Raw genomic sequence first — 69,279 nt, forward strand, 5'->3', positions numbered from 1 at the left:
TCGGATCCAGAGGTTCAGGGTTTGGTTCCCACCTGGTGACCCACCCAGGGAGAGATTTGTCACACAAGCAGTCGAGCTGTGTCTGCAAGCCGGATCATACTCCTTTCCTCCTCCACAAAGAGGATCTACCGCACGAGTTCCTCTGCCGCAACAAGTCCCCTCATCTCCTCACTACAGGAAGAAGGTCCTCACGGAGTACCCCTACAACGACCCACTGTTTTGCTCTTCACAGACAGTCCCCTTGCTTGTCACTCTGGAGAAAGGCAAAAACCCTTCGATTAAACAATTCCTGCCCCCAAAGAACACCATACAAGAGACACTGGGGAAAAGAATTCTGCCAAGCAAACACACATCTTGGCCAAAACACATCAAGAGTTTCCTATTAAAGTTCCCTTTTATCTCCCACTTAAACTCTTCAATTTTTTTTTTTTTTCCAGAACCTCAATACCACGAAACAAAACACATCACCACATACACACCAAACAGTAACTTAACAACCTAAAGTGACTGGCCAGTTTGCATCCACCCCACAAATAAGCTCCTCTTATCTCGCAGCCGCGGAATAATCCTTGTTGAGAAGGGGGGAAAAAAAGAGAAGAATCTCCTCGCTATTTCCCTAAGAGCAAGCTTTTCCCTATGCCTACAAACTGCTCATCTTTGAAGCTGCAGTCGAATGGATAGGCTATGCTAAAATAAGGGGTCCCTGGGTGTGCCAGGCACAGGAAAGATGCAAAAAAAATAAAGACACGAAAAATACAGGCAGGTATTAATACAGACACGCACACAAGTCCAACAAGTTATAGGAAGCCTTAGCTTGGTGAATGGATCGGGGAAGTCTCTTTCTCCCTGTCCCTAGCTTCAGCTGTGAATGCAACCGCATCCCCAGAGTCCACTAAGCTCTTTAACCAAGGAAAGAAAAAGAAAGAGGTGTGCAAAGGGTGGTGCTAACAGCACCTGGAATCCCCCTCAGACTGTCTGCATGGACACCGAGCTGCAACTGGCGTGAATTCACCGTGGCCCACGGCTTTGAATTCCACCAGCCGCAAGGCAAGGCTTGTGGGGAGGGCAGCAAAGATTTTATTACACCAACCTAGGCGCTGGAGGCAGGGAAAAGACAAGCTCTGGGCACAGAAACCCTAATTAAGGTCAGAAGCTGGTCTATCCCTCTACCGCCCTGACGACGCCCCTTGGGCAGACAAATATTGCCTCTCTCCCAGAAACCGCCTTCCTTCTACAGAAGTTGCAGACCACTGCAACCACAAAGTCACTACTCCACACAAGAGCACTCCTCGGAGCCAGCGGCTCTGGAGCATCCTCGTGTGGAAGCACCAGAGGGGCCAATTCCACCCATGTTCACCCACCCAAGGCAGGTTTGTAAGTAGGTGAGCCTTGGCATGGGGAATTTTTTCCACCCATTTCACCTCTGCAGCACATTATGTAGAAGTGACACCTCTCTGCCCCATCCCAAATACGAGGGACAGGGCTGAGAGGGTGAGGCTCTCCCACTGATGGATCAGCACCTCTTTTCCTTGCCTCTACAGGCTGAGCCCTATGTGAGTAGCGGGAGAAGGGAGAGCAAAGGAACAGGATCTCACCATGAAGCTTAGGACCCACACAGAAATGGAGCAAGCCAGAAATGGCAGGTGAAAGAGAGAGCTTATTTTGGATGTGAACAAGGGTGGTCAGGGAAAGAGGGAGCTGTGGGTTAAGAACGGCAAGCTGTGGTCTTGCTCGCTCCTACTTGCAAGGGGCAAAGAGAAGGAATTTCTAGATCAGCGCACAGGAGCTCTTGGGGAAGAGATCCAGCGCACACGCATACGATGTGAGAGAGTTATTTCTTATTAGCACCTTTGGTTGACAGTTGTAAGGGCTGTTTCAGATGCTGGAAAGACAGAGGGGAACCCTCTTCCAGGCCATGCACCACAGGGAAGGGAGAGCAGGAGAGATGAAAGGAAGCAGGAAGAGCAAACAACTCACCTTAGCATCCCTCCCTCCCTCCCTCTGAGGGAACAGGGGAAGCAAAAAGGGTCAGGGGAAGCCTACACGCAAGGTGGGAGAGACCAGCCTCACCCGGCTGGGGCAGCATCACGCTGTTGGCGTATCTTCCCCCAAACTGAAGGAAGGATGCACAGCCCGCTCCCACTTCCACCACAGAAAGGCTGGGGAAGGGCATTTCATGCCCTCGCCCCCAAGCAAGTGCAAGTGATGAACACCAGGAGGAAGATCTGGGCCAGAAGCAGGCTCCCCTTTTCTTCCCTTCCCCCTGCAAAGCTGAGCAAGTTGGAAGATGCAGGAGAAGAGGGACCAGGCCACCCGAAAGCACCCATACAACTGCCAAGGTAGCACCAATAGTCAAAGGAAAGGGGAAGCCAATACAGGGTGTACGCTGCATGGGGCACTCCCCACCACCCCAGCTTTGTCTCAAGCACCTTCCAGGCATGACGCTTCACCTGCCCCTCTCCCCCTCGCTCTGGGGGCATCTGGATCAGCAACTGCCATGAGGACAGCAGAGGAGAGGGCAGATCCAGGCCACAGGCCAAGAAGGGGAAGTACGGCAAGATCGGAGTCATGGTAAGGGGGAAACATAGGAATGGAAGAGACGGCATGCACATTGTGGGAAAAGGCTTGGGGGGAGTGGGCGAGGGCTCCAATCCTCTTACATCCTCCCCTCAAGGGTCTGGAGCTCCTCTTCAGTTTTTGTCAAAGATGGAAGGGGAAGGAGGAGGAAGAGCACCTTCCCCACCACCCCCACAGGCACACAGACACACGCTCACCCATCCCTCATCCCCAAAGGCTCCACCGCCCGTTGGACAACACCACATTCAAGGACAAACAACCACTCCCCAGCCCCACCACGACCCTCCCTGCCTCCTCCCAGCGGCAGCAACACCCAGGAACGGTGGGTGCCCCCACTCTGCCGCACTGACACGCTCCAGCCTCCAGGCAAGAGGGAGTGGGCAGGGGGAAAGGAGGAGGAAGGGTGGCAGTGAGGGCAGAGGGACAGCCAAGGGGAGAAGGAGAGAACTAAGGACAGCCATTCGCACCACGACTTCTCGCAGGTAGAGCTCCCCCCACGCCCCTGGAGCAGGGGGACCTGGCTGCTCACTTGCTGCCTCCTCCGCCACCACCGCCCGCTGCCACCTTCTCAAAATCCTCTGCGTTGCAGAACTCCTTGATGGTGACGGTGAGGAGGTTGCTGGTGACATCCGTGACCACCACGTTAGAGCAAGGGGACATCTCAGGACGCCAGTCGCCGGCCTCCTGCTCCGGGTCAGAAGAGGAAAGGGACAAGGAGGGTGTCTGCCCCCCGCCACACCCTCCTGGGGGAGAACGCTTGCTGGTGGCGGCCGACTCTGGTGGGATCGAGAGGTCGAGGACCTCTGACTCGCGCCAGTCGGGGATGGCAGGGCTGAGGGTCTCAGGGAGCAGCTTTGGAGGGGAATCATCTGGGTCAGAGGAGGAGTGGGGAGCAGGCGACGGGCAGCCGGAGGAGCTGGAGCTGGGGGCATCATAGGGGGTGGAGCCCATAATGAGCCCACAGGAGGCTGCCTGGGAGCCTTCGGCCTCTCCTTTGCCCTCCAGAGAGGGGGCAGGTGCAGTGGACGGCTTATTGTAGAGCGAAAAGGCGCCGAACTTCATGTGACGGATCTGGGTGCGAAGGACGCTCTCGCTGAACTTTTTGCTCTTGCCGATGACACGGTTTCGGGACGGGATCTTGGGCCGAGCCAGGCCACCAGCCCCATTGGCTGGCTTCCCACCTTTGTCAATGACTTTGAGGTTGAGGATGATACGGCTGCGCTTGGGCTCGCGGGGTTTCACCTTACGGTTGATGATGCGGACGGTCTCCGAGAAGGGCGAGACGGGAGGACGGATGCCAGCCCCGCCACCCACGCTCCCGCCGTTCTGGGGGTCTGGACGGGGCAGGGGGCGCCGGGACATGCGGTGGCATCGCCGGATGTCTTTCTTGAGCCGGTGCACTGCAGCGCTGGAGTGGAGCTTGGGAGAGGAGGTGCTGGAACCAGGCTTGACAGAAAAGTGTACATCCCCAATGTGGAGGGCCTCCGCTTGGGCCCGAGCCTGCGGTGGTGGGGAGAGAGAAAAAAAACAGGGTCAGAGAGGCAGCCTAGATGCAGCCAAATCTCAAATCACGCATTGCTAACCTCAGGACAAGAATGCCGCGTCACATTTATACCCATGTTAATGACAAGCACACTTACACACTATGGACTATTAAGAGCCACGGCACAGCCCCCATGCAAGCATGGGGCACTTCTACATCCTTTTTGGGCAGCTAAATACTCCCTAGGCAGTGCTCCTGCTTCCCCCAGGAGGGAACTTGCACCCTCCAGCCATCTTTCAGAGTTACAATTAATGGTTTCCAAGGCCCCCTTCAGTCATCATCAGCCAATGTGCACAACTCTCCGCTGTCAGCCAAACAACCAAGCGTCCTCCTAGGCACTGAGGCTGTTAGTGTTGAGTTAGCATCCCAAATTATGTACTAGTCCCAAGACAGGGGACTGAGCCAGGTCCTCTACAAAATGAGCACAAGACAAGGGGGGAGAGGAAGAGTATTGCATCCAGTTTGCTCTTCCTCTCCTGCAACCAGACTCAACTGCTCTGGAAAGAATGGTAGAAGGGGTCTTGAGAAACACAGCTGGAGGCGGGTGAGGGTGGTCTGACAGAGCTGTCTCAGCTAAACACAAGAAATGCAGAGATCTGAAGCTTAATTTTAACTAGAGACCACAAAAGCAAGTTGTACATCCTTACTCTGCTGTAGGAACAAGGTCCAGTGTTTAAAGCGAGACCGGACCAGCTGGAACTCAAGCCAAGTTTAACTGCATCTCCAAAGAAGAGATCGCCTTGTCCTTTTGAACACCACACTTGTTTGAAACCTACTAATGAAACAGAGCAGGAACAGCACTGGTTCAACTGCTTGGTGCCAGCCCTCCCTGAGAGCCAGGGCAGGGGAACAAGACTTTAAAGCTCTCCTGGTGCTTGGAGACAGTGCCAAAACCTGCCCTGGTTCATGCATGAGAGACAGGAACATTTTCTGGCAGCAGGAACAACAGTTTTGTTGGGAAGTTGAGGCAGTATGACAAGAAGACCCTGTGGGCATGGAAACCCAGAGCATATTCTTACATCACCCCTTGTCAGAGCACAGTCGCTTGTAGAGCTCAGCCTCCCACCTGCACCCTGCTCCTTGCCCAAGCAAACCCCCTTCCTTATTCCCTCTCAGCAGTGGTCACAGGCAGAAGCCACCCGGGCCTGGAGGGGACAGGCGAGCCCCCTCGCCTCTGACTGCCCATCTAGCGAGCAGCTTCCCCCATCTCGTGGGCACAACGAGAACTGCAGTGCTAGAAGACGACAGCCGCTTTTCCTCCCCAACTTTTCCATCCCGTTGCCCCCTAGCACACACCAACATCGGGATGGCTTCTTGCCAGCTAAGAGCTTAAGCACTCCAACACCATCTCCTTTGTCACCCTGCAGGCTGTGCCTCCCACCAGAGAAACGCCCAGGGAAAAAAAAATGTGCATGTAAAGGCAGGGATCTAACAGATCTAAGCGAGGGGCCCAGGCCAGCTCTTGCACAATAAGCTCAAAGCCCTGGCCCTACATCCCCAGAGCTTTGCTGTCACCCAGTGCCCCTCTTCCCCCACTGAGATCCCCATGGGAACCACAGGAGATCCTGAACGAGCAGAGAACAGAGATGTGTAGACATTTTGTTCCTCCCTGGCTAATGCTGGATCACGCCCTGCAGTACTACTTGTCTCCTGGCTTTACAAGGACTGCAAAGATGAGGCCTCCTTCCCTGGCTGCATGTGAAAATGCAGACTGAAGGCTCATCTGCACCAGGGGCTCTAGACTTTGTATTAGCCGACTGGCAAAGAAAGAGGGATGAGTAACAGGACCGCCAGGGCAGGCACAGACACTCTCCATGTTAACCCTGAGCTGTACAGGGCTTTTTCCACCTAGCTAGAGGGAAGCATCCCCAGCCCAGACAAACCCAAACATGTCCTGCCGTAGCAGGGAGCATCCCAGTGTCCAGCTAGTTTCTCTTTGCTCAGCCTCACGCATTACTCCATGGCCCAAACTGTTCAAAAAATGAATAGTTAGACGCAGTTCCTGTCCCAGGCATCCTACAGGCACAGCAGCAGCACCAGACGAACTCCCTGCACCACACATCAACTCTCCCTCTCCCATCCCAATGATCCACAACTTAGAGACACCGCAGATCCCGTCAGGAGGTCACAGGCACAGACAGATGCACATCTAGGGCTCTGCTTGCTCCCTGTCTTCACAGGTCCCTCTGAAGCAGATGGCAGACAGCAGGATAAGCCACAGTTTGCTTTCTGACATTACATACCAGCACAGCCTATATTAACAATTTCTTCCTTTTCCCCCCCTTCCCCATACCCCTTCCAGCATTGCTGCTCCCGTGCTTTGGGCTTCTCGCCAATTTACCGCTGCTCAGCAGAGAACAAAGTGCAACACAACGTCCAGTTCCAAAACGCAGGACAGGGAAGCCACGCAGAGGGTATAGACAGATGCACAGGCAAAAATCCTTGATCCACAGCTTCAGCCGATAGACACAGGCATCTTTCAGGGGGGCCTCTCCTGCTGCCAACACCACGTGTCTTCTGGATTAATTCCCTACCCTGTAATCACGCCTTGGAGTGAGGAGTCCTGCCCCCTCCGTGCCCCTCTGCTCAGAGTCGAGCCTAATTGCCGCCTGCCCACAGTGCTGCCTTCCATCACCCACATGAGAAAGAAGCAGGTCTCCCCCCACATCCCCCCTGAGCTACAGTTGCCTTATACGTGCCAAAATTCCTCAGCAAAGCTGCCCATCAATCACGTTAAATGAAAAAACGATAATGCTGGGATGGCCACTGCCTGGCCACTTCCATAGTCCTGCTGATTTTACTTTCTCAGCCTCTGTACATTAATCAGTTCCTGTCCTGTTTTGACAGAGACCTGTCTTGGCTTTGTGCTTACACAGCAACTAGCACAGAGCCCTGGCCCATGGCTAGGACTCTTCCAGTGTGCCAGAACCACTAGGTCTCCTTTACTAGCTATGTGTCTGTGTTTCCAGTTACTTCTGGGGTGCTTCCTCATGGCTTAAATTGTTTCTAACTCATGTTTCAGCTCTCTGCATTTATTAAATTCCAGTTTCAGTAGTCTCCAGGTAGACTACATGCACCATCAACCTCTTTGACCAGATTATTAAGAGAGAGGGTAAGCTGGGACCCAACAGTGTGTCCTCCCCCCCCCCCCCCGGTGCGACACTGCTGTCCCTAGTGACCAGCTGCAACACGAGTTCTCAAGAGCAATATGCAAATATTCAGCTTACCTTGAGCTTGTTTTTCCAGGTAAGGTTTCAAGAAAAATAGTATCAGAGGCTTTATCTGAGACCAGCCCTTAGAGCCCTGTCACTTGCAAAGCTCAGTATTCCTACCACAGGATTGGGTTTATTCAGGCATCAATTATACAAACTCAAGTCTCTTCCCTGCAGAGGACAGCACATTTTCTGGGCTCTCCTTCTCCTGCTTCCAACTTTACATTAAGTAACTTGCTACCTCTGGTTTGGAGAAGACTCAGCATTCAGTTTTATCTGCTGGAAACGCACTTCTCCCTGCTACAGATAAATTACTCAATCACACTCACGAGCCATATGAGCATGAGGTCTTTGAAAAACAAACCCATTTAATCCTTTCGGCTGTGTCACCACAGTTTGCTACTTAACTCGGAACTTTTCCAAATGGAAACTACCTCTCTGGGTTTTGCTGTTTTCACCCGCAGGATTTGCTCACTGCTGAAGAGGTACTCAGCATGTATACAAAGTAATTCACTCTGTGCTTACAGCTCAGCCTACATCAAGATGCAGCTTCTGGAGGCTTGCTGCAGTGCTCTGTCACGAGAGCAAGGCAATTGCGAGGATTGCTTCCCTTCCCCCCCTTCCCTTTTGGGATATGTATCACCTTTATTTAGCTTGTACAGCTTTCCCTCATTGCCCCTGGGAACTAGTATATCTCCCCTGTTCCCTACTATTTCTGAATAAATGTCCCCTGAGGCCCAGCAAACATATTTGTTCATTCATTCCCTTAACGCGCTGAGGCACACAAGCACGTACATGGACACGTGCTTAGAAAAGCCTCTCTTACCTGATTTGTATCAAAACCTCCGCAATTTAGAAGGAAAAAAAAAAAAAGACAAAAAAAAAAGGACCTTGTAAGACAACAGATTTCTAGTTAATGATTTCAAAATCAAGTCATTTCCAGTAGTGCTGCTGCACCATAGTAGCGCTACTCTCTCATGCATTACTGGTTCTGCTTTGTCTTTTATTCTCCACCTGCATTCCCACAGTCCTTGCTCTAAACAGCATTCGCAAGAGCTCTTCTTTCCCCTTTTTGGCTGCCATTCTGTCTTTTTATCGCCCTCTTTCTTCTGCAGTCTTCCAAGTGACAAGGCAACAGCAAGCCAGTTCATAGCACAGTTCTCCCAAGCAACACTGCCATAAACTAAAGTTTCCCTACTGGATGGCGAACAAAATGCTACAAAGGGGAACGGTCGGTTTTCAAACCGCTCGGGGATAATTTACGAACAGGGAGGAGATCAAAAGAAACTCAACTCCAACTTCAGAGTTCAAGGAAGGGCGAAGCGACAGAACACCATGCTGCTCAGCCCCTTCTCTCCCCCCCAAGGCTCTCCCTTACTTCTTCCTCCCCATTAACCTTTTCTCCAGTCTTTTCACCTTAGTATTTACAGCCACCCCGACTAGGGGTCTTTGCTAGTCACCCACTGAGCTTGCAGATCGGGCTCCGTCTCTTAATAGCACTTGCTAGACTTTATTAGGTTAGTTGGCGAGTTTTGCATTCCTCTCAGCAGAGTGCCGAGGGAAAAGCAAAATAAAAAGAGCAAACCGAGCAGGGGAAAAAGAGGAAGATCACTACAGCACGCGCTATGTCTCTGCCTAACCTCGCACCAGCTTCCGTTCTGACCTGCAGCTGAAGGGCCTGTCCTCGAGGACAACTTCTGCCAGACACCTAAGTAGCAAGGCAAAGAGCCTTATGTACAGCGCTGCCCATTTCAGACCAAGGACTCTGCTTCCCATACGCTCAGCACAAAGCCTGCAGCATACCAGCAGCCTCCCAAGAATTACAACCTCCCGCCAAGCTTGATCTCAGCTGTGGGAAAGTTTGCCCCTAGTATGCAGAGGATAAAGATCCATTTCCTGCCCAAAACTTTGCAGTTGAAGTTTGCAGGGGTCACTTTCAACACCAGCCATCTTGATAGCGATATTACAAAGCCTGGACTGTAATTTCCCTTTGCAGTCTGATCGAAAGGGCAAGTGTTAGACAGCTCTCAGCAACAGGAGCCTGGCTTACAAAGGCAGCAGGTGGCCGAAGATGCAGCTTTTCAAAGCTTTTCCAAAGGCGTGGGCCACTAACCTGCTGGAATGCTTTCTGCAAATCCCCCTGGGTGCCTATCTGCAGCTTTTGAGAACTAGTCCCAGGATAAACCTAGCCCCAACTGCAAACTAAAACACCCACACAAGCCAGGGGACCGAGTGGTGTATCGAGGCACTTATTTCAGTGTCTTACTGGAGACTCAGAAGCCTAAGTTTAAGCACTGATACACATGAAAAATCCTAGCAAGCCACTGAGTCGAGGGCAGCTACCAAAGCAGCCCTAGGCCAGACTCCTGCTTAAACCTCATTGCATCCAGGCCTAATCTGTTCAGTTAACAGATCAAAAAGAATATTGTTCTAACTGCCAACTCCAAAGACTCCCTCTGGGATGCAAGAATCAAATTTCTCCCCCTGCTTCCAAAATTCTCACTGGCAAGAGATTCTGCAGCTGAAAGAACCGAAAGCATCGCTAGCGACGCACGAGGCAGAACTCCTCCCGCAGCAGCGCCAGTGCTGCAGGGCAAGCAGGGGTCAAACCCGCATCTTCAGCGGGTCAGAAGAATTGACCGAGACGCACACGACGCAAACCAGCATGCCGGTCTCGGTCGCGTTTCTAGCCACGGCTGCGTTGCTAGTGGTTCGCTGGAGCAAAGCTCAAACGAGTTCAGATAGGGCTAGCTGAGATAGGGTTACTTCTTGCTGCCTAGCCTGCGGTGGCGTTTTTAGGGTAGGATCCGAAGTCATAGAAAAACGGCAAGTCAGAGCGCTAACACCTTCACCAGCTCCGTTTCCCAGAGCTGCAAACCAAGTGGCAGCGCTCTGCCCTGCCAGCCTCTCCCACAACGTGGCACCAGCCTTCAGGAGAGCTCATCTCACTCCCTATCGCGATCCATCTTCTACAAAGTACCAAGCCAGCTCTGCAAACCTACGAGTTTTCAGTAACGTTTGAGAAGCTGGCAGAAGGAAGATGTGCCACAGAAACGTGTCAGGGACGTGATTCAAAGGATGCTGTTGAATAATTCAGGTTCCAAGTTTAGGGGGGTTTTAAAGGGCAAGGGAAGAAGAGGAGGAATGAGTGGGTTTTATTTTTTAGTTTGAGGGTTGGTTTTGTTTTTTAAATGAGTGAAAAATTGGCAGTGGATTCTGCCGTATCACATTCAGAATAATAAAAAAAACTGATTACACACAGTAACATTAAAAGCACAGCATAAACACTTCTCTACCATTCTGAACAATGTCAGGTGTTACAAATACCGGTATTTTTTAATTCAAGCAGAGAACTATTTTAAGCTGGTGGTTTCCCTTTAAGCGTTCCTCTGCATTGTTGGAAACCTAAACACAAGGGTTTCATTTAATGCATGACTGCCAGAAAGAGAAAAACCAACTAGTCTAGTTTCCCCGAATAAAGAGTAAGAGGTGGTACATATCAGTTATGTTTGTAGTTCTCAGTCTGCAGATACAGAAAACTGTTAGCAGAAAAACAGGCAACAAGGGAGGACAGTTCCATCAGCAGGACTTTGCAGGATTACCACAGTCCCATGGGTTTTACTCGGAGCATCAGAATACGCCTGTTCCCGCATTTCTTCCGTGTGCTTCATTATGTCCTCTTAAAGCAAAGGAGAGGTGACACCCTACCCCTCGCCGCTCTTTCCGGTGCTCATACAGTTAAAGTGCTGCACTGACTTGAGTAAAGCTCCTACCGCTGTCAGGCAAAGGAAAGTATTAACCTGTTTCACAGATGGGGAAACATGCACAAAGGCTAAATGACTTGCCCAAAGCCATAGGATGACTTAGTGATAGCGATGCCTTACCACAGGGTCCACCCTGGCTGTTCCAGGGATTTATACCAGATCAAAACCAGGGAAGCTGTGAACTCACTCATCTGTCTTAATTGTACAGAAGTGTGTTGTGTTTCTACATTCATTTGAAGTCCGAGATTTATATAGTTGGAGAGGAAGGGGGTAAGAGGGGAGCAAAGCAAGGAGTCTTGCCTGTAAATCTAAGAAGCCTAATAAATAAATAAATCTAAATGACCTAATAAATCCACAGAGCTCACATAGCAGCCATACAGCTACCAGATTTCTTATTAAAAAAAAATAAAGTAAAAAAATTGGGGGGAGGGGGGCTGCACTAGAGACTACCTTCCTCATTCATCACTGCAAGCAAGCAGAGATGTTACGACAATACCTTCTTGCAGAGATACTGGGTCTGTCAGAGGGGAACTGGAAACTTCATCTGCTATCCCCCGCAGAGGTGAAACACTACTCCTCTTCCCCCCCACCCCCCTCAAAAAAAAGGCGAAACACGCCTGCAGTTTACAGATCAAATTATGAACCCTTCATGAAACTCTTGTGGAGCACCTACGTCCTGAAACACAATCAAAGGAGCACAAGTGGCAGCGGGACTCCCACCACAGCTGCCCAATTGCTCAGTGTGCTGCTAAGTTGCAGGGCATGGGCTGGATGGAATAGGCTGCTGAAGGAAGAGGGAGCGGGGCACGCTAGCTCTCCGCTGCGGCAGCAGAAGGCCGTAAAGTGGGAGAGGATATTGGAAAAGAGATTGCAGCCTCACCGTGCACATCTGCGTGTACCGACCGTCCTGCTGGGGCACCCGTTGCACGCACACGCGCTCTCCCCTCGCATGCTGCTGCGTCCCTGCCCCCCACCCACTTTCCCGTTGGGTTGTCCCCGCATTCCCAGAGCCAGGTGGCAGGCACAAGTCACTCGAAAGTCCACTCCTTCCAAGGGCACGAACCGGTGAGGTTTGAGAGGCATTTGGCTAGACTTAAGTTATTTAAATAAGAGTTACCTTCAGGAGAAAAGTTTTAGGCTTAGGTCCTCTCTTCTTGGGCCCGTACAGTTCACGCTCTCGTTCCCTTTAGGGAGTCAAATTTGTCAAGAAGTTAAAACTTTTCCCAAAGGGAGTAACAGATGCATACCAGTTTTAAAAAAAGATCAAAAAAAAAAAAAAAAAAGGAAAGAAAATAAGAAAAAAGATAAAAAAAAAGGAGGAGGGAGCCTGGACGCCCTTTCCCGCTCACCCACCCGGAGCCAAACCTGCTGCAGCCCCCCCAGCCCGGGGTGGGGGATGAGCACTCACTTCTGCTCGAAGGCGGCGATGAGGCGGGAGTCCAGGATGTTCTCCTCGGGTTCCCAGGTGCTGTACCTGCGGGGGCGCGGGCGGCGGGGGACAAGCGAAGGGGTTAGCACCCGAGTCCCCCGCAGCCGTACGCGGAGACCCCCCCCGTCCCCCGTCCCCCGTCCCCCGTCCCCCATCCCGTCCCGTCCCGTCCCCCCCACCCCCGGGGGCCGCCCCCGCAGGGCGGCGGGGGCGGGCGGCGGCCCCCCCGGCGGGATGCACTCACTTGATGGCCCAGCCTTTCCATTTCACCAGGTACTCGATGCGCCCCTGCAACACACGGGGGAGAGGAGGGGATTGGGGGGGGGGGGGGGGGTGTGAGGCGGGGGCCCGGCGGGCCGGCCAGCGGCGCGGCCGGGGCCTTGCGGCGGGGAGCGGGGGAGCCCCGCGGCCGCCCCCCCAGCCCCGCTGCGGGCCGCCCCTCACCTTTCGGATGCGCCGCTTGATGATGGACTCGGCGGCGAAGACGCGCTCCCCCACTGCAGACAGCTCCATCTTGCTCCTCGGCGGCGGCGGCGGCGGCGCCCACAGCCCATAATAATCCCGCCCGCCCGCGCCGCCCCGCCCCCTGCCCCCCGCCCCGCCCTCCTCGTGCCGCCGCCGGCTCGCGCACGCCCGCGCGCCCCCTCCCGCCGCGGCCGCGCCTGACCCTCCTCCTCCTCCTCCTCCCCCGGGAGGGGGGGGGGGGGGGGCGGTTGCTAAGGGAAGGGGGGCGCGCGCAGGCGCCGGCCGTTAAAAGGGCCGCGCGGCGGGCGGTGCGAGGGCGGGGGCCCCGCCGTCGCCCCCTGCGAGGGGGGAGCCGCCGGCCGAGGCCGCGGGCCAGGGCAGCGGCAGGGGGAGCCCGCCCGGGGCAGACCCTCGGCGCGGCCTCCGCCGCCTCAGCCCCCTTCCCGCCCGAACGGGGCCTGTTTTCTTGACTTGAAACAATGGCGGCAGCGGGGGCCGCGCAGCCTCCTCTCCTCCTCCTGCCCAGGCAGATGCGCCGTCGCCACGCACCCTCAGCCGCCTCTAGCCAGCGGGGTGGCACCGGGGGGCGAGTGGGGCAGCCTTGAGGTACCTGCCAAGGCAAAAACTAACAATAAAGGTGCTTAAGTCCTTTTCTTCTTTCGGCTGGCGCTTGTACGCACCCTCGTTTTTGAGCCAGTATAAGGTACTGCAAGGTAAATGGGCCAAGCATGCTACATAAACCTTTAAAAAAATAATAGAAAAATGTTAAGTCACTTAGAGGAATTCCCTGCCCTGAGCGTTACTGCAAAATCCTATTTAATTTGCAGTGTGCTTTACACTCTTGCAGGTGCTAAGACGACAGCAAGAAAAAACAAACCTCGTCACAAATCATTCTCTGCGATTCAAAATGGAAGCTCGCGGCCCCGCAGCTGTCCTCGCGTGGAGCTCGCAGGCCCCCGTTGCCTGGAGGTACCCCCCGGTGCGCGGCAGAACAGCACAGCCGTCTGCGGGAGCCCTGTTTTTAGGGTGAGGAGGGGGTGCGTTTCAGAACGATACCCTCTGGAAGAAGGGGGAGCTGTCAGGCGGGCCATAAGCAACGGCCAACTTGCTTTTGCTGCTTTCTCAACCCACCAGGACCTCACCAGCTACCCGTTTTTCAGCCAGCCTGGCAGGGAGCACTCACAGCCCCTGTGGCCCTTTCTCCATTTGCGCTCGCCTCCCCTTTCCACCTCTGGCTCAGAACTTCCACCCAGGAAGAGGATATTCTGGAAATGGCGATATTTATCAGTACCAGCAGGGATGGATTTCCCAAAATCAGGGTGGGCAGGTACGAGAACGAGCGTTTTCCTCGCTGCCTGCAATTCAGGCAAGATCTGCTCTAGCGTTTTGTACTTTTTCACCTTCGCAGCTGAAAAGTTGCAGCCACCGCAAGCTCTCTGACCAGAGGAAAAGCGGTTCAAGAGAGGATGCGTTCCCCACCGCCTCGTCCTCATTCGAAGGGGACCGGAGGGAGAGGTCGCTGAATGCTGACAGGGAAGAGACAGCGAACGGACAGTCACATGGACCCTGGCTCAGGAGACGTGAACAATTCGGAGAACAAGGTGTTTCTGTGGTCAGGGACTGAACCGCAGTGTACCTCACCACTGATAATTCTGCATTTAGGTCATATCACTCGCTTCGAGAACAGGCTGTTAAGAGGCCCCTTCTCAGGTATTTACCATCCCAGGCCAACCGAGAACAAAACGCCAGGCAGATCACTCAAGACTCTCACCTAGAATGGGACAAGTCCTTCTGGACTGCCCCATTTCTCTACACATCACTTTTTTTAATCTCAATTCTTTATAGGCTTGTAGGCGACTTCAAAAGAACGAGTCGATTACACCCGTTGCGTTTTGCTTTTCACTTTTTTTAACTGCTTTTAACTTTGCACATTAAGTGTTCATTAACACCATCCGTATTTAAATTGGCTTATTTGTTACTGTTCACTTTCTTTAAACAACTGCTTTTACACTTGTGGCTGAGCGTCAAATAATTGAACTTCCAACCATCCATATCATCCACCCTAAAAAGCAGGCACTCCCAAAGAAAACTGGGGAAAAGTCCTTGCGCAGCTACGCAACCAGGCACGCAGCGGCTGCGACCGGCGGCCTTGTCCCCAAACAGACGTACGGGTCACGAGCATCACGCCTCGCCTCCGGGCAGGAGTGCAAGGCACCCCCGATCCATGGACCAGAAGGGGCAGCGGCATTTCCGAGAGCTCCGTGTGCGCTTTCCAGTTATTTTCTCCTTCCGCCTGTCAGCAGGGCCGCCTTCCCAGCCACAGCGACTGCTTAAATCACCGCGAGCAGCCGTTGCACAGGTATTCCCCGACCCCAGGCTCTTTCATCTGACTTTTACTCTCACCAAGCAAAATAGCAGCAGAATATCCAGCTGTTCAGAGCATTGTTGGGTATTTCCTTTGTTTCATTCACATTTCCAGTAAAACACTTCAAAAAAAACAACCAACCCAGGAAGATGGCTCTCCCGGAACAGCTATTGTTCACTACAGACACTGAAATAAAGTATTTTTTTGGCGTCTCGCTGCCCTCAAGGCCCTGGTACCGTCGGCCACACCGTAGCGCTTCTTGCTAGCTCCGAGAAGCCAGCGCAGGGAAGCGATAAGCTTTGGGGGAGCGACAAGACCTTTCTCGCCAGAATCACTGGTGAGCGGTGTATGAGCGTAGGGGGAGAGCAGCAGGTGCAAGAACATTTTTATTTATTTTTTACATGGCACTAGAGAATGGGAAAACTTACCTGCTCAAAGCCGGTAGCTGCCTCCGGGCTCATTTTTTGCGGACCCGTGACCTGGCAGGAGTAGCAGCGCTTATCTGCATTAGAACAACTCAAGGGTTGATCAGCCGACGCCGTTGCTGTTTGCTCTCGGGAGGTCGCTGTCAGAAGCGGCGGATTTCTGTAAAGGAATGGCCGTTCCCTCGCCCGCAGCGGGAGCTGGCGCAGCTGCGCGCACCCCAGCCCCTCAAGCAAACGTTGGTTTTTAAGCAAACCCTTGGCGCTACGGTCGTCCGTGTCAAAACATGGTGAGATTTCCCAGCTGCAGCTCTGAAACGCACGAGAGCAAAGACGGGCCCCTCGGAGCCGACCACGCGCCTCCTCGTGCAGTGGCTACGGGTGGCCCAAGCAGGGGCCGGAACAGCCACCCCTCCAGCCCGCTAACTTTCTGATGGAGCGGAGAGAGGAGAAGGCGGCCCGTGGGGTTTTGTGCGGTGCCTGCCACCACTGGGGTACCACGATATCCCTACGAGTTCCCGAAGCAGGCCCAGCCACCCCAGTTTCTACCATCCTTGCTTCAAAAGCCGTTGCTTGGTGAGCAAAAGGCTGGGAAGAGAAGGACCAAGGAAGGACCGACCGCTCGCAGGGAAGGCGAGTGGCACTGAGGAGAGAGGAGGCGACTGCCAGTCTCCTGGCAGCACTGGCCACACACGCTTCCCAACGGAGAGCGCCGAGCTGCTCGCACAGTGCGGCTTCCCCTTTCGGGGGCTGCCGCCCCAGCAGGGGCCTGGGGGCGCGTCCCGAGGCGCAGCTGAGCGCCCTTGCTCCCCGGCGTCTGTCAGGAGAGCTGCGCAAGGCAAGGCGGCTGCGCTGCGTGGGACAGAGGGGCAGCATAGCAACAGATTATTGAAAAAAAAGTACTATCCAGATTAACCTTTAATCCAACGAACACATGCATGTGAAAGGACAAGCCGTTACGAGTTTCTAGTGCCAGCCAGCCTCTGCAGCGTTGGCAGGGGTAGGAAGAAACAACCTCCGGAGCAGGCTTTCCCGTAACTCTGCACTGCAGCTTCTTACAACTTCACCTGACTCACTAGCTGCTGCCAGAACCTAAGTGCCTGGCTGGAGTCCTGCTCCGATGCCGTCGCTCAAATCCAGCCTCCCTGGCTCAGGGCAAGCACGCCGACCGCGCTATGAAAGGCAGGCAAGACCTAACCACGCTGACTCGAGCCACGACCGACGCAGGAAACGCACCCCACCCCCCTCCGCTTTTGCTCCGCGTGCTTTTGCGATTGACGTCATAGCTGCGTTCAGATGCAGGGCTCACCCCCACGTTACATCTAGAGACATCCAGGCATCTCAGACAGCCCCGTTCGCTCGCTGAGGTGCCTCGGGTAACAGCTAGCCTCCCCCTCCACGGAGGATGGAGGGGCACACACCGTGAGGGAGCGAGTCGGAAACCAAAGCGGAATAAATGACGCCGCGGGGCTCTCTCCACAGAGGATGGGCAGTCCCGGGACTCGGGCTCCTCGGCTAAGCCCCGCGTTACCTGCAGCAAATCAGGGGCCAAGCTCCACCCCGGAGCTGCTGTGCCCCCGGGTTGCTCCTTGAAAGCCCTCCGGGCCAACCCACCGGAGGCTCTGGCTTGGAGGAGAGCGGGCCTCCCCGCCGCCAGCCACGCGGAGCCTGTGTGGCAGCCCAGGCCTCGCTTCAGATTTTCTCCGTCCCCACACGAGACGCGGGATACGGGGCACAGCAGCACTCTCCTCCGGCTGGTGCCGGCAGAGCTGTCCCGGCGCCGCGGCGTTGTGCGAGGACGTCAAGAACTCCCTGAGCCCAGAGCAGCAGTCACGTCACCCTGCCATCGGCATTCTCCTCTTCAAATGCTAATCCGTCAAAGACCAACAGTCCCGGGTCACCTCTGTACAGCTCTAACTTACCCAGTGGGTTAAAAATTAATAAAAACCTAACCTCCTCGAATCAAAGTAATGAGTAATGTCAGAAACAGCCTTTCGCAGGCTCCATTCTTCATCAATCCTTCTTTACTGATCTTTCTCACGCACGCACATGCACATTTTCCATTCTTTTTCCAGCCACGCTGCGTGTTTATACCAACAGAAGTGACTGGCGGAAAATAATTCAGCTGTAGAATTAAAGCAAGGGGAGATGAATGACCACACAGACAGACCAATAGGTAAATGTCAGTTCTCATATTTAATATTTTAATAATTTTGTTTGCAACATTTACCACATAAATCATCTAAATAAATAGATGCTGTACAGTCTCTTATCCATATCAGTACAAAAATAAAACCACACTTTGTGTCAAATTATACTTGAGCCTGCCCTCCCTTTGCTATTACAATCTCCTTTTACCGCACATACTCGCTCAGAAAAGGCAATATACTCCGATTGGTTTGTTTGGAATTGGTTTACTCCCTATTTCCCCCCCTCCCCAAATACATTCAATTAGTCTGTACAAAAGCTAGAAGCTCATCCTGTGCAAAAGGAAGCTTTCGGTGTGCAAAGACTCAGATACTCTAGCGTGCTGACAGGAACAACAGCAACAACTGAAGAGACAAGAACAAAAATAATCGGGGACCCTCCCCTCTGACTGACCCCATCCCCCATCTTCCCCCCCCAACAGAAAGGAAGCGTACCAAATTGCATGAGTCAGTGTGCAAAAGAGTCCGAACGACGTGCGTACGTACGCTGAGGGAAACGGTTGGTGCTGAAAACCCAGCGAGAGAACTGGGGTTCCCCCAGCTGTAGAGCTTGCTAGGTGAGGGAAAAAAAAAGATTCTCTCATCTTAGCCTGCTCAAAAGGTTCTTGAGATACGCAGAACAAAAGCTTTATCTAAATGATTTTAGTTCTTTTGTTGCCGTTCTGTGGGAGGTGAGGAAACGGCCTCTGGAAAAATCCAGCAGCTACTGAAGACAGCTCCTGGTTCACCCTCCCTTCCTCTCCCCACTCCCTGTGGACAGACAGATATCTCCCCGTTCCTCAGCTAAGCTAATAAGGTGCAATTTTTCAGACGGGAAACTCTATAAAGATGTCTCCAGAGCTGGAAGGAGCGGTCGTAGTTCCAGACTAGGACCACTCAAACTGAAACTCAACTTCGTTTTTCCCTTTCCTGGGACAAGGGAGGTGGGGAGGGAGGAAGCCAACCTGCGCCCTGAAGGCGAGCGAGGGACTGTGCAGGTCTCCTCTCCTCCCTGAGGGAGCCCCCCCGCTACTTGGCACGGTGGGGCACGCTCCCCCTTCAGCCCTGGGAGGGAGGCGAAGGGCTGGGTGGCAGCTCTGGAGAAATGATCAGGAGCAGCCAGCGGCCCGAAACACATACATCTTTTGCTTTTCAAACGCCACTTTTAGACAGACGATAAGGAGTACTTAGCACTCCTAGTGCTTTGCATTACCAAAGTGCTTCAAAACATACTTCAGATTTAAAAGCAAAAAAAAGCTGCTTAACATTTTGACAGATTTGCAACAAGCTTCTTTGTGCTGACACTACATTTTCTGGTTAAAAAATAATAATAATATAAAAGGCTTTCCACCTCCTCCTCTTCCAAAATCCCCCTCCCAGTCAAAACTCTGCTACCCCAGTAATGAGATAAGCTGCGGTAGAGGTTCCAAACGGTCTCACGAGCTCTCCCTTTCAACATCCGACTGGCACTCTCAGACAAGAACCCCTAGCGTCTTTGCGGAGAGCCCACAGCAGACGGAAACAATCTCAGCAGCAAAGCTTCTACCCCATCCCAACTTGGCAGCAATCCGTCTCCCCCCTGTCAGCCATTACGTGCTCCCACTGAGCTCTGCTCCTCTCTCCGGCTCCCAGTTACCTAGGGATCATCTCCCACCTGCTCCCTGCTAAGCCACTGTACTTTAAGAAATTAAGGATGCAAGGGAAAGAGAGGTGGAAGAGAAAAAAAGGCGTCATCACTCCAGGAAGTGCTGGTTACAGCAAAGGATTTGAAGGGTCTGAATTCAATTTTAAGTGATCGCTTCTCTCTCCTTCCAGCTGCCCTGGGGCTGTTTTGTGGGCCCTCCCATCGTGACCAGCTGCTTGGGCGGAATCCAGGTGGTTCAGCACCCAGAAGGTTCACACTTTCTCTGCGAGGACACTAAGTTCAGCAGGCAGAGGACAACATGATCTTTACCATGCTCTTGGAGGAAACTGTTTTACGACAAGCATGGCAAAAGCGACAGGTTCCCTTTACCTGTATGTGCCAATGCTATACATTCCCATGTAGAAGGTACCCTACGCAAGCTGTTAACGTACGCATCTCCCTTGCTTTCCCAAATGGTAAAAGACGGATACATAAACGCAGCACTGACCATCTTCTCTCCACAGGGCCCACTCAGAACCCCGAGGGGCATCCACCCACTGATGCAAGGGATCAGCTTCACTGCAAGTTCGTTGCGCTTCTAACGTGCCTTCTCTCTCAACGGCCGGCTCACCCGAGGGCCTGTCCTCAGCCGCCTAGCAAGAGCAACTCTGAGGCAGCTCCTTCCCCCCCTTCCCTGACAAGCAGCTGCCCCTACTATTTTCCTAGAAAGGCCCGCGGCCCTCTTCTTCCTAGGCTGCAGGTAAGCAAGGGATGAACAGAAGATGGGCAGATACCAAGTAGCTTTAGAAAGGGAGGTTTTTGCACTTTTCCTGCTTCAGAAAGCACAAAGTTAAAGCTGGAGAGGAAGGGGTGGAGAGGTGGCGGTAGATTTAGCTTTGCTCAAATACATGGATGTGGCTGACAGCCCTCGCTGCTGCCTTCCGCACCCCGGCCTCTGTTGTGGCTACCACCGAGGGTCTTGCTACCCTGCCTATTTTTTTGACCTGTGTGAGGCCTCCCTTCTCTATTCCAGTGAAACCATCAAACAGCACTAGCTGGCGTACAGCAGGAAACAGTACTGGGGCCAAGGGCCCCCTGAGAGGTGAACAAACAATTTTATACGTTCAGTCACAAAACACCAGAAGAACAATTCTGGACAGTTTCACAACACTAACAACAAAAAAAAGCCATTCATTCCTCAATAAGCTGCTTTCTGTCTGAGGCTCCGACATAAGCAAGGGTCAAGTCACTAACAAATTTGGGCTTATTTTGGCAAATGGAACTGCTTTTGGGTGTTCTCACAGTAATATCCTGGCCTTGCTTGAAAAAGAAAAAAAAAAAAACAACAACAAAACACAAAACAAAAAAACAACCAAAACAACAAAACAAAACACCTTGGTCTGACTTCACAAGCAGAAGGGCCCCCAAGCAAATGCAAGACAATAAGGAGCATGCAGGAGCTACAAGGCTACTTAATGCCACTATTGATGTGTTAAAACTTGCTGTTCCAAGGCATCACTTACATATCAGAGCAATAACATCTAGTTTATGACCATCCAGGAACAGAGGCAGTCCTTCCTTTTTTTTTTTTTTTTTTTTTTTTTTTAAAAACACAGCATTAACAATAAAGGTTTTCCAATCTCATGAAGCCCCTCAGTTCTGTCATATATACAGTGAGTTCACTGTAGAGAAGATCTATGAAATAAAAACTTCTGTTCCCCAGACGTGGCTGGTAAATTCTCACATGGAAACAGTTCTAAGAATGACTGTTAGAACAGTTGTTCTTCAAGAAGTTGTTTCTTGTGTACAGTTCAGTAATTTCCACTGGCTGAAGTTTGTTTTTCTTGTTTACAGCCATGGAGCCAGACGAGGTATGGGAGAGTTAGCCCATTTCTATTCTCGGCTTGTGCTTCAAATAGAATTATTAAACTCAGCTTGAGCTGGATGCTATTCTGGCTCTTCTAATCAAACGGAATGCTTAACGAAGCTCCGAGCACAGCATCTGATTTTCATGATATGTTAGCCCAAGAGGTCCCAATTCAATTTTCAGCTTTTGGGTTGAACTGGCAGATGGGTGGTACTGGGGAGAAGAGACAAGTAAACCCAGACAGCCTCTCTTGCCATCACAAGAAAAACCCCCATACATCTCTACACCTGCAGAAGTGGAATAAAGCTAATTTTAGAGTCCCTGAAGGCCAGCTCTACCAAGGAAGTTTACAACAATATGTCACCAGACAATATGGAACAGAGCCACATTTTAAAAAGATCAAGAGAAAAATCTTCTCAAAAAGATCTTTAAGATAAGCAAGAATTCATGAATGTCAAAAAAAAAAGTCCACCCCAACACAGTAACTGCTTAGTTTCCTACCACAAACTCCTCCCACGCACATGCAACTTGTTGCACCTTAACCCGATAAGGGTTAACTCCTCATTGACCTGTACACAAAGCAGCATAGTAGTCAGGTACTTTGTTCAACGCTTCGTGTAGCGAGATCATTAGTCACTAGCAGAACACAAGCCAGCCTGATCCAAAAAATGATTAAGATACGAAGCTGTGGGTGGATCCTCTTTGAAAGACCACCACGGGTCTTTGAAAACTCCGCTGCAAGAGGAAGAAAAGATGTTTAAAGAGAAATGCCAAAACAAAACATTGAGAAGTCTCAGCTGGTGAGTGGAAAGAAAAGCAGAGGACGGAAATCCAGTTTATTGGGACAAGCTCTTTCCTGCCGCAGGATTGGTATTGCTTCTGATGTCGGCCAAAGCCAGGAACCTTAGTAAATAGGAAGGGTTTTGGTGCATTTGTGCACTGAGATGAAGACAGGACAAAGGCAGCAGTAGCTGCATTAAAATAAAGAAACCAGATCCTATAAATGCCATGAAGATTTAGCAAGATGAGCTGGAGTTCAAGATTTTTAAAAAATAAGCTAAAACATTATGCTTCTGCAGCCGTAACTACCTGACCTGCTACAACCCTCAAGAGTGGACTCAGCCGCGTGGTCTGTCCACTGGTCACAACAAAAGAGAGATGCAGGTATTCAGCACATTTGGCAGGTGCCGGGAAGAGGGGAGGTGTGGGTGTGTAGGGGGGTGATGATGACAACACTGTCTGACCCCACATCCTGCAAAAGAAGGTGCCACTCCAGATACAGAAGCCTCGCTCTGGACACCCACGTTCAACAAACATCCTGAGCCTGCGTGCTTACCTCATCAATTTGCCCTTGCTAGCTATTGCAAGCTTCTTTCCCACTCACTCTTCCTCCCACCACATAATTCCCCCCCCCCCCCCCCCGGCTTCCACTTCTCACCCTCTCGGATTTCTCCATAATAGAACTCCCATGTCACTTCTTTGAGAGACAAAAGGTTAGTCCAGAAATTCAAGATCTTCCTGGTGGTCCTGAAACTGCTGTGACACAGTGGAAGACAGGCCTGCTCAAACAGCTCTGAGACGGAAGGGGAAATCCTAAGTCTATACTGAGCTGCCATATCCTATCCGAGGTAAAACCTGCTTTTAATAAAAAACATAGGGGCAGTCCAAGCACTTTGCGAAAAGTAGATGTTTGGAGGACCAGAAGCCCCAGAGCTCCCAAATTCTGCAGGCCAGCAGCCAAGCCCTTCAAAGGAACACGTTGAGGATTTCCACAGGTGTCTCTACCTCAGAGCTCAGAAGGCTCGTAGCTTCATTTAGAATAAATGCAGCAGATAAGAGATGTTTCAGGTGGGGTAGGGAAAGGAAACAAAGGATTTAAAGACAGTAATCATGCCAGTAGCCAATGTTACCCTGCAGCACTCTGTCCTGCAGTTCCCACCTCAGACTCTAGCTTACTTTTCTTGCCTTCCATAGGAAAAGGTCTGTATTTAAAAATGTAAGTTATTTAAATAAAATTTGCTTTAAAAAAATGGAAGAGAACATGCATGTGCAAGAACAGATGCTACGCTAAACTACCAACTCAAAATACAGCAATTCTTCAAAAACCTCAAAGTGTCACAGGCAGTCCAGCACAAGGCATTTTTAAGTGCAAGATCAGGCAGGGTCTATTGAAATGCAGACCGCTTTCCTTGGCAAAGATTTTTAAGCCTTCCAAGGGGAAGTTCCCATCAGTAAAGTAGTACAGGATCACAGATACTGTGAGGAGACTGGAGTCACGGAAGAATATTACTCAGGCAGTACAATCCAAGAATTCTCATTGCTAAGAACTAAGAATTTTTTTCCCCTCCTCAAATCTAATACATGCCTCCCCCACGTGTTGTTTACCTTGGATCTCTCAATGGGATCCAAGAACAGAATTTGCTGCTCATCAAGGTCCATTTCTAGCTCAGTTCTGTCCGATTCCCATGCCCTGGGCCTGTGCCAGTATCTTGGATATCTTTGCAGTGCCAGGCAATGCTTCGGTCGTCCTATCAGCCCCTCCTCCCAGGGGAGAGGAGTCAGTTTTCAACCAACTTACTACCACAGATTCGGGGCAGCATTTGTTATTAATACTGAATTTGGCAAAGGGTAAGAACACCCCACTTTCCATAACGCATTCCTCACGCAGCAGAGCCGAGCCTGGAAATCCTGTTTAGCGTATACAGAATGGTATGTTTCGACTGCGCTGGGTTTCTTAGCTTTTAATGAGGGCAAATTGAATTTGCGTCGCCAATCTAGATTTCAGAGATGCATTGCAGTCTTTCCACATGATCAGCCACCAAAGGGAGAAACCTCTGCTGTCTATACGGACCTGTGCTGCAAAGACTGACTTACCACAGACAGGCAAATACGGTTCTGACGTCCTGACAGCAGGCCCCAGGAAAAACAGCACTGGAGAGAAAGTCTTAACGGGCCGGAGTTATCTACACAGGTAGGATCCATCGCCTCTCACTGCTGCAGGAAGAGAGGGAGGAGGAAGGTGGGAAGAGCAATGTACAGAGAAGTATCTTTATCCAAGGGATATCAATTGCAGAACAAGGTGGCAGGCTAGAGATCCAGCTCTCTTTCCACCTCCACATGCCCTCTCCCCACAAATGCAGCTGCTGCCACTTAACAGGATAAAAGGCGAATTATTCAGCTTGCTGCTTTCACATCTAGGAGGGGAGTCTTTGCCAGGGAAAGGGCTGTCAGTTTTTCAGATGGACAAAGCAATGACAAACACACACCCCCTACACTGCCCTTTTTTGCGTATCTGAAAGGGGAAAAAGGAGAAGAGAAGAAAAAAAAAAAAAGAAGGTCTCTGTAAACATTTTAAGAGGAGACATTTTGGATTTTTTTTTCTTAAGGGATAAAATAACCCTTCCCTAGCCCCACCCTAAAAGCACTGGTTGTGGGGAGCACTGAAAACAGAGATTCAGAACTGCATGCTCCGGTCTCGGAAGAAGCCCTCAGCCACTTGTGCTTCTCTGAAAGTGACGGTAATGGAGTTTGCTGTGATGTCCGTCACTGTCACTTCGCTGGGGGGCACAGTGGGAATCCAAGGGAGACTGCCATCCACATCTGCTGCAGAAGGAGAGGCAGATAAGAGCACGTTAGCAAGAGAGAAAGAGGGTGAGGGAGAAGGAAGGAGGGAGAGGGAAGGGAAGGATGGAGAAGGGGCCTCCTTTCTGACAAATGGTGGGTGAAATCAGCCTGTACTGAGTCTGCACATACAAGGCAAGAAAGAGCACGGGCAGGCGCTCCCCTCAGAGGCTAAGGGAAAATGGAGGATCACTGCAGGATGTAATAGGAAAAGGAAAGAGCAGCAAAGGTGTCCAGACACACACCAGCATCGGAGCAGCCTACACAGAGCTCAAAAGACCCTGTAACACCACCCAGCTCATGTAACCATCCACAATTCCCTGATACCTCTCACCCCATCTCAGCCCCTAATTTGGCTCTGTGTCAGCAAAGCACACTCGTCCAGGTGTGAGTTCACCTGCTTGTAAATGCCCTACCCTGCTGAAAAGTCAAAAATCACACACACTTACGCGCACTCTTCAGATACTCCTATGGGAGTCAAAGGGATGCAAAATGGAGGTTCTTCCTTGTACTGCAGCTGCAACACAGCGTGGGTGTGAATTCTCTCAAAAATCTATCAATACTGCTTCATGGAGAGGCTGCTCTCCCTTTCTCACGTCCTTCCTTTGCTCCCCGATAGCTCCATATGAGAAACCCAAGCATCCCTGCACTTTCTCACTGTAAGAATAATTATCACTCCCTCTGCCACCCAAAGCCTCACTTCCCCCCAACCCCTAGAGACAGCCACAAAAATAGAGAGAGAGGAAGGAAAACATACCCTCTCCCTGTCACTATATCTGTACTATGCACCTTGTTGTCCCAACCTGGGCAAGGAACAAGGGCCCCTTAAGAGTGTATTTCCTGGCCCCTGTCTCAAATACCTGGGATGCCTACAGAAAGAGTCCAATCCCTCCTAACAATAACTGGAATTCCATGCAGGCCGTCTGTCAAGGGGAGAACAAAACCAGTTTCACATTTCTGTACTGCCATTCACTCTTCCGATCCCCAAGTGCTTTAGAGCCCAGCGCTAATAGGGGGGGACAGCCCCACACATTTGCCCATTGCCAGGATGCAACACTGGGTTCCTCTGCGCTAGCCCCATTGCCACCTCCCTGGATTTTGGGCGCTGTTCGAGTCCCTCTCAGAAAGGAGGGGATAGCGTTGATTCTCAGAACACAGCCCTCTCCCCAAAATCCTACCTAATCCAGCCTGGCTAACAGCTACTCCTAGCAGGGAGTAACAGGATTCCCTTAGCTACTACAAGCAGCACAAGCCCCGGTTTTCCACTCCTCAGGAAAGCTACGCCTTCAGAAGCTCTAATAATGCAGGGATAGAGTTTCCCTGGTAACTCAAAGCAACACGCACATCCCACAGCCTTCCTGCACAAGATGCTGGTATCCCTCCCCAAAATGCCAAATGTGCTTGGACATCTCCCGTGCCTACACCCATGGTGTGTACTCAGTGGGATCAGGCAGGAATTACCATCCTCACTTCATCTCTCTCATCCCCCTCTCATATAGCTCTATAGCAAGAGACTTCAGAGAGAACACGGGGTGTGGGGAGCAGAGGGAAGGAGGGGGCAGAGGAACGCGCTGTGGGTTCCTAGTGGCATTCCTGTGTGCTCCTCAGAGCAGCACTACAAGAGGACTGCTGCAGTCCAAGCCTGTCCACTGCCAGCCAGGCTCCTTTTAGCAGAGCAGCAGGCTGAACACATGCGGGTACGTGGACAGAGGCAGAGTTCATCACTGTCACACCTGCATGTCACCTCTGCTGCGAAGAAACGAGAAGAGGGGAGTAACTTGCAGTGTCTTCCCCAGTTTTCTAACACTGGGAGGGGCGTCAGTGATAGGAGACTACAGAGCGGCGACAGCACCAAAAAAGCAGACTATGATGTGCTATTCATCCAAACAAGAAAGGAACTTGCAGACAAACGGGCCACAACGTGAGCCAGCAAGAGCTGCTCTGAGGACCTGACCTAAACCACAATCCCAGGACGAGGCAAGCAAGGAGGAAGCATGCAGAGCATCCTTCACATGCCCCAGAACTTCACAGCCAAGGAGTGTCTGGCCTTACCTTCTTTGCTGGCGTGCTGCATGGCCTCCCAGTCCTCAGGGCCCTGCCTGGCCTCAAGGCCCACTGCATCATTCAGGAAGAACTCACGCCTGCAGTTTCGACTCTCCAGGCTCGCCATGCGGGGGAACTTCTTCCTTGACAGTCGCAGGTACTTCTGGTTTTTGCGTTGCTTCCGGAGAGAGAATGGCAGGACCGCTCCCCCAGTCTTCTCTGAGAACTCTGCCTGCCCTGGCTTGGCCCCTGGCAGGCTACTGTCTCCTCCTCCAAACCTCCGTGCAAGAGAGAAACAGAGCTTCTCCTTTCCCTTGTGGGCACTCCTCAAGTCCATGCCATACAGCCGCTGCCAAGACATCAATGCAGCAAGGGTCAGAGCAGAAATCTGATAATACAGTCAGGGTTCCCACCTGGGAGCCAGGAAACTATTCCTTGTTCAGTCCCTGAACATCTAGATGAGCTAGGATAAGTTGTGCTGCTTCTACAACACTGTTTCTCTCACCTCTTCAACTGCCATCTAAGCTCTTCCTAATATGTGCTTCCTAGGATTGGCTGCTTTGCTTGGCAACAGTCAAAGCATGCTGGAACTCCACTTCCAACCAGCGGCTACCTTTAACATGATGGAAAGTCCAAGCCCAACATGAAATTAAAAGAGCATGCAAACCAGGTAACCTGCAACCACCCGAGCCCAGAGTTTATAAAATCCTAGTTCAGAGAGCAAGGGCTGTTGTTGGTTTGTTTGTTTTGTTTTGTTTTGCTTTTTAAAATACAAGTTAGCTGGCTCTTCAGCTAACAGGTTAAAACTATCTGCCTACCCTCTGATTTCATGTTGCTGTGTTAGCTTGTTACCTCCAATTTTGCCCATGCAACAGCAAACGGACAGTTTCCACCTCCCTGTGAGCAGAGGAGCAGCACAGCAGCTAACAAGTTAGAAATACAGAGAAGAGCAAGAGGCTACCTGCAGTAGGAGGCGCTTTGGTTTGGGGCCTCTTTTCCTGTACCCTGATGCACGGTCTCTCTCTTCCCTGTGAAACAGGAAGAAAATCAAACTGAGTACTAAATACCACAGCACAAAGCCTAGTCAGGACTTCTACCTTTCGCAGCACAGCTCCCTCGTTTCCTTCATTAAAACCCAATGGTGACCAGTGTGGACTTGGAAAACATCCCAGAGTTGCTTCTTGTAGGAGTGAAAGCCTTGCAATAAGGGAATTTCTCTGACTCAGCTGATCAAGGATGGGTTAGAGGAATTTATCACCTTGCATCCCTCCTGTCCAGCCCTGGACCTGATTAAAACCTGAGACTGATTGCTCTTGGGCTCAATGCTGCTTGTTCTGGGCCTCATTTCCTAAACAGTGCCAATCAGAGCTGCTTTAACCCCATCTTGTCCGCCTCAGCCAACACCAGGGTACAGAGATCAAGCAGGATTCATCGCTATACATCTCATCTTTGACTGAAGTAGGGACAACAGGGGCACTTTATGCACACTATGAAATAAAGACACTATTTCCTTTTCTTGTGTCCAGGGGGAGAAAGAACACACGCCCTTACTTTTCTTCATAAGCCACTACCAGGCGAGGGTCCAAGATATGATCCTCTGGCTCCCATGTGCTGTATCTGAAGAAAAACATAAGAAATATAAAGTAAACAATACTTTAATGAAACATTCTCTCTGCAGGCCTGCTACCAGTGTGCTGCAGCCCTGGATACTGTCTTCACAAGGGTCAGCGGGGCCTGCCACAACATTGCAAGAGCTCTGAGGAATCCCAGCCATTCCCTCCCCAACTTCCTGCAGACACCACCTCCCCTTCCCAAAACAGGCAGCGCCAAGTATAAAGCACTTCTTTGTAGGAGAACAGGGAAGGCTTTCCTCCCCAGGGCCCCCTCCACGCTGTTTGCAAAGCCTGTGCAGACACTTGCAAACTGATTTTAAGTCAGTGCCTGAACAGGCCTCATCTGCAGCACTCCCTCAGATCCAACAAACCCCATGGAACAATGAGACGTGAGCTGATAACGGCTTTCTGAAAAATAGGTCTCTCTTAATTTAGAGTGCTCAAAGAGTAAGTATGCTTTCTCACCTGCATTATTAATTACTCTAATCACTGGAGCTGAAAGTATTCATTTAAGAAGAGTTTAATTTTTCTCCACTGATGCCATTCAACTAAACATGTTTAGACCTAGGCCCTGAGGCAAGTTGATGGCGACTTTCCAACTATTCCTCCTCTTGCTCAACTCCCCCTGCAGGTTATTTCTATTTAGCAGAGGTCATCAGTATTTCTGTACCAGCACAGGAGGAACCCATCTGCATTGTGGTCAGGGCTACCAAAACTACTCAAAATAAGCTTGATGCTCTGAAAGTAGCCTGTGAACAGTGTCACTCACTGCCCCATCTCCCTCCTCGATTGCCAGACAGCTGTGACAGGAGTCAGATGCTCAGGAAAGGACTGAACCCACCCAACAGACAACAGCAAAAATGGTTCCCAAGGGGCACAGCTGCACTTAATACCAGGGAGAAGCAGCCAAAAACTCCCGTTGTGGAAGGTGCAAGGATCACAAGGTGGTCCTTGTGGCATGTTTGCTTCTAAGGGGTCATGTTTGCCCAGAAAAGGTGGGTAGCATGTCTCTACCTTACAAACTCAGAAGCAAAAAAGCAAGTCTGAAGCCCCAAATGACTCAGAACATTAATTTTCCTGGAATGTGAGGTCTGGGGCCTGGAGGCAGAGCCCCTCCCAGCCCCTGGGGAGGAGGGCCAGAGAGCAGCCACCTGCAGGTGGGCAAGGGTGCATTTGTATCAGTGCCTTTAAACAGGGGGAAAGCATTTTAGGATGTTTACGTTTCTGGATGAAGCACAGACTGCACAGGAGGGCACGTGATACATGCATGTATGTACACAGGGGAGGTGGTTTGGCAATGCTTTTCCCTTTCATGTCTCTATTAGACAGAAGAAAGGTACTGAAATTTATGAGCATTTCTAGAGAATGGTTCTAGAAATGAAAGTACAATTCTTTTACAAAAGGGAGAAACAAAAATGTGAAATTCAGATACCCCAAGGTGCACTGTATATCAGAGAGTTAAGAACAGACATGTCTTCACAACCAGCTGATCCCTCCCTCCTTTGCTCAAGCCTCCTGCAGCAACCTGACTGTGAGCTGTCAAAGCCAAGATGCTGTTTGAACAGAGGAAGGTTTCCTCCCAGCTGCAGGGATTCTGGCACTCATTCTACAAATTTAAGAAAAATAATAACACAAGGAGGGAAAAAAGACATGGGATTGCTTTTCATGGGCAGGAGAAGAAAGGGGATTTGCTTTTAAAAAAAAAACTGGTGGGTGTTGCCTTTTTCTCTGCAGCTCAGTTTCTGGCTTCGCTGCAGTGGCAAAACACTGCATATAAAAAAAACATGGTTCAGTTTGCCGCGCGCGCGCACACACACACAGAGCTATATATACGGGTGCACACATCCCAGGCTGCAGCAGAACTGCAGAGAGCAGGCACTCTGGAAAACATAGATCATATGATCTTCCTTCCCCCTCCTTCTACTCCTCCTCTTCCCCCTCCCCTCTTAACTCCAACACAAGTTGTAAACAAGCTTGTAGCTAGAATCAGATTGTAACTCCTCCATTCCCTGACTCCAGCAGTACAATCGACAAATCTGAGGTGCAGGGCATTAACAAGAATTTTTTATTAAAAAGAAAAAAATGTAAAATATCAATTACATGGGAAAGCAGCAAACTAGTGACCTATCCTTATTCCCTTCCATGAAGCCTCCAATGGGAATGACAGGATAACTGGTACAGAGATTACAAAGAGCAATGCGACAAGGTTGGGGAGGGGAACAAAGAGAAATACGACATGGGATGAGGAAATGGAATATGTTGGAAGCAAATAGCTTGTGGTGCTGCATGCCATTACAGGCATATGTATGTTTAGAAACAAGGAACAGAGACTGCTAGCAGGATGAAAGCGACTTCAATGCTCAAAGCATCTTGGTTTTAAGCAACTCAAACCACCGAGTCAACAGTTAAAATGGCGAGGGGGAAGGAAAAAAAAAAAAAATCAGTGCTCTTCAGATTTGGAGTCTGGGGGAAGAGGGGAGGTGTTTGGACATGCCAAGCATCAAAAGAAGGGAACCCTGACATCCCCTTGCTCCCTGGGCAGAAGGCTGTGCTTTTAATTCCCAAAAGAGAGTTTCTGGCTCCCCCAGAGCTCCAAGGCACAGGGCAAGGAAAGGCAGCAGTAAGAATAAGGGCTGCTCTGTCCAAGGAAACATTACGCCATGCCTCAGCCCACCTTCTTGGCAAGTGACTTTACAAGAGAAGGACCTCAATGCGTTTGTTGAAAGGAGGATGGGATAAACATCAGTATTCTGGCCAAAAGGGGATGGTGCCTCACAGACTACAAACACATTTCCCAACCTCTACCAGCGATTAAATTAGGCTTGGCTACTTAGAAGGCCGAAGCGGTCCAAGAGCTGACCCACACTGTATGGCAACCGGTGCTCAACAAGTGCACAAGGTTACACTTTGACAGCAGAACTTAACAGTCAAGAACAAAGTCACCCTCTCCCACCACCACCAGAGAGGGGAAGCTGCTTATATTCACACATTCCCTATAAACACGAGGATTAGGCACACAGGAACACATTTCAACTTCTCGGACACCAGGTACAATCTGTCAGGACCATCCTAGTGGGCCCCGCTTTGCAACTGCAAGGATGAACCTGTAAAAGCAGCCTCCTGTGCTTAGCAACACACAGCGCAGCTGCATGTGTAATGTAGTTGTACCTACGCACATTGTGTATGTACACACACAGAGTTACAAACAGAAAAGCAAAGACAGGGCCCCATATGGGTTGGCCAGGAGGCCGTTCTAATAGACGGCTACCTAACATAGTAATATTTTCCAGTTACCCAATCCTTTTACTCTCAAAGCATTTTACAGACTGTTTAGCCACAGAGCAATCACTCTTCTTGAGAGGCAGCTGCATTTTAATAAGAGAAGTATCTGTAAGCAGTGCACAGCAATACTGCAAAAAAAAAAAAAAAAATTTTTTTTTTTGTCCTTTTTGCAACATAGCAACCAAAGCAAAAACAGAAAAGGCCCTCAAAATAACAGAAGGTTTCGGACAAGGAAATGAAGGCATGGCGGTAATTTTCAAGGGACAAAGATCACCTGCATTTGGCTACAATCAATAAATCTGAAACATGGCACCTTTCTGTTTGTGAACTGCAGAGGGGAAGCAGTAGGAGAACAAGACAAGACCATCAACTTGTTTTCTATTTTAAAAGACTGCATGTAGCCCTAAAAATAAAGTGGGGCCCTTTTGGTGCTGACTCAGAAAAGCAGGAGCCATTCCAAGTTCAGAAGAATCAGGGTTCCCTGTTGAACTCATAATGAACTTAAAAACATTTGTATCTAGAAAGCATCTCAATGGAATACTTCATTGATGGCAAAAAACAGTCAGAATAGATTGGCACACGGTTTGTATCCCTCAGCTGCCAGTCCAGAAATAGATTTGGTTTTGGTTTGTAGCTCTTTGTTTTTGTTTATCATTGCTGGAATGAGGCACAAAAGGTTATCCATTAAGAATGAGACACTCAGTTGCAGAGATACAGTGTAAGCTATTACCGAATATTAAAGAAATAGAATAAAAGACAAGTAAAACACAACTTACTTTGGGGGCCATCCTTTCCATTTCACCAGGTATTCTACTTTACCCTAAGGGCGGAAAAAGGAAGATGAAAACAGGTGAACTCCGCACCCAAATATGGGCTACAGTAAGAGATGCAACCAATCAACAGGACTAAACTCCGCAACTGAAAAGCTCATTTCCCATCACTTTATTTTCAAAACAAAGCCACTTCCTCATTCAACTACACTTGCTAGACCCAGAAAACAGGCACACAGGGGTATTTAAGCGTGCTTGAACTACCATCAGCTTGGGACCATACCTTTGCAGAAGCCTAGCAGGCAGAACCCCAAAAGCCAGCCAGAGAGCAAGACTGGAACCATTCCTGCATTTACAGGCAATCCTACAAGAAGTCGGCACGCATAAACGCGAGAGGGAGATGTATGCCAGGAGCAAGCGTCAGAGGAATTTTTTTTAAGCAGAGAGAAGAAATACAATATTTCAGAACCTATGAAGCATCTCTGTGGCATGTTCCCTTCCAGTTGCTACACACTTCACTCAAACGCTGTTCCATCTATCACAGTCACTCAACCTTTCAGCCCAAGCAAACAGCAGCTCACAAGTGAAGTTCAGAGTTATCCATTTATTCCTTCACTCTGAATAGAAAATTTAAAAAGCAAAAAAATAAAAAAGAGAAGCAGTGATTGGAAAACACATTCAAGATCTCCTGAGGAACGTGCACAACTATTAAAATCTTTAATATACTGAGGGGCTTGTTAAGCACTTCCCAAACGTGGCAGAGGCCTTCGTGCGTGCAGGATGACCACCCCTCGAAGTGCCACTATTGCAGCTGCGGACACCTTTACACGGCAGCCCAGCAAGCGAAGCGCTCGGGTACTTGAGCCAGGGAACGGGTTTCATTTTCCTGACGGGGCGGGGGGGGCTCATGAGCTTCCCAGTGTTTGAAAACACTGCCCTGTGAGGAACTTCCCACCAGAGGACCCCTACGCGCTGCGTGCTTACGGGTAAATCCTCCTAACACCCTGTGGGGACAGGGAGCGTTTTCACAGCTGGGGAAACTGAGTCACGAAGCCGGACGCCAAACCTTGCCACCCCCCCCCCCCCCCCGTGATTCGGGGTGTCCGGTGTGCTGTCACCAGCACTGATTTTGCAGAAACTGAACACCCGCCCCCCCCCACCCCCCCACGCGCTGCCCCCGAGCCCCACCCACCTCACGAGCAACTCCCGCCAACGCGCGCGCCCCTCGCCCGCCGGCCCCAGGCAGGTGCCGGTGCACGCCCCCGCCCCGCCGGCAGCGCGAGGCCGCCCGTTACTCCGCGCGGGAGCGGGGGGGCGGCCACGCGCGCGCCCACCACGCCCCCCGCCCTTGTGCGAGGCGGGAGGGGCGGGGGGGTGTCCCGGCGCGCACCCCCCCCCCCCCCGGAGCTCCCCCCCCGCCCGGCGGGGCCCGGCCCGCCCCGCCCCGCCGCAGCCCACCTTCCGCACGCGCTTCTTGCGGATGCTCTCCACCGCGAACACCTGCTCCCCGATGGCCGACAGCTCCATGCAGCGGGCGGGACAGCGGCGCTGGCGCCGGCCACCGGCGGCCCCGCGACCGGGGGTGGGGTGGGGGGAGTCGGCTGTCGCAAGGCGGAGGGCGGGCGGGGGGCTGCCTCCCGCGGCGGCGGCGGTGGGGAGGCTGGCCCGGCGGCGGCCGTTGCCCGCTGGCGGCCGTTACCCGCCGCTCCCCCTCACACGCCCCCTCGCGCGCGGCCGCGCCCCCTCCCCTCCCCCCGCCCCGCTTTAGAACCTGCGCAACGTTTTCCCCGGCGCGCGCGGGGGGGGGGGGGGAGCGGGGGGGGAAGGAGGCGGGGCACGGCGCGGCGCGGCTTGGGCGGGAACCGCCGGGGGGGGGGGGGGGAGGCCGCCGCCCCGCCTCAGCCCCCGCCGCCCCGCCTCAGCCCCCGCTTCTCGCCGCCGCTCCGCCTCGCCCCGCCGCCGGCACCCGGCCTCCCCGCTCCGGGAGCCAGGCTCCCGCTGGCACCCCGCTTTCCTCACGGAAAGGTTCCCAACAGCCCGGGGAGCGCCGTGAGGAACCGCTGCCCGCCGCCGGCGCGGTCGCTAGCCCCCGCAAAGCGGCAGTATTCACGAGTGCTTTCCAGAGGAACGGCCCTCGGCGATCGCCTGTCGTCGGGTGGGGAGCCGCCAGGTGACGGGGTGCGGGGGCAGGAGGGGCAGGCGGCACGCACCGGTGCAGAAGAAACCGGTCGAGGCTCGGCTGCCCGGGCACCCGCTCCCAGCGGCTCCCCGCGGAGTGCTGCGGGGTTTCACGGGCGCAGCACGCACGTAGCGGTTTGACACCTTGAGGCAGGCAGGACCAAGGCGTGCCTGGGTACGGCAGCAGAAAACAGGGACACTGTGAGCAGGCGTTCGGCACGGAGGTGTCCCGGCTCCTTTGCGCACCGGTCTGGTACGCAGAAATGTGCTTTCGCTTCCAACCACTGCATTAAACAACGCATTATTTTTTTTAAAGTCTCCTAGGACATTTTTTTCATCGGAGCAGGGACTTATTTCTACACGTGTAGCTACCTTTCCTCCCACAAGTGTGCTCAATTGCTCCTCCGCTGTGACTGCATGTCACTGGATGCTGTTTGTACGCAAGGTTTGAGACGGGGTGAACCTTACTGTGCAAATGGCAAATACTATACAAAAGGAAGTCTACAGGGAGAGCGAGTCAATGTTAGTCATTTAGTTTGGAAGTGTTCATTTTCACACCACATACCCAGTCCAACCCCGTGGATGCGGTAACTGGCAGGGTGCTTCTTCTTGCTGCAGCCATTTAAGAATGCAAAGTTCACTGTCACGAATTGTGACCCTTGGGCTAACCATTAAGCAGACCTAGCAGTTTATAACGTAGGTTTGGTTCTGTAACAGCATAGCCGTTGAATATTCAAGGTTTTGGTACTGTATTGCAAAATAATAATAATAAAAAGCTTCAATCTTCTTTTTAATCCTTCCTTTCTCGTATTATGCTTCTATGTTTTCGAGGGAATAGAGAAAAATATTTAAGATAAAATTTACTTTATATCTCAAAATTAAGACCTCCAGAAAAAGTGGAGGCAAAAGAAGATCAGAACACTTCTCTGAATTGCAACGACCTGTTTGTAATCCCGTTCCTTGCCCTTGAATCCAATTCCTGTGATGCCGAACTGGAAAATGGAAGAAACTGTGCTCCAATGACCACCTTAGGATAAAATAAAAGAAATAAACAAATCCCACTGTCACAACAAACTTGCAGACAAATCCATTATTGATAAACTGTTGCACTTCTTAGTATAGGATATTTACAACTTGGTTTTTAATATGTGGGTTTTTTTAAGGTCAAGACTATATATACATATTTTTCAAAATTAAATTTTGTTAATGAATACTAAAGGAGTTCTCAATACAAATCAACCTGCATTTTGATGGCAAGCTGTAACACTCTTCTCATAAACAGAGGTATACAACGAGAACCCACATGCTCCATATCATCGGTATAATTTCTGCACGATTATTCCCTTCTTCCTTTCTGCTTTTCCCTTTTCTCACGCCAGCACCTGACCCAGGTGAAGTTTAAGCAATATTTGCATCAGTTACGTCGCAGCTTTCGGAAGAGCACTCTTTTGCCTGGAAGGATGAGTGATGAAATCTGTCCACAAGACGCCATCAGCATGCAGCAAAGTTCCAGGCAAATCCCATGGCGTAACAAAAATATGTGTTCCTTGTTTGCTGGGGGATTTTTCCCTGCAAGTCCTCCTTCACGGGGGCTTTGTTCTCCCCTGCGGTTGTGCTGACTGCGGTGAAACCTGCGTGAGTCAGGACTGCTACGACGACAACGCTCCCCTGGTTCTTCCAGCGCCTTCAGTTCCCGAGCACGCTGCTCGTGGCTCATTTCACCTCTCCGAAAATGCAACTGAGTGTCTCACAATAGTCTGGTCAGTTTTTTTGCAGAGGGTTTGTTTGTTTGTTTGTTTGGGTTTTTCTTGCAACATTTTGTACAAAAATGTTACTTTTTCAAGCTGTTACACTACAGTTAGTTACTTTTCATTCTACTAATGGTTATAATGTAATTTGAGTAGGGTTTTTTTTTTTTTTGCATTGACAACCAAACACTGAAGAGCAAGAACGCGTCCCTTCCTCCCTCTCCATCCCAGGTTCTGAATTACCATTAAGTGAATGTTACTCAGCCATTTATAGGGACTAAAAATAATTAAGACAAACAATTTGAGCAATCAGGTTTTTCAGATCTGACAGCCTGCTTTAGCAGCACTTTAAAAGCCATTCTGTGATAAAAGACCTTTTCTAAAGTATATCAAGAACTAGATTACAGCAATCTTTATTGAAGTTGTTCTTGTTATGACTAATTGTACAGTCACACTAATATATAGCTGTGAACTCAATGTGCAGAAAACCAAAGCAAATATTGAACCTTGCTTAGTACAAATTCGGAGACCCAGATCCAGGGGCCTTTAATCAAAATTCCAATTAACTTCAAAGAGTTTTACTTGAGTAAAAATTGCAAGCAGAATCTAGTACAGAAAAATTTCCATTTTAATTGCTACTGTCTGATTAAGAAATTCAACTTGCAGCTGATACAAGCACTTACATTAACACTAAAAATTTATTAATCATCATTTATATTCTACCAAGCCTAATCCTGCCAATGATTTTTTTTTTTTTCCAGAAGACTGCAGCAGAGATCAGCATAGCTTCAAAACAACCCAGCATATCCCTGAAGAAATGCTGCTTGATGAAGCTTCAAGAAACGACCTTGCAGCAGAAGCAAGCCTTGGCAGCCTACGAGCACGGCGCTGCCACGGCTCCATAATGTCACAGGAGCTGGCAGCCATGAAAAGCCGTATTGCCGATGCCGTTTGCGATGTATCACTGACTCGGTGGGTGAACCGGCCTCTCTCTCTCTCTCTCTGCTGTGCTGTATGTTTAATTATCAGTAGATGGCACTCATCACGCTGCAAGCGCCGGTCCATTTCATACGCAGATCGTGGTTTCGGCAGGCAGCCTCGTAACACATCACAGAAATGAAGGACAGCAAACGGGCGCGGTCGGTGCTGCTCTGGCCAGGAGAGCAGCCCCCGGAGCCCTGGGCTGGCTCCCCCAGCCGAGTGGGCTGAGGCACAGGCAGGATGCGCTGAATATCTGTGCGGTTAAGCCCAAGGGCACCAGAAAAACAACTCTGTTGGCATGCCTGTATCGATTAGTACATTTAATGTTAGTCTCTTAAAACCCATAGAAAGAATACAGCGGCCCTCTGCTGCCGATTGGCAGCTCCTCGGTTTACCCAGAGCCCTTGCAACAGCAGCCAGCAAACAACGTGTTTAAAACCACGCTTTTTCTGCACAGGGATTTCCCGACGGTGGATGGACGGCCAGCGAGGCACAGCCCCAGCGCAAAGAAGAGCTCTGCCTTCGGGGGTTACACAACACACGCAAGGAAAACAAGCATGGAAGTCTCCCTTTGCCTTGGCCAAAGGATCTAGTCCTAGGCGGTAGAAGTAAGATCATCTGGCCCAAGCTTAGGTCCCTCTGAGAGCGCTGGCTCGTGTCTGCCATGAACCTCCTGTGAGTTCAGTGTCATTTCACTTCCCCTCTTAGGCCCCTTTTGCCCAGCACGGGGTTCCTCCACCCCTTAGAAGGCATACATGACAGTTGTCTGCTTCAGCCTTTCATCCTCGTTAGATCAGAGCATCCAGCATTTCTCTTTCATTGTGGCCATGCCTTGGGCACAGATCGGAGGCACCTGGACTACCATCTAAACGGGATAGTAAGCACTGAATCCCAGACTGTGATCCTCTAAACACCGCACAGCTGGCACCTGTCCCTTAGCATCACCTCAACTTGGTGGGCAGCTCAGTTTTCCTCCGCACCTTGGCTCACCTGGGAACCACCAAGTAGGCGTGTCTTCCCAGTCTTCCCAGAATGAGATCAGTGCAGAAAGTAGGAGCTACCATTTTTCTTTGAAAATGCCGGTAGAAGAGGACTTGTTTTCTTACCTGTTAAACAATAGCTTGTTACAGCACACACCCAGCACTGCTGGCGATCAAGGTCCAGTCCCTCTTCTGTCTTCAGAGCTGTGAAATCCCATCTACTGGGAGACTGCCCAAACACCACGTTATTATCTATTGCAGGAGCAAGGGGAGCACACGTTCACCCACTGAAGTTGTCTCACTCGGTGCAAGACAAATTCAGAGTTCACCGGGCCAGGGAACCAGTGTGACACAGCTCATCTTCATGGTTATTTTCCTGGGCAAGAGGAGATCCGTCTCCTGACCCCGATCCCTGACTGTTTGTACATGGCATCCAGTGCCCCACTGATGGCGAAAAACCTAAAAAGGTCCTAGTTTAGGAGGAGAGGCTGGAGAGCTGCCTGGCTGAAAAGGACCTGGGGGTGTTGGTCGACAGCTGGCTGAACATGAGCCAGCAGTGTGCTCAGGTGGCCAAGAGGGCCAATGGCATCCTGGCTTGTATCAGGAATAGTGTGGCCAGCAGGACCAGGGAGGTGACAGTGCCCCTGTACTCGGCACTGGTGAGGCCGCACCTCGCGTACTGTGTTCAGCTTTGGGCCCCTCACTACAAGAAGGACATGGAGGTGCTGGAGCGTGTCCAGAGAAGGGCAATGAAGCTGGTAAAGGGTTTAGAGCACAAGTCTTATGAGGAGCGGCTGAGGGAGCTGGGGTTGTTTAGCCTGGAGAAGAGGAGGCTGAGGGGAGACCTTATTGCTCTCTACAACTACCTGAAAGGAGGGTGTAGCAAGGTGGGGGTCGGTCTCTTCTCCCAAGTAACAAGCAATAGGACAAGAGGAAATGGCCTCAAGCTGCGCCAGGGGAGGTTTAGGTTGGATATTAGGAAAAACTTCTTCACTGAAAGGGTGGTTAAGCATTGGAACAGGCTGCCCAGGGAAGTGGTTGAGTCTCCATCCCTGGAGGTATTTAAAAGACGGGTAGATGTTGTGCTCGAGGACATGGTTTAGTGGTGGACTTGGCAGTGATAGGTTAACGGTTGGACTCGATGATCTTAAGGGTCTTTTCCAACCTTAACGATTCTATGATTCTATGATTCTGGTGAAGGTGCTGAAACACTAATCTCTGCTTTCCAAGATAAACACTTAGCTAGAGAATGGTCTTCCTTCTCTCTGGGCCACTTTGACTGCTGAGTACTTCTTTGTCACAGCAAGAGTGAAGTATGCTGGTTCGGTACACAAAATACAGAATTCAGGTAAATTCCTCTACGGGAAGCTGTAGTAGGATTTTCAGTGCTCTGAAGCCTAGACTTGAAGTGTGGGTGGGCAAGGGAAAATAAGTGCTTTTGTGGTTTGTTTTTTTTAAAAATATTTTTGTGGTTTCAAGGAAATTGAGTTTTGTTGATTCAATTAATTTGAGTTTTGTTGTTTTAGTGAAAGCCTGCCCATCTGTGGACATATGATATGCCTTTGAAAAGCCTTGGCTCCCACATGCTCTATGGAAACTTCTTCAGCTGTTCATTGCTTAAAACTTCCAAAGACTCCCACTCTCATATATGATCCTCTTGCAGCACCTCCTGCCTGTAGAGCATCCAGCCCTTAAAATGGTTGCTTTCACAGAGGACTATTTGCATGTGAGACAGTGCACATCACCCGTTCCTTCTACTGTGAAGGGTACAGAGTTGCAGTGTTCGCTTTCTTCATGCCTGAAGCACCCTGAAAATTTTGAAAGACTTAAAAACCAGGTATGGGGCCAGAGAGTCTTTCACACTTAGCTGAGGGTTCAAGCATCTGTGCAGGCCATGACGTGATTGGCATTTGTCTTCAGATCTCCTGCTCTGGTGCCAGAAGCAGGCAACCAGCCTTGAAGGCAGGACACGTCTGGGTTATGCCCTTGGGATGCAGAAGGTAGGAGGTGCTCTTCATCCATGTTACAGACATGCCATATTGAACCGTGCCCTGCCAGGCCAGGCCAGGCGGAGTAGAGCAGACTATGCTGGTGGAAAGAGTGCGTTATGTTCCCTCCAGGCTGAGGAGAACACTTAGCTCACATCTCCCACTTTCTGGGAGAGGGCTCTGGCCACCCAGCTACCATTTACACACATGCTGTGCTCTGTGACAGCACCTTTACAGGACGCCTCTGCTCTGGTGGGTGCCTGATCTGAGATCACAACAGAGAAAGTAAATGGAGGAGGAGGAGCAGTGCACAGCCCTAACTCCTAAGCTCCAGGGAAGGACTGAGCTCTCACATGTTTTCTGCCTTCTGCCTCTAGGCAGCTCCTTCTCCTGGGTGATGGTTTGCCCTTTGGGGTGCCTCCTTATGTCAGCAGAGGCCAGAAACCTGAATAATGCAGTCCTGGGAGGCACCTCGGTACCTCAGTGTCTTGTTCTCTGGGTCTAAGGCAGTCGTTGCTACCGGCACCAAGCTTGCACTTTGTGTGGAGGATTTGTTCTCCTTCTTGTCAATGATTTCCTACGTAAAAACTTGGTTTCTTCCTGAGGGAATGTCCTTTAGGCCCTTTAGAACCATTCCTGATCCTCATGCCTGACCACTCACCTCGCCAATCAAATGGAGCCTAACTTCTGCCTCCTAAAAAATGGGAGTTCACGGCTTGTCACTCGGGAAGGTCCTGGTGGTGCACAGGGAACAAGCCGGCAAGTTCCGGGAGGAGAGTGCGAGTTGTGACACTTGGCACCATGTCACCTCTCTGCCCTGTCCCTTGGAAGCAGTATTTCCAGAAGTGATGCAGAGAAAGGAGTTACTCTAATTTGTTGCTCAACTACTGTTGACTTGTCTTGTGTATTTGGGCTTGGCAAAAAGCTGTTCTGTGACTTGTCCACAGAAGAGGATTCGTGTTATCTGCTGCCTAACAGCTGGGTTGCGAGGATCGAATAAGTAATTTTTGAAGCGCTAGGAGAGGGACAAAAGGCATTAAAGAGGAATGAAGTGCCCTAAGGAAGCCTTCGCAACCACCTTTGCCTGACTTCCCTGCACACCACAGCATGCCTGTGGACTCTGAACGGCGCTTGTTCATTAGGTGGCACTACAGGCCCGGGATTTCAAGGGCGAGCGCAGTCTCCAGAGGGCTCCTCTGGGTCTGAGCGGGGGTTTGTAGGCTCAGACGCTTCATTGCCCTATTTGCGTATTTTTTTCCTGGGGAAACATGCTGTCCTGACAAATCCTGGAAGAACACGGAAGTGGTATTGCAAAAGCAAAGCAGCAGCAATCAAGGCTTCCGATACGGTCGCCCGGGCCTGAAGTTTCCAGGAACTGCAAAGAGGGGTCTGGAGCTGCTTGGGGTAAAAACAGTGCAAAGGAGCTGCAGTTCACCTGCCCGCCCTGGCTGCATCAAGGCAGCGCAAAGGGCAGCGCTGTGGGGCTGCTGCTTTCCCCTGAACCGGGAGACGGCAGACCCCGTCCTCTCAAAAATCTCATCCTTTCTCCAAAGACCGGCAGAGAGGCCTCAAAGGCTGCTGGCGATCCAGGGACACGTGCTCTTCGAGGAGAGCGCACCATGCCACTGCGCCTGTGCCTCCTGCCTCCGCCGCGGGGCCGGCAGCGATGCCCAGCACCTGTCCCGGGGCCTGGAGCCTCCTGTGCTTCTGAGTAGAAGATACCCAACACGTCTCAGCTTGTGCCTCTTCCACTGAAATGTCTTGAGCTGAACGGGGGTAGGGAAGGTGCCTGTGTACTCTTACAGACCTCCCAGCCACCTTCTTCCTCACCTTGATTGCCTTGGCATTTCCTTGGGTAAATGTTTATACAAGTTTTCAAAGCGGGCAAGATCTGCGACTGCTTCCCTTGAGCAATTCGGTTTGAGGTGTTTTAACTCCCTCCCTCCACGCTGCCGGTTATTCCCAGCCTGGCGCAGTCCTCGCAAAAGCCCGGCTCTACCAAGGCACACCTGACTTGGCTGGCAACTGTCACAGCTATTCCCGTCCCAGTGCCCCGCTAGAGCTGGGCCTGGGCTCATCCGTCCCAGCTGGCAGCTTAGTCATTCTCCAGCCCTGGGTCAGTAACCTGCAGCCTACTCAGGGCCCCTCTGTCTGAAGCTGAAAGATAAATGCCCTTGAAATCTGAAGTAACCATGATAATTTTATTTTGAACAGGAAAATGGAGTGCTTTTCCCCCTTATCTAATTGATTAGGAATGTCAAATATTCTTTTCTGTACACCGTGCATGCCTCTTATTTATGTAGGAAGCAGCTGGTCTAGGGATTGAGCCAAACACTTTTTTTAACTAGAAAAAATTAAGCTTTCTTTTGGGGTTGGGGGGGGTGGTGTCACTGTATTTCATCGTGAGTTGACAGACAGAATCCATCTCTCTGCTTTTCCCTCTGTATCCTAACATGTGTCTGGGAAACGCTCGCCGTGTCCCTGCTTCAAAGAAAACTGCAGGTGCCTGGGAGAACGGGGGCGATGAGGGAGCACCGGGACACGGTTAGGCCAACGGGATGTTCACAGCTCAGGAGACACGTCTGGGCGCCCGAATGACATCAGAAAAAAGATTTTGGCTTTTGTCTGGGTAGATTTCTGTCCACTTCTATTTCTGCACATTGCTGAGCAGTACTAGATGCAGCAGTTACTATCTAGAGGATGATATTAGCTTTGCGTCCGCGTGACTCTCTAATTCCTTTCTGTAATGGGCTTAAAATGGAGCGTATGTTTCCGTTTTTCTCAGTAGGCAGTTACGCTTCCCATCTGAAATCATACAGCCTTAGACTGCATTTCAGAAAGTTTTCTTAGGAAGAGCCTGAAATTGCAGTGTAGTTAGATTTGTTGCTGAGGAAATCTGTTCATTCAGCCTGATTGACAGATATGGCACCGTCTGCTTGCAAAAGCTTGGCAGAAAGATGGCTCTTGGTCCAATTTGCTCAAATGGGTAATTGAACCCCCCTAAAGGGTGTAGGACTCTGTAAAGTCACTAGTCATCATCACACCTAGAAGCTCATGCAAAGCAAGCTGCCAATCCATAGAACTATTTTGTAGGATAAAAACGTAAATAATTTAAACCTGAGGAAAAATAGGCAACCAACATTATAGATGTCACTGTAAAGCTGTCACTACGGACGTGCCTCATCCCAAAGCAGCCTGCTGCAGCTCCACGTGACCACGGCCAGTGGTTTTGGGAGCAGGTAGTTTGTTAAAGGGGAATGTACAAAAGAAATTATAATGGAAACACTAAGTAAGGCCACATATCGCACGAAGGACATAAAAATATATCTTCAGTAACACCTCTGTTCACAGAAGGTGAGAGCAGCGATGGCTCATACATTGGCGGATCGTTGAACTGGCAATCTTTTGTTCAATGTAGGGTTGGCATCATCTGCAGGAGGTTTATACCCGAGGGGAGAGAGCTGGGAGATACCATATAAATGGGGTAGTGTCTTACCTCTCCTTTTAAAAATGTTAACATGACTTTTCATCACTCAGCCATGGCCGATGTCACCACCATTGCTTCCCACTTTCTGCGATGCAAATCAGCGTGGCAGGTTTTCATCACACATCCCAGGTGTGTGCTTGCCTCTGTATCCAAAATGGGATCCTGCTGGACTTTGCCACTGTAGTGAGCAAAGCAGCGACAAATGGGGTGCACGTAGGGGAGCAAACAGAGTTACGGATGGACTTTCCCAGTCAAAATAGCACATATTCCCTGTGACAGGTCGCTAGGGGAAGTTGTCATTTTGATACCCACCTTGAAAATACCTCAGTCTGGTGAGTTGGCATGACACCGATACAGCTTTCAACAGGCTCACCTGAGGTGTCCCATGACCAGCCCAGCCCACCGTTTATCTACACAGGCCTCCAAGCTTGAGTTGTGAAGACCATTAAAAATGGTTTGAAGAGCACATTCGCAGCAGTATTGAGACAACCCGGACTATCCAGTCATGAGTATTCCCCTTTCTTTATCGTAGTTGCGCAGCGTTTCCTAGGGCCATTTCAAAGCTGAACTCGTGGCTGTCATTAGGGCTGTGGCCAGAACGACACGCTGTGCCTCAAAGCTGAATATTCAGCAGTAACTGAGCTGCTGAGTGCTGCTCCATGAGCTCGTAGGGACGAGGCAGCTGAAAAGGCTTGACTTCACCTGGTCTGGCAGGAAACACTGGGATTTGTTTAATCAGCTAGCCAAACAACCTCCAGCACCTGCTCCCTTAGCAGAGGAGGCCAAGCAACAAACATTTTGCTGGATAAAAGTTTCCACCAAGTCCTCACCGGCGTGAGGGAGATCCGCTGGCGGCACTGCTCTCCATCACCGAGAACTGCTCACAGGGGCTGACCTGGACACAGAGGCAAATATGGTCAAACTGGTTGCTCCCACCAGGCACGAGGACACATATACACGTTAATTTGGGCTAAATGTTTGGGTTTGGCTATTCCAGGTTTTTACTTGTGTTATCAGGAGCGGGTGAATTGCCAGAGGTTTGGCAGCTGATAAAAACAAGTGCCGTGCCAGATCCAGGGAAAACCCCACATTCAGAAGCAAGTTGCTAGCCCCAGCTCCTCTTTCCTACATGTTTCAAGGTCCCCGAGGGACATATTATTTGACAACGCTGTTGGAGGACGAGGCATGCTCTGCATGTCGAGCACGCCGGATTTTGCTGAGGCAGTGGTTCCCATGATCAAATTTTAGCACTAACTGTAGTCGTTCGTTAAATAAATCAAGACAGGAGCTGTGTTCCTGGACTTGCTGCTGCTTGTCATACACTGGCACATTGTTCTCCTGAGGTGGGATTCACTGTGCTTGGTGTTTGCCAGCTAAAAATTAAGCACCTTAAATTGAGCTGACTGAAAATGAAGCAGTCGAACACTAGCAGCCCTTGTCTCCTTCTCTAGACAAAGGAGAGTGTTGAGCACTGCCACAGCATGATTCATCCCAACCTTGAAAAAATTAAGCCAGGGAACCGAGTTGCTTTCTGGACATGCCCATCTCACTCTCCTGACTACGGAGGGAGCCGAGACAGCTGCATGAGATTTCAGAGCCAGTGTTTAGATGTCTGCTGTGAGGTGAAGCCCACCGTTGGCCAAGAAGGTGAGCTTTCTGCCCCGGTGAGCGACCAGAGTTGCCACCACACGTGAACGGGTTTGGGTACGCATGGAGGGCACAGCAAGCACAGGGGAAGTACAAACACTCAGCCTGCTGTGGGGCTGCGTGCTGCATCCCAGCGCTGCCCCAGTTTCCCTCCTGATCGCCTCCCACTAATCCACCTCCAAAACCTCTTTGACATGGCTGATGTTTTCTCAGAAACAGGCTTTCGCTGACCAAGAGGTTACCCTGACTGCTGATGTGACAGACCACGTACGCCCTGTAGCAGGGGGCAGGTTTACCTTCTGGGTTGGAGAACAGACCAAACCAGCACCAAGAAGATGCCACCTTCGCAATGCATTTATTATTATCCAGAACACAAATCCATCACCCAGGGCCAGGACCTGACGTTTGAGCCCAAACAATGCAGGTAGGTGGGACCTTGGACGTGGCTTTTCTGGATTGCCATAGGAATGTCAGTGCACAAAGTCAGTCCTGGAAACAAACGAGTTTACTCAACTTAGGCCGTCAGTGGACGCATACGTCAAACGCCTACTTAGACCTGCCATCTGCTCCTCCACCGCGGAGCCTGGCCCTCTTTTCGGGTGCCAGGACAAGGCTGGCCAGCTGTGCGTGCTACTGACTGAGCGCTCAGCCTTGTCGGTAACGGAGACATGCCATGCCTGTGAGTGCTCAAGAGCTACTGGGTCCATCTCGCCCAGCAGCCTGGGTTCTTGTGTAAGAAAGCAGAAATCTGGGGAGGCATGTATACGGCTGCAGTAATGCCATTTTGTGTACAAAGACCCCATTTTGATTTAAAAAAGGGCAACTCCTCTCTTTCTTGCACCTGCTATTTAATCAGAAATCCCAATAATCCTCAGACAAAGGGATATAGATCTGATCAGCCCCTTGAAGGCTGTTGATTGACACTGCCAACAAATGAGAGGCGTGGTGTCTCAGATGCTAAATTTCTCAGGAAAGAAGTTAGAATAAACAAAAACAGTTTTACTTGGATTCCTCCGCAACGCAGACATTTAAATACAGTCAGTCGGGTGCCAGTGACACTGTCACTGGGAAGAGAAATCCCGAAGAAATCTGAGCGCAAGCCAAATGGGAACTGAAGAGCCAAGGTGCAAGTAACAGGGGTTCCCCTCGTCCCAGCCTGGAAGCCTGGCCAGAAATGTCACAAAACCGTTCATCCCACCCATGATGTATACTGTTTTGTTATTCTATTTAATCTGGCGGTACATTGATGTATATATGACATGACCGCCATGATTAGCTTGTATGGATGCTTCATAGCTTGGGTATGGCTACGCAGGGGTGGCATGGGATGGCTACCTAGCTTACCTTGAAGAGAAATTATCCAGCAAAGGGGCTAAGTCTGGATCATACTGGTGGGCGGGAGAGGTCGGGAGAAGCACCGAAGAGCCCCTGGCTCCCCACAGGAAAGCCGGGGGGGGGCGGCCAGCCCAACCGTGGGGCCCTCGCTCCTCCATGGTGCTGGGACCGGGCGATCCACGGCGGCGGGGACGAGCAGCAGCCCTGAAGTGCTGACGCTGCCGTGACGGTAGCCTTCCATGCTGACCGACCCCTGCGCAGCGGGGGAGAAAAACAAATCGGCCCAGGAGGGCCTTGTTGCGAGAAGGAAGTATTATTTAACGTGCATTGTGTTGGGAAAGGAAAACAAGGGTCCTGGCGCTGGGCCAGGTCCATTGGCCTCTTTTTTTTTTTTTTCTCTTTTCTTTTCTTCTGGGCAATTGTTCTAGTGAGGCCAATTTTTTTGTTGCGTTTTGTTTTGTTTTGTTTTCTTTGGTGTTTTTGGAGTTGACAATGCACGGGGTAATTTCTTGGCGCTCTTCCTGTGTTTTGGCACAGGGGCTGCCCGAGCATTCGGCCGTGCTTCCTGTGGCAGAGACGCCACCGCCACCGCCACCGCCACCGGCGTGCGGGTTGCATCATTGGGCGAGCGGGGGCTTCTCGCCTGCCCCGGAGCCGGGACGGGGGCAGGAGGGAGAGGTGGGAGCGCGGGCAGCGGGGTGAGTCAGTGTGGAAAGACAGCGCGCATTTCTGCAGGGTGACTCACCAGCCCTTAGGAAGAAAAAAAATAATAAAAAAAAAATTCCAGCCAAATTCTTTTGGGAAGGTAAACAAGGTCATGCAGCGCAGCGAGATCCTGTTTACCTGAGACAGGACGTCTTTGCAGAGCCTGTGCTGGAAGTGGGGACGTGTTGACATGACTCAGGGCGGCCGACGTGGGGAGACGGGGTTGGGGGCACTGCTTGGCCCGAGGGTCCCGGCTTCACTGCTGCGAGGAGGGGGCGAACACCCACAACGGGGCCAGATGCTCCCCTCTGCAGAGCATCGCCCTGCTGCCCTGCGGCTCTGCCAGGAGGGAGAGCAGGGAGCAAGGGACGACTGGGCGATGGCAGGGCTGTGCCAGTGCTCGACACTCGCCTCCAGCTCTCCTCCATGCAGGCAGCCCCGGCGACTCCGACCCACTGCTGCCCGGCTGCCCGTGCCCCGTCGTGAGTGGGCACTTTCCCCGCGGCCCCACGAGGAAGCCCCGGTGGCCACACGGTTAATCAGAGCCCATTCCAGACGCTGACTGAGTGTTTTTTCCTGATAACAAGACATGTGTGAGTGTACCTCACTGGTCGCTCGGGTGAATATCCTGTTCTTGCGACGGGCCGGAGAAGCCGGGGGCAGCCGGGGGGGGGACGGACAACGGGGCAGCGTGCCGGGATTTTGCATTCCTGGCATTCCTGCCTGGGCCGACAACTGCAAAACAGCCCAGCGGGGGGGACAGGGCACCCACGGGTGGCCACCCCGGCCACCTGCACACCCACGCTTCATCTCCATTGCTGCCTCCCTGGTGAGCCTGGCCGCGGCGTCGGGGCGAGGTGTCAGCCCCGGCCACCCCTCTGTGGCCACTAGGTGCCTGGATGGAAGAAGCCCGGCACCCTCAGCGTCTCCTCTTTCCTTGGTCCCTTTTCCAGCACCTGTCCCTCGGTCTGACCTTCCCGGCCGTGTCCTGGGAGCATTTTTTCCGGCACGGCCCCCGCACTCCGGCCCTGCAGCAGGGCACACCAGCGTGAACCCACGCCGGGGGGTCGGGGGCACCTGCTGCAGGATGAAAGCCTGCGGAGCCTTGGCGAGTCCCCGTGTCCTGGCCTCGGCCACCCTGGCCAACTGGCAAAGATGTACTGCAAGGGCTTTCCACTTAGGTCTCGCAGTCTGGGGTTTCACTAGATGAGAAAGCCCCGCTCTCTTCCCCGTTGGGGTGTTGTGCATGGGGAGGACAGGGATATACAGGAGTGGAAGTTAACCTGGTCTGTGCAGTTCAATTTATCTTTCAATAAGCACATTTCTCCTGCCCCTTCCTTTTCCATAATCCCTGAGCCATCAGCCAGACTGAGCTTCTCACCGGGTCCCGAGAAGCGAAGGATGCTCAGTGCTTCCCCTGATCCCAAGCTGCTGCCAGGAACCAGCAGGCTAACGGAGGACCCCGTGGGATACCCTCCTTCTGTCGGCATTGCTTCAGCTCTCGGGGGTGCGGGAAAGCACCCACAGCCCTGCTTCACCCCCAAACAAAGCACAGAGCCCAAGGGTGCCCCTCAGCTGGCTGCCTGGACCCACTCCCAGCCTTGCAGAAGTGAGCCACGATCTCCAATCCAGCTATTTCAAGTGCTGCAGCAAGAAAAGCTCTTTTCTTTCTCCCCCACCCTCCCCCCGCCGCTTTTTTTCATTGACACAACAAACCAAACAGGGCCAACGCTGACCCTCGGCCAGCGCTATGTCATGATGTTTTTTTCTCACGGTCAAATCAAGATCCTCGGGGTCTTGCATAACCAGGTACTTGGGAAAAGAAAGATTCCTTTCTTTCTTTAAACCACACCCCTGTTCTGCCTTCTCCAGCTTCCCGCTTTCCACTTGCACAACCTGCCGGGGTTTGGTAACTTTCTCAATGAAACAGGCACAGGTGGTAGCCCCATGGACCACTAAAAAGAAGAAGAGCCTCCCTGGCTCCCATCACCAGCTACACACACGTGTGTTGGTGGAAGGGGAAGGGATGAGGAGGAAAGAGGACGGTGCCTCTGGTCACATGCAGAACCCCGTTTTTGAGGAATTGAAAGCATGTCATATCTGCAAGATTTCAAAAAAAACCCAAGGGTGCTTCTGCATTTTAGGAAGTGGCCAGCGCAGCCATTCCTCTGAGGCCTGAGCAGGCTTGCGGGAGGCTCTCGAGGGAGTCCTGGCGATAGCCCTCCCTGCAGCCATCGGGGAGAAAATCGGGGGACGCTGGGTGCGGGTTCATCCCGCGACTGGGTGAGCGGCAGGGCTCTCAGCCTCATCCCAGCGCCTGCTGCCTTTGCCCTGGCAGCGGGGAGGAGCTGGTGAGGTTTGGGGTTTGTCTGGTGCTTGTCTGTTTGTGGGGGGACTTACCACCAAGCCACTGCGATTTTGGTAGGTTTATGTATTTCTTTGGTGTATTTCTGGTGGGGGAATCCCCCGCGACACAGGGTCAGGGTATCTGCAGGACTGCAGTCAACGCCAGATAAGCTGCCCTAGCTTGGCGTGGAGGCAGGTCCTCGCTGTCTCAGGGCCCGTCTCTGCAGAGAAGAGCCGCCGTGCACCGGTCCCAATTTTCTTCCCAGCGCAGAGGGCCTTTTTACTCCCCACTAAGCCACACTGCAGAGGAGCGCTTGGTGCAGGACAAGGCAAAGGGGGCTTCTGCACTTCGAACTCAGCCCCCAGTGCTGTGCAGGAGCTCCACACGGAGCTCCATTTATTCCTAAATTCCTCAAATCCATCTTCTTTTCAAACAGCCTTTTACATGTGCAGCTGAGGAGAGCCCTGGTATTGGGGAAAGGTGGGAAGATTTTGGACAATATGTTGACAAGCGCCTCACAAACACATGTAATGACCCAGGGTCCGTAGGAGGAACGGTGTCGAGGCCTGACACGCACTGGCAAAGCCCGTCCCGTCCCGAGATTTGTTGGGAAGGGGCGTGCGTGAGTGCCGTGCTGCACAGAGCAAAGGTCCAAAGATCAGGAGCTTAATCTGAGGCACAAAGCTCCAGTTGCTCAAGGACTTCAGCCCTGCCCAGGGCTCCCAAGCAACCCAGGTCCTTGGGAATGGGAAAACCCCAGCAGGGATTTGCTGGACTCCCAGAGGATTACAGCTCAAATGACTAAACCTGTTAGGTCACCCAGATGATCTTCTTCCTTTTATGGTCAAAATCAAGCGTCAGAATCACAGGTTTCCTCTTTCTTAGAACTGGGCTTTCTCGATAACACAAATCCTTCTTGCAGTGCTAAAATTAAATGTCTGAAAGCACATGCATAGTGTTGCAATCTTGCTGCTTTGCTTACTGGTCTGTGTAATGCATGAGTTGAGCAACAAACAATAGAGGTTGGAAATAGCTGGGACCGAGATTTCCTCTTTCAATTGCAGAATTATTTCCTTGACTAGTGCGTGCATAAGCCAGGTGGCACAATGCTTGTCCCGACCAAGCTTCCTGGCAAGTAGGAGGGATCTTTGGGTGAGGGGTGGAAAGCAGTGAAAGAAAAAGCTCCCAAAAAGCAACTCCTGCCTTTCTTGGGCTTAGCTTCACCCTCCTACTCCTTTACAAGTTCACTCTGTCTCTCAGTAGCTGGTTCTTGCAGCTCCTCACAAACTTCTCAGGTCCATTTTCAAACCTGTGGGTGGGAACTATTGCCACCCCATATGAGGGATGAGGACCTGAGATGCAGATGCCCATACCCAGAGCACCTCTGATACTGCCAAAACCTGTCCCTGTGACCTCTCCCATCCAGTGACACATACCTCAGGGACCCAGGTCCTACCAGCCCTGGGGAGCAGCAGAGTTTGTTGCTCACCCAAATTCAAGAACTGCAGTGACCGCTTCCACCCCTACCTTAGCCCCCAGCAAGTCCCAGATGGTACCAGCTCCCGGCGAGCGTAGGCATCCAGGTCTCATCAGGCTCTTATTTCCCTCCACTCCAAGTCAATAAGGACTCATCACATTTGAGGTTCAGGGCCCACCTGCCTTACCCACGGCTCGGCGGGAGGTCTGGCAGGGAAGTTGTCATGTCCTGGTCTCCAGGGGACCCGACAGCCCATTGAGCATAGGTAGGGAGCTGTAGACCCAGCCGCGTGCTTCTAGTCCTGGTTGTGCAGGTAGAGTCACCTACACATACATGGTCCTGCTTCCAAAAAAACCCAACCGTTTGGGGTCTCCTCCAGACCCTGGTGTTTGCGCCTTACCTGACTAAAATGGCTGTCTCTGCCTCACTCAACTGCTGGGACCCAAGAAAGGGACCCCGGGCTGGGAGGTGTAAGGTGGCTGCCTGTCAGGCTTGTGACGCTTTGGCTTTGTGGCCACAGGCGCCCCAAATGCCAGGGACGCTGCCAGCCGCGATGACGTCCCTCCCCAGCTGCACCCACAGCGCAGGCGAAGCACCGCGGTGGGCACAGCAGCACCGTGCCAGCTCCCGCCGTTTGCTGCCCGAGGGCCTCCACTTCCCGGATGGGTGTTCACATGCACCCAGATTCCTTAGAGGTTTTTTTTCATCCAGGTTCATAAATATTCATGTTTTCCAGCTGGCAAAAATCCCCTGTTGCTGGCTGGCCTTCCTCAGGGACTGGTGGTGTATCAGCCCCTGCTCTTCCTCCTCATGGCAGTGGGAACCCTCCAAGCTCCCAGGGCTTCTCCTACACCCATCCACCCAACCTGGCCCTCTCTCCAAAAGGAGAAGCAGCTCGTTAACCCAAACCACTCCAACCAGCTAACCTCTTGCTTGGAAAAAACCACACAGGATGAACTTGCGATCAAATATCCCGATTTCTAATGGCTGGGTTAGAGCAGGGAGGGGAGGGAATGGGGTTCAGGTCTGGGGTTGGGGCTTGCACCTGGCTCCTCATCTGTGTTCAGAGCGGGAAACTGGGGCAGGTTTTCTGTCCCGCACGGTAGCAGCATCTGGTTTCTCCTTCCTGGCCACGAGCTTTGAAACCATCTACAAAATCTGAGTAAATAAATAAGTACAACAATAGGTTGCAGCATACCCGGTGGGACTATCCATGGAAAAGGGAAAATACATATCATGGGGAAAAAACGGCAAATCCTGTTCAGCTGCCCCTTTCTGTTTCATTTAACACACTTGAAGGCGGCTGCACTGGGAAAATGCTTTATTCGATTACTGGGCTGTTCACACCAGCCTCAGTGGAGCCAGGATAGCTCTGTCCATGCCAAACCTGAATGCAAAAAGTACCCATTGCAGCCCTTTCACAACCAGCCGACAAAGCCGGTGGGATGCTCTGATGAGTAGAGCATCGCCCATCCCACCCCAGGGACAAACCTGCACCACTGGCTGTCCGCCTCGCCGCAGTGGGTGCCGGTCCTGCCCTTTGTGGACCGAGAGCCTCATCTGGATTTGTGCACCCTTCTGGGAGGGAGCTGCCCTTTGCCCAGCCTGGGATGCTCCAAAGCGGGGTCCCCCACAAGTGAGAGGTGCGCTCCCCCTTCACTCCACTGGCCAGCGCTGCCTCAAACTTTCCAGGGCAAGGCTATGCTGTGATTGCGGTGTTTTGTCCACGGCCACCGGGTTTATGGGACACCAGGGAGACCCCCCCTTTTCCTCCCCTCCCCCTCCCAGCACAAGCGTTTTGTTTTTCTTCTTGATTAGCGGAAAAAATTCCTGAACCTGTCAGAGGGAAGGAAGGTCTTTTCTCTCTCTCTCTCTCTCTTTCTCTCTCCTCGGTCAATTAGTGAAATACAAACAATTTCCATCATCACCCTGAAACAGTTTTTCCACCTAAATAACACCTCTGCAGGCTTTAAAGGTGCAGGCCCCTTTGCACAGCCCCCGTGCCCTGAGAGATGCCCTCCCGGGGCCACACCGGAGAGGGACGGGGGTGGCTGTTCCCCATCCTGCTTTACCCGGCCACTTGCAGCCAGCCCAGGGCTTGGGGCAATGTGGGAACCTCACACAGGCACCTCCCAGGGCTTTTCCTCACAGACATCAAGCCAGTGTGTGCTGGGGCACAGCAAACCTCCCTGGCCTCCTGCTAACGCCTCGGCATGCCCAAATGTCAGCTTTCCTGAGTGCCCTGCCAACCTGCCAATGTCCATGGAGACTGTTGGTATCCTCAGCCAAGGTCTGGGGAGTGGTAAAATCCCCTCCACGGAGGTGGCCGACCCCAGGACCTCCTCCGCACCCAGCTGTGTACGCCTGGCTGAGCTCCGCTGCCCCCCGTGCAGCCCTGCCTGCTCTGGGGGACCCCGGCCCCTGCCCGCTGGAGGAGAGGGAGCGCATCCCAGCTGCCGCGCGCGCTGCAGGGTGCCTCCTTACAGCCGCCTGCCTGATTCAGGCAGCCAAAGCACTCGCGCAGGTGCATGGTGTGGTTCTCATGTGACCCCACGTGTGTTGTACCGGGCTGTCCCTGTGATGGACCCTCATGAGGCAACATCCAATGTCACCAAGGGAGAAGATCGCCTATGGGGCATCCAGAGCCCTCTGGCCAGCCGTCTCCTGGGTGCCCTGGGCTGCCGCTGGGCACACGTGTCTCAGTAAGGGTTTCTCTCATGGAGCACACCTTGGTTCATTAATCACCACTTTTCCTGCTCTGACCTCATTTGATTTGTCTCTGATGTCATCACTTGCAGCTGGCTCTGCACTGCAGGGACCAGCAGTAGCTAACACCTTCTCTTCTGCTCTTCTCCAGGTCTGTGCCAAGATTTGTACTGAAAAATAGTTTCTCTTCATGCAGAAAACACCCGACCAGGCCCTGGGTTTGGGGAGCAGAGCTTGCCTTCACTGATTGCATCAGCCAGTGGTGGCCAGGGCCAAAGGTCGGAGCATTTGGGAACTTGGGAGTTTCCAACACTTGTCCGGCATCTCTGCACCGTCCATCCTTTGGTTTCACAGTGGGCGCAAAAAAAAAAAAAATCACGGCAAACATTTCGAAACGCGCATCGACTGTCAAGCCACAAAGCTCCCTGCTGCACAGGTCCCTGCCGTGTTTGGGTCGCTGCTTAATCGCTTGCAAACAGCTTCTTTTATTGAGTTAGTTATTACAAGGGAGTTGTTTCCCTCGAGGCTGCTTTCCTCCTGGCTTCACCACGGCCTTTGCTGTGAACCCAAGGCAGTCCATCGCGCCGGAGAGTCCCGTTTGGTATCTGCCTGGCTGGGGGAGGAAAAAGGGTAGGTGAGCCCTGCCATAATTTTATATTTTGATCTCTTTGCCCTCCTGGCTCCTCTGCTGAGAGCCCCAGGGACCCACCGCTGTGACTGGGGGCCTTGTGTTAACCCAGTGCCTGCACCACTTGCAGGGATGCCCGGGCGTTTGGGGTTCCCTCTACTTCCCACCCTCTTCCTGCTCCTTTTTTGGGGGACTCTCTTGTTCCTTTAACACTGCGATGAAAGCTGAAAAGAGCCAAGGCTGCCTGGCTTCCTTGCAATGTCTTTTAAGATGGGAAATTCCCAAGACTGCAATGAATTCACTTGGTCACGGGCAGATCACGGCTCGGGGGGGGCCAGCACCATTTGGTCACGGGCTGCATGAAGGCAAGGGGGAACAGCTGCACGCTCGGGTGCGGGTTTTCTGTTGTTTTTTTCCTAAATAGTTTTTAATTCTTCATATTTTCCTCCCTCTTTGTACCCTGCTTTTCCCTTGGCACAGCCCCTGTCCACCCCCAGGGCCCACCAGGCACTGGTGCACGGACAGCGAGACGGGGCCACCCTCTGACACATCCCCGTCCCACCCTGAGATTCTGTGGGGTGGCAACAGCTCCCACCCAGCCCTCTCCCAGCCGCGTCCAGAGCGTGGGCAGGTTGGGCAGCGGGACAGGGCGGCTGTCGTGGGGTCACGGTTTTCGCTAGGGAGGTGCGAGCCCAGCGCAGAGACGGGAATGCCTGTGTGGGCTTTGTGCCACATGGCTGGGCTGAAGAAGGCTCTTCCTTCGAGCCACAGCCAGGCGTGGGGGCGAACTTAAGCCGTTCGCATTCCTGAGCACCAATAAAATCAGCAAACAGTCAAAGGCTTTCCTGGGTCCGGCGAGGAAACTCTTGCACACTGATTTTTCATTGCATTTAGCCATGCGACGGCTTTAACGTTGCAAGCCCTCAATGCAAATAAGCCTTAAGCCTGGCTTTAAAAGACGCAGGTTTGCTTTTTGCACCTGAATAGCCCATAAGTTTGCTCTCCTGTCTGCCTGCCACTTTTGGGAGCCATGTTCTCACAGGAGGACCCATCGCCGAAGCCTCTCTACCGCCTCGAAGGCTGGATGCGTTTCCTCCAACAAAAGCTGAATCCCGTTGAATGACATATCCCGAGGCTGGGCCTTTAGGTAAAGCAGCAGTCAAGCAATTAAACCAGGGAGAATTGCCAAGGTTCCCCGGCTCCTCCAAGATCACCTGTAGCACCGGGCGAGCCAAGCCGGCACCCCCGCACAGAGGAGATGCTTTCCGGCGGCGTGCTGCAGCCCTCCTGGGGCTTATTTCGGGATTTATTTCCCGAGCTTGGCTTTGCGGGGTGGATGTAAACCACCTGCTCCAGCCTTGAGAAGCGGTGTGGGCACCCGCCTTCCCGCGCCCCACGCTGACCTGCGCTGAACGCGCGCCAAGGCGCTGCGCGCGAGCGGCGATCGAGCGAGCTCCCGAGCAGCTGCCGCCAGCGGACGCCAGGCGCTGCGGAGGTGTTAGCTCCAGGCGCCCGGGCCCGCGGCTTCTTTCAGCACCTATTCATTTCGAGCTGTTAAAAGCAGAGGCGCACGCTTGTGGATGGGGTTGCACGCCTCCCCTGGGGCCGCCGTGGCCAGTGGCCAGGCGGTGTGCCGGCCCCCTGGGACGCCAAACCCTTCCTCCCATCCCCGGTCCAGGCTGATGCACCCGTGCTTCCTGTGCCTCGTACCCCTCTTTGCACCCGTTGCTCCCCAAATTCCCTGCTGGCAGGCCCTCAAGCCCAAAGAAGTCTCACGCCAAAAATCTTTCTTCTCACCGGATTATCCTAAGGAAATCACAGCAGGGATGTGATTATTACCCTTGCTGTGATTTTGCCCGTGCTTTCCATCCCCGGGGGCAGACGGAGCTCACCCCTGCTCCAGTTCCCTTCGGAGGATCAGGGAAAACGTGTCCTCACCCCAAAATGAACCACGCTGGAGCGAGGCACGCACCCGGGAGTGCCAGGCTTGTCCTTCGAGGGCAGCCTGGAGCACACGCAGACACCGAGCTCCCCGGGTTCACCGTCGCAGCGCAAGTCCCCGCTTGGGTCTACGCTCCTCAGAACTGAGCCATGGACTGGGGGTGCTGTGCATGTGTGTGGGGGACCCCAAAATTGAGGCACAGGGCAGCAGCTGCCTTCGCTCCCCGCGGCCTCGCGCCCCAGTGCCAGATGCGCGACACCTCCCTTGCTGGGAGGAAAGGGAAACGCAACGGCCTTTCCGACCGAGGGAAGGACCGCCGTTGTCTAGACAAATGTGACTAAGGAGGGAAGGGGCCGACTGTTTGTACAGCTTTGGGGAGTGTAAACACTGCCGACTGTCCCAAGCTCTTCAAAGCAGAGGAATCCGGAGATCAGATGAAAGCGCAGGGAAGTTCTGGCTGGGTGTCCAAACAGAGCAGCGAAGGAGAAGGAGACATCTTCGAGACGAAATCCCCAGCGCCTGAGTCATTTCAAACCAGCCCGAGCACTGGGTGACAGGCGGGAAGGAGGAGCGCAGCACCGCCGGCCGTGGGCAGGGCTGTGCGTGGGCTCCCAGGACTTTCCCAGCTCTGGTTGCTTCTCTCTGCAATCTCAGAATAAGTGTCCTGAAAACAGAACTGGAGGCCCTGGGAATCCCGCTCTGCCCCGCGGTGGGCTGGTTTGGCCTCTGCATTTCATTCAGCTCACGAAAGAAAGAGAAAATGCTGTTTGAGAGGTTTGGTTTCCTTTTTTTCTTTTTTTTTTTTCAACTTTAAATACAGTACGGAGTATAAATTAATCTTACATTTAAAAAAAAAAGGCAAAAAAAATTAAAATAAAATAAAACCTCACCATCTTTACAAACCAAAGGAAACAGATTTTGGAACAGGAAAACAAAATGCCTTAAGACTTGAGGGCTTGGGGATGGAGGGAAGGAGCAACGTGCCACCTTGGCCGAGGGACGAGAAGTGCTCTGGGCTCGCAGGAGGCGAGGGCTGCCTCCCTCCACAACTTGTAACAGCTCCCAGGCTGCAGCTTCGCCTCCTTCCCCCGGCTCCCTCCGGGGCTTTGCCCCGCAACAGGGGTGTGTGTGCGTGCGAGGGGAGAAGCGGCTGGAGGCAGGAGGGGAAGGGGAGGGCTGCCGCGCTAGCGCTGGGCAGGCATTTTCTTCATGTGTAACTCGGCAGCGGCCAGCACGGCACGATCTGAGGCCAGGACTCCAAGGCGACACTGGAAATTCCCATCATATGTAACATTTCTGCTAATGGTGACTGAGTACTGGGTGTGCAGAAATAGCCCTTGCCCAGAGAGTCCTCCTCCCTCCTCCAGAGCAGGCAGTGGCCCGGGAGGGACCCTACAACTGACCCTCCGGTTCTTCTCCGAGTCCTCCTCACGTAGAAGAGCCCGTTTCTGTCTCAGATGGCTGCTGCCAACAGCAAAGACCATCCTCATTTCTTTCTCTATACCTACACAGAGCTGCCTGCATCTTGGACCAGCTTCCAAGCTAGGTGGGCTGGGAACATCTAACGGGCAAAAATCCGTATGGAATTTGAGAGCAAAAATCTGAGGAAAACGATGGGAGATGCGGGGACATTGGCTCGGAGAGAGCAGTGGAGGCATGGTGTGCGGGACACCCGTGAAGGGGTTAAAAAACCTCGGGGGAATGACATGATTCTGCTTTCAGGACCACAGAGCAGGCAAGGACAGCTCACTGAGATTAAGTCATGCTTCTAAGTTTGGCTGTTGTTGGTCTTGTTGTGGTGCCACTTCGCCTCCTGCAAGGAAGTCGTGCTGTGCTGGGGGGTTGGTGCAGAGTGAGAGAAAAGGGCAACAAGACGGAGAGAGATCAGATGATGTCTCCGCCTGTCCCGTCCCGGACCTCGCAGGCACGTTGCAGTAACAGCGTGCTTTTCTGCCAGCCCAACGAAGCTGGTGCATGCACGTGCCTCTGAGCTTCCTGCCACCGGGGAATGAAATCCATTTAAGAACATATATATATATATTTATATATGTATGTATAAATACACATACACACACGCACACACACGCACATGTATATATATATATATATATATACACACACACATATACACACGCACACATACAGAGCGAATTTAAAAAATAATCTGAGTCCGAGCCTGGAAAGTTGAATTCTCCACCAGCATGTGCAAAGATGGCTCCCCTTGGCAGGGGCCGGGGGCGTGGAGACGATTCTGCCGCTGTCTGCTCCTTCCCCACGATCCAAACACCTTCCAGTCAGCACCAGGAGCAGGAGGGGAAAGGGAGGGGGGGGAATGCATTTGGCTTCTTTGTTTTGGTTTTTTTTCTTTTTTTGTTCTGTTCCCCGAGATGTTGTATATCTTAGTGGTTTTGGTTTTTCTTTTTTAAAATAAAATATACACACGCACATTAAAAATATATATCTGTCCAGGTAGGGCGATAAAAGTCCTTAGTGCATTTTCCATCATCGGTCACCACTCGCAATCTGAGATATGCCTGTTTTCATAATGTAGGTCCAGTGCAAGTGTTGCTCTCAGCCGGGCCCCCCAGCCTTACCAGAAACGTGAGGGGAAGGGAGAATATTCCCCTTCCACCCTCTGTCCATGTGTTTTTCTCCTCCTCTCAGAAGAAATTGGACCCACTTTCCTTTTCACATTTTCCATCCTGTCCTCTGGAGTAGGGAAGGCATTGTCCTGTCCTCATCGCATGTTGTGGCTGTCGGGGTTCATGGTTTTATTTGTACTTTGTTCTTTTCTCATATATATATATATATATATAGGTCACGTTCGTCCTTTTCTCGTGTGTGTAAAACTTCAAAATTATGATAATAAATGAAAGAAGGGAGAGGCTTTGGTGGGAGAAGATCCACTGATGGAAAGGGAAGCACCAATTGTCGTCTGAATCAGACGAGGCAGACGGACAAAGAGGAAAAGTTATCACTCCAAGGACCCCATGGGGGCAATACAGCAAATATATTAAATAAACCTGGAAGTGAAACAAAAACAGACACGGCATTAGAATATGTAACCCTCTGCCCCTGCAGCTCCCCTCCTCTCTCATTTTCTCCTCTGGAAATGTTTGTGTTGAAGTGCCAGATTAGAAGCCCAGGAGGGTTTTTGACCTCCTCTATTTTTTCCCCTGGACAACTTGAGCCAGAGCTGAGATTTGCATGGATTTGCATCATTTCTACCCTGGGAACCTTGGGCTGGCCAGGAAGATCCTGGGATAATCAGAGCCCTCGTAGTGCTAAGCGTGGGAATACCAATCCCAAGACACCGCTTGGTGCCCCTCGTCCCCATCTCCTGAAACGCCACGCAGTGGAAGCTTGTTGTCCCCCTCTCCCAAGGCAAGGGGAAGTGAATGTGAAGTGAGCAGCCCGGGCTCATTCAAGGGGCTGCAGCAGAGCTGGAACTGCTGAGTCACGGGCCAGGGCTTTCCCTGTTAGGCTGTGCCGCCTCTCTCTAAATTCAGCCCCCCAGGTCCGTGCCCTGGCTACTCTTTCTTTTCTGCACCTTTCCCTCTCTCATGGGGAACCAGGGCTTATTCTCCTTTCCCTTGTACCACTGAAATTCTTCTGATGACGAGGGAATTACTCCTGTTTACACAAGTCAGGGAGAGAAGAAGCAGACCCTGGCCTGACAAAGTCCAGATCTCTTGCCAGAGATTCCAGTTCTCCTTTCCCCTGGTATGACCTTTCTTATGCACACAGGCTTCCTGCTAGGAGAGAGATGAACCAAGTGTCGCTGGTTTTCAGTCTTTCTGCCAACTCAGCTAATGAAATAAAAGGAAAAGGGATCCCCAGAGCAACATTAATTCTCTGCTTTCAACAGAGAATCAATAGAGAAAGGAGAACAGGAGTTGCTCCACAGAAGAGATGAATTACATGGAGCCCGAGGAGATTTAGGTGCAGAGAGAAGTCAGGCTCACTCTCTGCCTGTACGGGAGGCAGAGAAAGGGGAAGGCAGGGCCCGACAGCAAGTATGGTTGCAGCATGATCCTTCCACCTCTGCAAAGAGCCATAAAGCCATAAATAGGATGCACGCGTTGGGTCCCAGCCTAGCCCTTCCTCCTCCTTCGACCTTGGTTTTATCACACCCAGGCCCTGCGGTAGCCCCACACTGAATGAGCGGCTGGCGCTGTGGGAAGCGCCTGAGGTGCTCGGGCAGAACCGTGTCCTGGGAGAGCATTTCTCCCAACTGGAAAAGCAGCTTGCTCTTACCTGCCTTGGGCTCTCTCTCCCCTGCCAGCACTTCTATGCTACGAGGATTTCTTTCAGCACTTTCTTATCATTGACATGCTTGTACTTCTTATGTTTCCTCTTCTGCACCGGCGGCCGGCGTACTCGCTGCCTCTGTGAGACAGCGGCTGTGGTGAACGACGGTGACAAGCCTGCCAAAACAGAGGGGAGACTGTACAGCGAGGGGCAGCTGGGTCATGTTGAAATATCTTTCCCCGCTGCTATCAACAAACAGCTCTGCAACAGGAGGGCCACAAGGCCTTCTTCTGTTCTTCTGTCCCTTATCCTCTGTTTTCCACAGTCTCTGCTCTCTCCCTTTTCCCACGATGCCCTTCCCCTCACCTCTCACCTTCCCCTCCTTCATTTCCCTCGGTTCCAGCCCCTTGCTGGCAGGCAGACATCCTGGGAAAGGTCCCTCGGCTGGTATAACCCAGTGAAGGCCCATGGGATTCACTGGAGCTAAGCAGATTGAAACCAGCGGAGGGCTCTTTCCTCTCTCCCCAGTCTCTCTTCTCACACCTCCCTCCACTCTACTAATGCCAAGATCCTTACGTCTCTGTTCACGTGGCCCTGGCCGGCTGCTCCTGGGGGGCTGACGGGACACTGCTTCACACCGACACTGCACGTGGTCCTCCAAAGGCACAACGACTTTTTTGAATTTTGGTTTCCTCTGGACAAATTCGATCTTGTTCACCTATTTGGAAGAGGGAGGCAAGCAAAAGATGAATACAGCTGTAGCTCCCACTCTGTAAAAATAATCAGTGTCAGTACGCTTCAGTATTGGCTTTCTTCCTAAAGGGTCAGAAGGCAGTTTATAGAGCACGGTTCAAATTCGGGGGTGGTGCGTATGGGAGCTAATTCTGCACACACCAGCAGAGCAGACCTAGATCAGCCAAGCTGGGATGTGACTGGCTGTTTCCCCTGTTCCTAACTATTGCCGCTGCTTAAGCAGGGTGACTGGTTGATCACAGACAGAAACATGGGACGTGCAGAACATGCTAGCCTGTTTCTGACAGCTGTGATGGTGGAGACGTGGGGGCAACCAGAATTAATTCCCACAGGATCCTAGACGAAGGGCAAAAGGAGAAAAACTCAGGCCTGATGCAAGCAAACGCAGCTTCACCAGCTCTGCTGAGGCCTGTCTGAATTTGTCTCAAGCTCTTTAATAACTTGCAGGGCTGAAGCCCTCAGCTCCATGTTTCATGGGAAAGGCGGTGCTCTGGAAATTCCCTCGGACTCTCCACCAGTGCTGACTCAGAAGGAAGACTCACTGTTCCACATCCCACCACAGGGCACGAGCTTTCTAGGGTGTCCTCCCACTCTGGGAGCAGCCAGGCCTGACCCCACTCAGCTTATCTAACAAGACCGCGGTCCTTGAAGTGCTCCGCAAGCTATAAATACTCACTCTGCCGTGCGTCTGGGATTGAATTCCTCTAAACCCACTGCCCCCAGCAGCATCCCTCAGCCAGCGCCGAAGCAGCCAGGCTGTTTATCTTTCCTTGAAAGCCCACTCCACACGCTTCAGACCACACGCTGCTCGCTAGACAAACACTTCCAACCAAACAATAGAGAGACCTCTGTCCTCAAAGAAACCATTTCCAGGTCACTTTTTCAGGCTGGCTTTTGACCTCTCACTTGTTTTTTCCACAAAAACAACTCCTGCTCCCCCCCCATTTTTCCCTCATTCAGCCTGGTTTTTCTGAGAAAGGAATTTCCTGATGAAAAGGGCTGTGTGAATACAACCTCTCCCAGCCAACCTCTCTTACGGTTCAGGCAGAGGATTAGTACGGGATGAGTATTATTTTTAAACAAGCTGTCTGGGAGGAAGCTGTGAGGAGATCACTGGTAGCTGTGAGGAGTGCAGGATCAGAGCAAGAGGTTAGCCATCAGGTGTCTGCTTGCTGCTGGAGCAGGTCAGGAGGTAACCGTGGGGCTGAGAAAGAGGAGAAGCTGCTCCAATGGGTGTCCTGGGAAGAAGCTGCAGCAGCAGCGGGGATGGAGACTGACACTGCAAGCCCTCCTCTTTTTGCATCAAAAACAGTTCCTGCGATGAAAGCGTCCTGTTTCTTCTGCTGTAACACAGCAGACAAGGCCGCCTCGAGCCACAGAAATAGCCGCGGCGTGGAGCTGCAGCTGGGGACAGTGCCCTGTAGCTCTGCTATGGTGACAGCCCCCAGCTGCTGGACAGCACCAGCCCTCCCAGCAGCTGGAGGGACGTCACCCCGCGCCAGAGGCTGCAGCGCTGCGTGGCTAATGCGGAAGACGTAAGCGCAGAGGGGGTGCGAGGGAGCAGACAGCTGCGTGAGCCTTGCACCTGAGACCTGCTGTGGTTTTGGTTTTGGGGGGGTAGGGGTGGAGGTGGGCTGTGGGAAGAGGGAGCAGTGGGAGATGTCTCCCTTACCTGGACGGGCCGGACGCGAATCTGCGTGGGGCGACACTGCACGTTGCGGTTGTTGCAACACCCAGAGCAGCGCTGCACCTCCACGCAGGGTGGCCACACTACAAAGTTGGCGTTGGTGCTGTCCACCATGTTGCGGGAGATTTCAAAGACCACCGTCCGCGTCTTGCACTCCGCAAGTACAGCTGGCTCTGCTGCTGCCAGAGCATCTACGGAGGGCCAAGAGAAGAAGGGGGGATGAAACAGGCTTTGCAGCTGTTACCAGCCCACTGCAGCCACCTCTACTGGAAGAGAAAGACCCCACACAGCTCACACACACACACACACACACACACTCCTTCTCCCACCCCTCCAGCTCCCTCCCTGGACAGAGCCACGCCCTGTGGAGGAGGCCCCAGTAAAACGATGCTTCTCACTGCAGCGGCAGTCCTAGGCAGGAGAAGACACTTCTTTAGAGCAAATCAGCACCAGCGGGATTTAAAGCAGAGCAGCTTGCAGAGCTCCAGACTCCCTCTCCTGCCCTCCTGAGGTGTAACACTCATCTCCTACCTGAGGCCCAGACCCTCCTTCTCATCTGCCTACACATCCATGCGCACTATAACCTCTACCCCTACATACGCATCTCAGACGTGCATCTGCACCCACCCACAGCTGCTCAGGTGAGTGCTCCAACAATCACAAGGTGCAACACCCCCGACTCACCTAGGCTTCGTCGCTCTCGAGACAGGACCATAGGGTTTTGACCAGTCTGAGTTGCATTCAGGTCCAGGCTTGAGCTATCCTCCTCTGCAAAGGGAAAGACATAACCTAATAGCACCAGGCAGAAGACAGCAGGCACTTGTGCTCTGCTCACCAAGGCAAAGTGCAGAGACGTGGGATAAGCCATGGCCCCAGTACATCACGCTAGGTGTAAATCCACCAGCAAGGTCACAGCTGTGGTGCGGCACAGGGACTCTAGGTTTGCTCTTTGCTCAGGCTAGGCAGTTGAAAGCAACAAGCCTATCGTGAAACAGGGGTCCCAGTCAGGTCTGGGGGAGGAAAACTGGCTCAAGAATGACAAAGCCAATGACAGGGCTTTCTGGTATCAGAGAGGAGTAGCAGAGGGATCCAGATTAGCTGGCTGAGACCAGGATACAGCAAGGAGGATCAAAGACCAGATGGGACCAGCAGAAAGTTTGGTATATAACACCGTGGTGCCTTGCTGGGATGGCTTGGGACTGGGAGAGTTGAGGTGTGAGGGGGCAGGTGAAGGGGATGATGAGTGGGAGGTGGGGTGCTTGCTTTCTCTCTCCCAGCCCACTGCAGCCACTCTAGGTTAGAGTCAGTTTTATGACAGAAGAACAGAAAAAAAAAATTAAAATTACTTTTCCCCTATACTGCTCTAAGGAAAGCTGCAGGATCTGGAGGTAGTTCAGTCAGCGATGGGAGAGGAAGGCAGATAGCATTCAGGCCAGCCCTGAGCAGTTGCCTCCCACCCCACTGCTTTTTCCCATAGGAAGCGCTGAATAGAGAAATGCCCATAATCCCCATGGAGCACTCCAACACGCAGCCCCTCCTGAGCGCCGGACAATGGCCACGCTCAGAGATAGCTCCCACCCAGCCACAGCTCTTTCCTTCTCCGACCTGCTTTAGCAGCTGAAGGAAGCTGAATGGACGTCAGCATCAAGGGAGCAATTTTCTTAAAGTGAATTTGGGGCCAGTGGAAGATCTCTGTTTATCAGATGTGCGGTGGAGCAGACTTCCCATACCTATCATGTCCCATCCCTCTTCCTCCGTCCTGCCCTAGTGCAGCCCTCTTATAAGGGGAGCAGGGACTTCGCTCTCGGCTCAGCTCTGAAGCAATTGCTGAAGGATTTGGGGTGGGTGCACAGAGGCTGTATTCACAAGGCAGGAATCATGTGCCTGAGCAGTCAACATCTACGTGTGAGGTGGACAGACAGACACCTTTTAAAGCAGCTGGAGAGGTGCGATCAATTCTAGGACACCATTCACCTCACCCTGAGGCAGACACCCAAAATGAGATCTGGTGGATCACGCACTAGAAGGGCATGTAGCTATCCAGGGGGCTACAGAGGTGTCTGGATGACCAGCTTAGATGGTCATGCCTGCTTTGCAGACAGCCACAGTTAAGGTCTACAGTAGCGTCCAAGGTCAGGAGAGCCGTATCTCAGCTCATCTGCCTCCTGGAGCTGCCTAATCCCAGCTCCCTGTGCAGTCAGTGGAGGGCAGCAGATGTGACACATACATGGGGCATAGACAGCACAGGGAATAGCCCCAGCTGCTTTGGGATTATTTTGCTAACACGCTAATTCCACACAGGGCAAGCAAACAGTGATGCCCCTCGGTCACTACCTGGGAGCAGATGAGAGCCACAAGGTGCAACAGACAGCTTCACAGCACCATTTTCTGTTTCCCTGACCAGCCTTTCCCATCTGGGACCTGAAGTGGAACCAGTGACTCAAAGCTCTGCAGCCTTCTCCCATACCCCTGGGTTTTTCAAGTAAGTCAACAAGAGAAGCCCATTTTATTTCTGAATTGTGAGGGCGGTTAGTAACTGCGATAGAGATGTATCTGTTCCTTAGACACCAGGACATGACAGACTGCACGCATCTTCTCAGCCGCTCCTTCCCCACCCCTCCATCCTGTGCCGCCTGGCATTTTATCAAACGAGGGTGGGGGCTGCCTTTTGCGCAGAGGTTGAGTTGATGAGAGGAGGGAGAAGGGGGAAAAAAATAGCAACAACTGTTGACTCAAAACAAATCTCCTATTGAAAACCAGGTCCCTCCCTCCGCCAGGTTGTCCTTCTACACCCCGGGTCAGCACTGAAGACGGTTGGGGTGGGGGGACCAGCCTGGGACAATCCAGCACAGCTAATTTTGGAAGTTGCCCCATTGTGTGGCTCATGGACAAGGAGGAGGGAACTGGTGAGGGCAGGGAGCGGCCGTGGCGGTGGTGGGGAGCCTCGTCGCCTCTTTCTAAGGCAAACAATAGCTGAACGCAGCTGGTGCCCTCCCCCTCGCTTTTCCCCCCCTGCCCCTCCAGGGCCGTTTTGAAAGGCAGCGGGAATGCTTTTGAGACTGCGCCAGTGGTTGGACTGGCATAGGAAACAAAAGCAGGAAATTCTGTTCCCCCGTAGATAGTGTCTCGGCAAGGATTACAAAGCTCCAAACAGACAAAACACGAGAGAGAAGGCGAGCTGGGGGGGCCGGGGGACGACGGGCGGGAGCAGGGTTAGAATAGAAAGGAATTTGCTCTGAAGAGACCATTTATAAATAAATTCCTGGGCCAGCCCAGCCGCCGCGGCGCGTGCTCCAATTCCCACACGTGCCGACCCCTCCACGCTTCACCGCTCCTCAGCCCTGGCCAAGTGACCCTGAGGCACTGCAGCCCCTGGAGCTCTTATCTACAGGCAGGAGGTGAAGCGATGCTACCCTGACTTAGCCCCTGTCCTCTATCTCACCCACAGACACGTGCTCTGCCGCTGTCATCCTCAGAGCCTCTGGGAGCCTGTGGCCTTTTGTGGATGCTAAACCTGAGAACCCACTCAGCCCTTTCCTCCTCTGTCACCCGATTTCCACCTCCCATTTCTCCACCTCCTAAACTGATCCTTGGCCAATTCAAGCCCTGCTGCCTGTGCATCTCCCAGGGTGAAAAGTGCTGACCTCAGTTCCTTGCACTCACCTTGCTCATCTCCTATCATTTTTGGAAGCCAGTGTTCCTCGATAGACCAGGCTGTTAGGCGGAGATCTAAAAAGGCATCTAGTTGCCTAACTCCCACAGGTTTCAGGAGGGCTACATGTATAAATAGCCAGGTCTTGGCTCCCGAATGGTTCCTATATTTACAGTGAGGTCTGTTGATAGTGTGCCTGCTGGAAAACAGAATATCCCCTCCATCCCCCCAAAGAGTTCAGAAAAAATAGAGGAGTGTTTGGTGAAGAGGAGATTTACCTACGGAGTCTATCCGCAGGGCACGCTGGAGGTCGCTGATGGAGCGCACTGAGCTGCCGCCCAAAATCTCATAAATGTCTTCGGGTATGGGGTCCCCCTGCCAGACAGCAAAAAGAAAAGAAAGGGAGAAACAAGTGTTAGAGAGGTGATCTGCAAATACTGACTGCGTCACGGAGTGGGAGGGGGGGAATCGAAGGAGCACGGAGGAGGCACAACAGAACCAGCGAAATGCAAAGACATGCCCTCATGAAGGCACGAGCCTGAAACCTGAGCAAAAGCGAGAGACCCCCTCTCGCTGCCTCTGACAAAGTGGTCGGGAGACTGAAAAAGCCAAAAAATGCCTGGGCTGCACAGCAGAGCCCCGAATGCTATGCAAGCGGCCAGCAAGGCTTCCTTCTCCGGTGCTGTATGACTTCTCCAGGTGGCCTCTCATTCCTGCTGCCTGCAGTAAAGGCGTTTTAACAGACTTCCCTTACGCTATCAGATAAAACCTTCTCAATATTTCCCTCTGTTATGAAACTCCCTCACGGGCTTTGTCAGATATCGTGTGCGTGTGCGTGTGCGTGCGCGTGTGTTTTCAAACCACAGCGGCCCAATAATATACATCATTTGCATACTCTTTTAAAAAAAAAAAAAAGTGGGGGTTGGAGAGGAAGATTGACCTTCGCAGCTGAGGCTGCTCCAGCATGAGCCCGCGGTGAAACCACAAACGCTGCAGGGAGGACATGAAAGGCTGTTTGAGGTGGTGGGCTGAGGAGCTGATTTGGATGAAGAAACACATGGGAGCTTGGATGTCATTGCATGCCAGTGCCAAAAAAACTTAAGTAAGCAGGTTTATAGACATCAGACGATGGGCCAGATTCAGGGTTTGTGCGGGCAGGTGCAACGCCATCAATCTCTTGGGAATTTTACTCTGCTTGAATTTTACTCAGGCTTGAATGGGTCCCAGTGACAGCACTCAACAAGACTACAAAGGAGCGGTATGGGAAAGCAAGCACTGATTAAAACATACTTCCGACAGACTAGAAAAAGAGACGGAGGAAAGCACTGGCCAAAGTGTTTGCTTAGCTCCTAGCTCTCTTCATTCAGGGCTACTCATGCGGAAAAGTTGCTCTTTCAGCCTGGTGCTGGATGCCGTCTGAGCCACAGCCCTACACATGCCCCTGTAACTGAGAGGAGAACTTGGCTCATGTGCTTGTGAAACGCAGGGATTTTCGTGTGGGTTTTATGGGCAGTCGGTGGCGTGTGTGTGGTCCTTCTAGTGTACAGCTATTCCCTCCCTGCCTGCGTTCAGTGCATTTCCCTTCCACTTGGAGTCAAGGAAAACCGCCAGGCAGGTGGTTAAACGTTGGCTTTTAAACCTTGAGGGCTTTAGCCCAAACCTGCAGCCACTTTGGCATGACTGCTTGAGCCTGGCACCCTCCCACACATGCCTGTCCCTTGGCCACCCGCCCTTCGCCTCTACTAACAGGGCAATAGGAGTGCTCCCTCCTCAGCCCCGCTAGCCCACCCTCTAATACTATAACTTAAACTAGGACGCCGTGGCTTGAAGGCTGCTGCAGCCCAAGTCACGGGGCAGAAACCTCCTGGGACAGCTGCAGAGCAGACAACACTAGCGTCTTAAACCTCCGCAGCCAGACCCAGCAGAGAGCTCGAGTCAGATCGAGCCTCTCTGCCCCGCTCCGTCCCTGTCACTGTCACATCTCACCACAGATCTGGCTGTCCG

The 69,279-nt window shown here is 52.1% G+C and overlaps 3 protein-coding genes across 6 annotated transcripts in view; all 3 read right to left on the minus strand.

Annotated features, from left to right (window-relative positions):
* Nucleotides 1-2,012: 2,012 nt before the first annotated feature.
* Nucleotides 2,013-13,049, minus strand: CBX6 (chromobox 6). 2 transcript variants are annotated; one of them, XM_082310747.1, is made up of 5 exons: nt 12,970-13,049; nt 12,770-12,813; nt 12,505-12,570; nt 12,214-12,280; nt 2,013-4,023 (listed from the first exon to the last, which is right to left on the minus strand). In XM_082310747.1, the coding sequence occupies exons 1-5, from the start codon at nt 13,036-13,038 to the stop codon at nt 3,103-3,105; spliced, it is 1,167 nt and encodes a 388-aa protein (XP_082166873.1). In that variant the 5' UTR covers nt 13,039-13,049; the 3' UTR covers nt 2,013-3,102. The 2 variants fall into 2 exon arrangements, with proteins under 2 accessions (XP_082166873.1, XP_082166872.1); XM_082310746.1 differs by having other exon boundaries at nt 2,013-4,077.
* A 5,366-nt stretch (nt 13,050-18,415) lies between these two features.
* On the minus strand, nt 18,416-34,486 carry CBX7 (chromobox 7). Of its 3 annotated transcripts, none has more exons than XM_082308669.1 (6): nt 34,242-34,486; nt 32,790-32,833; nt 28,670-28,735; nt 28,080-28,146; nt 27,128-27,467; nt 18,416-24,448 (listed from the first exon to the last, which is right to left on the minus strand). In XM_082308669.1, exons 1-6 carry the CDS (start codon nt 34,308-34,310, stop codon nt 24,414-24,416), a joined length of 621 nt encoding a protein of 206 aa, XP_082164795.1. In that variant the 5' UTR covers nt 34,311-34,486; the 3' UTR covers nt 18,416-24,413. The 3 variants fall into 3 exon arrangements, with proteins under 3 accessions (XP_082164795.1, XP_082164794.1, XP_082164793.1); XM_082308668.1 differs by having other exon boundaries at nt 18,416-25,054; XM_082308667.1 differs by having other exon boundaries at nt 18,416-25,057.
* Nucleotides 34,487-57,760: 23,274 nt separating this feature from the next.
* PDGFB (platelet derived growth factor subunit B) overlaps nt 57,761-69,279 on the minus strand; it is a 22,436-nt gene continuing 10,917 nt past the window's right edge. Inside the window, exons 3-8 of the mRNA XM_082309252.1 lie at nt 67,554-67,650; nt 64,308-64,391; nt 63,609-63,814; nt 61,760-61,901; nt 61,190-61,359; nt 57,761-59,955 (exon numbers count right to left, since the gene is read on the minus strand). Coding sequence (XP_082165378.1) covers nt 61,223-61,359; nt 61,760-61,901; nt 63,609-63,814; nt 64,308-64,391; nt 67,554-67,650 — 666 coding nt within the window. The 3' untranslated portion in view covers nt 57,761-59,955; nt 61,190-61,222. The remainder of the gene's footprint in view (nt 59,956-61,189; nt 61,360-61,759; nt 61,902-63,608; nt 63,815-64,307; nt 64,392-67,553; nt 67,651-69,279) is intronic.

Source organism: Platalea leucorodia (genome assembly GCF_965183815.1).
Source record: "Platalea leucorodia genome assembly, chromosome: 4".
In the NCBI taxonomy this organism is placed as follows: domain Eukaryota; kingdom Metazoa; phylum Chordata; class Aves; order Pelecaniformes; family Threskiornithidae; genus Platalea; species Platalea leucorodia.

Coding starts and splice junctions, on each gene's coding strand:
- CBX6 (XM_082310746.1), bottom strand. CDS start 13,038: ATGGAGCTGTCTGCAGTGGGGGAGCGCGTCTTCGCCGCCGAGTCCATC. Junction 12,814..12,969: donor TCAAGCGGCGCATCCGAAAG/GTGAGGGGCGGC, acceptor CGTGTGTTGCAG/GGGCGCATCGAGTACCTGGT. Junction 12,281..12,504: donor ATCGCCGCCTTCGAGCAGAA/GTGAGTGCTCAT, acceptor GACTCCCTAAAG/GGAACGAGAGCGTGAACTGT.
- CBX7 (XM_082308667.1), bottom strand. CDS start 34,310: ATGGAGCTGTCGGCCATCGGGGAGCAGGTGTTCGCGGTGGAGAGCATC. Junction 28,736..32,789: donor TGGAAAGGATGGCCCCCAAA/GTAAGTTGTGTT, acceptor GTTTTTCTTCAG/ATACAGCACATGGGAGCCAG. Junction 25,058..27,127: donor GCAGCACGCCAGCAAAGAAG/GTAAGGCCAGAC, acceptor CTCCTTCTGCAG/CAGATGTGGATGGCAGTCTC.